The sequence below is a fragment of the Medicago sativa genome, chromosome 5 (assembly GCF_051527215.1).
Source record: "Medicago sativa cultivar Bolivia chromosome 5, Bolivia_mono, whole genome shotgun sequence".
Classification (NCBI taxonomy): domain Eukaryota; kingdom Viridiplantae; phylum Streptophyta; class Magnoliopsida; order Fabales; family Fabaceae; genus Medicago; species Medicago sativa.
The window spans coordinates 59,877,984-59,949,881 of record NC_140753.1 but is presented as its reverse complement, the minus strand read 5'-3'; the positions used below and the strand labels follow the sequence as shown (position 1 = coordinate 59,949,881).

The following is a 71,898-nucleotide window of genomic DNA, read 5'->3' as shown; positions in this document are numbered from 1 at the left end:
GGTTAAATCAGAAAATAAGCATTAGGATTAAAATAGTAAATCTAAGCAATAAGGTTTAGGTTTAAATTAGGGTTAAAATAATCACTCGGGTTAACTTTTATATATAAAAAGATATATAAGAAGATATATTTGGTGGCTTCAGTTCAACTCCGAGTAGGGCTGATGAAATTGATCAAGTACACATAAATTTGTTGGATATTTTAGAGTAGTAGATACAATTATTTTACAAAAATAAATCAATGAAGTTTGATTGGATAACGCGACTTTAGCCAAAATCAACTCAACTGGGCCCGTGAACACACTTCTAGGGCAAAACAAACAAACGAAGGAAAACCATAGAAAACCTAACATACATTCAAAACTCTCTTCTCTTCTCTGCGACAAGAGTAGTAAGATGAATAACAGCTCCGTTCCGGTGAGTATCGTTAAATTTTGTATATATATGATGTGAATTTATTTATTATGTGTGTGTACTGTGTATGAATTTTATTCTAGTAAATGCTTCAAAGTCTAATTTTATGATTTTGTTTTCTTTTGTCATTGATTAATAATGTGTTGGCAATTGCGGTGCAGATGCAAATATTCATAACGAACATGTATGGAATGACGACGTTCCCTCTTATGGTTAAGAGTTCAGACACGATACTCAGCGTTCAAGAGAAGATTCGTGACAAGTTAAAGATCCCAGTGCATGATCAAGAACTGTGCTTTTCCGGTCAACCACTACATTACCGCCGGACCCTTGCCAGTTACAACATACAAGACAAGTCAACTATTCACCTCATGTTACGTATGATGACGGACTAGATGACCTTGGTACCATCGTTGATTACTACATCCAAGAGTACTCAAACATTTTAATAGTCTTTGACTTTGCATTTCTTTTTAATGTCTTGAGTTGTATAATGATTTCTTCTATTTGGGATGATTTTCAGTAATTAAGGAAACATATTTACTTTTCAACACTAGCTGAAATCTGATACGAATGGACTTCCAGAAAAGATGGAAAGGAAAGGCAAGCAAATCTCAAGTGGGCCAGAAGACTATGCTGAACCAAGTGTCCCCACTAGGAAGTCCAAAAGAGTCACAAAAATTCCCAGCAAGTTTAGAGACTAGAAATATTTAAAAGATAAGATCAATGAGTTGGCTCTAGTTGTCACATGGCTAGCTGTACCTGAAAAGGACTAATAACAATTTCTTTTGTTTTTATTTTTATGCAATTATCAGGATAGGGACACTTGTCATCAGATCCTACAATAAAGGATTATTTGTATCATTGATGGGACCTTATAAGGATCCTAGTATTGAATGAAAAGACCATGAAAAATTAATCCAAATTCTGTTTCTCTCCCTTGGACTTTCCCTGTCAAAGGGGAATTTAATTTCTGCATAGTATCTCTTTATCATTTGGTGCTCTCGATTCTTGAACCAATGCCTCCACGTCAACAGCCCATCCCAATCGAACCACCAACCCTTCAACAGCTACAAGACTCTATAAATACCCTAGCCGCCGCTTTCACTTCTTTCAGAGACACACAAGACCATCGCCATGCCCACTACATCGAATCCCTCACCAACCTCCAAAATCAAATCCCTGCAAATCTGGCAGACACCATCCTCAACATTCAAAACCAACTCCCTGCACACATCGGTGAAGCAAATCCCACACAAAATCGTTCAAATGACAACACCATTAAACCTCCCAAGCTGCGCCTTTCCCCCTTTGATGGCACAAACCCTCTTGACTGGCTTTTTCAAGCTGAGCAATTTTTTGTTCACTATTCCATTCCACACAACCAGCGACTCACTCATGCTGCCGGTTATATGTCTGGCGACGCTTTAGGCTGGTTCCAATGGATGTTCCAAAACAACCTCCTCTCCAACTGGGATTCATTCACTTCGGCCTTGGAGGTACGTTTTGGCCCTTCAGCTTTTGAAAATCACCAGCAAGCTCTTTTTAAGTTGAAACAAACCGGCTCAGTGGTTGATTATCAAAAAGATTTCGAACGGTTGTGTAACAGAGTTCAGGGTCTTTCCTCTGCAGCCATCACTGACTGCTTTGTTTCTGGCCTTAAAACTTCCATCCAAAACGAAATCGCCATTCATCAACCATCCAATGTTTCACAAGCCATAGGGTTAGCAAAGCTCATTGAATCTAAGTTTGCTGCCTCACGCCCTTACCAAACCTCAAGTTCCAGATTTCCTCAAACTAAACCTCCCATATTACCAACCCCTCCACACAAACCACCTGATCCACCCAGATCCCTACCCATACGACGACTCTCCCCAGCCGAGCTGCAACATCGTCGCAGCCAAGGTTTGTGTTTTAACTGCGATGAAAGGTTCCATACCGGTCATCGTTGTAAATCCAAACAGTTCCTGCTTCTACTCAGTGACCATGACCCTGCAGACTCCCCAAATGAGCTCTATGCCTTGTTAACCGACGAACCCACACTTGAATCTCCAACCGTTAATGACACACAAGACATTCCCACAATAACAACACTTGATACAGACCCTCACATACCTGAAGAAAACCCAGCAATGTTTCATCTTTCACTTCAAGCAGTAATTGGTCAAATCTCACCACAAACATTGCGATTTCAGGCCACAATCAACAACCACCCCATCACTGTTCTTATTGATTCAGGTAGCTCCCACAACATCATCCAGCCACGTGTTGCAACTTTCCTACAACTTCCAATCCAGCCATTACCATCCTTCTCTGTCATGGTCGGTAATGGTGAACATTTACATTGCACCGGGATCTGCATAAACACACCCTTGCTTATTAACCAACACTTATTTCCCACCTCACTTTATGTCTTTCCGATACAAGGAGCTGACGTTGTCTTGGGTGTCCAATGGCTCCAAACACTTGGTCCTTTTGTATCTGACTTCTCCATTCCATCTATGCAATTTACCCATAACAACAGCCTCATCACAATCACCGGTTCCAGATCCGTCCCGCTATCCCAAGCCTCTTTTCACCAGCTCCACCGTATGATAAACACACATGCAATTGCAACACTCCACTCCATATACATGACCCCCACACTACCCTCACAATCCGACACACCAACATCAGATGAAAACACCATACAACAATTGCACCCAGATATCCAAAACATACTTCATCCACACCTTCACATTTTTTCAAAGCCAAAAAGCCTTCCCCCGACACGACAACATGACCACCACATCCATCTTTTACCTTCATCACAACCCATCAACATCAAACCTTACCGCTACCCTCATTTCCAAAAAGAAACCATGACCAATCTCATTGCCGAAATGCTCAAAGACGGTGTCATCCGACCTAGCACCAGCCCATATTCTTCTCCTGTCCTCTTGGTTAAAAAGAAGGATGGCACATGGCGTTTTTGCGTCGACTATCACGCATTAAACACAATTACCATCAAAGACCGTTTTCCCATCCCCACCATTGACGAATTACTTGATGAACTTCATGGAGCCATATACTTTTCTAAAATTGACCTTCGTTCCGGCTATCATCAAATTCGCATTGTCCCGGAAGACATCCACAAAACAGGTTTTCGTACTCTAGATGGCCACTACGAATTCCTTGTTATGCCTTTTGGACTCTCCAATGCTCCCTCCACCTTCCAAGCTGCCATGAACGACCTTCTCCGACCATATCTCCGTAAGTTTGCTCTTGTCTTCTTTGATGACATCCTCATCTACAGCCCATCTTGGGAAACCCACCTCCATCATGTTGATACAATCCTCTCATTACTATCCCAAAACCATTTTTATGCAAAACTCTCCAAGTGCCAATTTGGAGTAACCTCCATTGACTACCTTGGCCATGTCATCTCGGCCCAAGGAGTCCAAGCCGACCCAACCAAAGTAGAGTCAATCAATGCCTGGCCAACCCCCAAAAATGTCACTGCCCTTCGTGCTTTTCTTGGTCTAACAGGGTTTTACCGCCGTTTTGTCTTCAATTACGCTTCTATAGCCCACCCATTAACCGAACTTCTCAAAGCAAATTCCTTCAATTGGACTTCAGTCACACAAACAGCTTTTGAAAAGCTCAAACACGCCATGTCCCATCTTCCAACATTAACACTGCCTAACTTCTCCAAACCCTTTGAAGTGACCACCGACGCTTCCAACATAGCAGTTGGCGCGGTTCTATCTCAAGACTCCAGACCCTTAGCTTTCTTTAGCAAAAAGCTCACCCCTCGCCTCAGCACCTCTTCAACATACATCCGTGAGCTTTACGCCTTAACAGAATCCATTAAACGTTGGCGCCAATATTTATTGGGTTCCACCTTTAAGATTTTTACCGATCACAAAAGCCTTAAATGCCTCATGACACAAACCATTCAAACACCGGAACAACAAAAGTGGCTCACCAAGCTTGTGGGGTACAACTACGAAATTCACTATAAACCCGGAAAAGAAAATGTTGTCGCGGATGCTTTGTCTCGAGTTGATGAGATACCAAGTGAAGAGATTTGTGCAGTCATTACTTCCCCTATCTCCCCTTTAATTTCCACATTGCAGAATTATTTTTCTACTAACCCTGCAGGTCAAAATCTGGTTCGTAAAGTTCATGAGGATCCAAAGATGCAGCAGCACTTCACTCACAAGGCACAGCTACTCTATTTCAAAGATAGATTGTTCATTCCACAGGATACTGGCCTCATTCCTTCACTCCTTACGGAGTTCCACACCTCTCCGATAGGGGGCCACTCAGGAGTCCAAGCCACTCTCTCTCGGCTCTCAGCTTCTTTCTATTGGCCGGGGATGCACAAGGACGTCAAAGAGTATGTTCAAGCTTGCGCCATCTGCCAATACAACAAATATTCCACTCAAAGACCTTACGGGCTCCTCCAACCGCTACCACTTCCCACTCAAGTTTGGGAGGACATCTCAATGGATTTCATTACAAATCTCCCACTCACCCACAATAAATCCACCATTTGGGTTATTGTGGATAGACTCACCAAATTTGCTCACTTCATAGCATTACCATCGGCCTTCACCGCTCCCACACTTGCCCCAATCTTCATTTCAGAAATTTACCGGCTTCATGGCGCCCCTAAGACTATTGTCAGTGACCGCGACAAAGTGTTTGTCAGCCAGTTCTGGAAAGCGCTCTTTAAACATCTTGGCACTACATTGGCTTTCAGCAGCTCCTACCACCCACAGACTGATGGACAAACGGAGGTTCTCAATCGCTGTTTAGAAACTTACCTCCGTTGCTTTGTTAGTGAGGAACCCCGCGCATGGTTGCGTTTTCTGCCCCTCGTCGAATATTGGTACAACACCACATTTCACTCCGCCATTGGCATGACACCTTTTGAAGCCCTCTATGGCCGCAAGCCACCCAACCTACTTCCATACACTTCTGGCAAATCCAAAATTGACTCCCTGAATGAACTTCTCCAAGCCAAATTCGAAATCCTGAAGGTCTTAAAGGCAAACCTCATCAAAGCCCGCAACCGTATGACTCAACAAGCCAATTTGCACCGCCAGGATAAGTCTTTTGAGCCAGACCAGTGGGTCTTCTTGAAGCTTCAGCCATACCGTCAAGTTTCTGTCCGGCACCGCACCTCCCAGAAATTGGCCAAGCGTTATTATGGGCCTTTTCGCATCATTCGCAGAATTGGGAAGGTAGCATATGAGCTCGACTTACCTTCATCTTCTCGCATTCATCCAGTTTTTCATATTTCCCTTCTTAAACTTTGCCATGGAAACCCCTCATCCCAAGTTTCGCCCATCCCCGACCCACATACTTACCCACCACCCATGCCTACACCAATTGCTCTGCTGGATCACCGCATTACTACCAACAACAGTGAAGAGGTTCTGGTTCATTGGGAAGGTCAATCGGCAGCTGAAGCTACTTGGGAAAATAAGTCCTTGTTTCAAAATCAGTATCCCACTTTCAATCTTGAGGACAAGATTCGTTTAAAAGGCGTAGGCAATGATACGAATGGACTTCCAGAAAAGATGGAAAGGAAAGGCAAGCAAATCTCAAGTGGGCCAGAAGACTATGCTGAACCAAGTGTCCCCACTAGGAAGTCCAAAAGAGTCACAAAAATTCCCAGCAAGTTTAGAGACTAGAAATATTTAAAAGATAAGATCAATGAGTTGGCTCTAGTTGTCACATGGCTAGCTGTACCTGAAAAGGACTAATAACAATTTCTTTTGTTTTTATTTTTATGCAATTATCAGGATAGGGACACTTGTCATCAGATCCTACAATAAAGGATTATTTGTATCATTGATGGGACCTTATAAGGATCCTAGTATTGAATGAAAAGACCATGAAAAATTAATCCAAATTCTGTTTCTCTCCCTTGGACTTTCCCTGTCAAAGGGGAATTTAATTTCTGCATAGTATCTCTTTATCATTTGGTGCTCTCGATTCTTGAACCAATGCCTCCACGTCAACAGCCCATCCCAATCGAACCACCAACCCTTCAACAGCTACAAGACTCTATAAATACCCTAGCCGCCGCTTTCACTTCTTTCAGAGACACACAAGACCATCGCCATGCCCACTACATCGAATCCCTCACCAACCTCCAAAATCAAATCCCTGCAAATCTGGCAGACACCATCCTCAACATTCAAAACCAACTCCCTGCACACATCGGTGAAGCAAATCCCACACAAAATCGTTCAAATGACAACACCATTAAACCTCCCAAGCTGCGCCTTTCCCCCTTTGATGGCACAAACCCTCTTGACTGGCTTTTTCAAGCTGAGCAATTTTTTGTTCACTATTCCATTCCACACAACCAGCGACTCACTCATGCTGCCAGTTATATGTCTGGCGACGCTTTAGGCTGGTTCCAATGGATGTTCCAAAACAACCTCCTCTCCAACTGGGATTCATTCACTTCGGCCTTGGAGGTACGTTTTGGCCCTTCAGCTTTTGAAAATCACCAGCAAGCTCTTTTTAAGTTGAAACAAACCGGCTCAGTGGTTGATTATCAAAAAGATTTCGAACGGTTGTGTAACAGAGTTCAGGGTCTTTCCTCTGCAGCCATCACTGACTGCTTTGTTTCTGGCCTTAAAACTTCCATCCAAAACGAAATCGCCATTCATCAACCATCCAATGTTTCACAAGCCATAGGGTTAGCAAAGCTCATTGAATCTAAGTTTGCTGCCTCACGCCCTTACCAAACCTCAAGTTCCAGATTTCCTCAAACTAAACCTCCCATATTACCAACCCCTCCACACAAACCACCTGATCCACCCAGATCCCTACCCATACGACGACTCTCCCCAGCCGAGCTGCAACATCGTCGCAGCCAAGGTTTGTGTTTTAACTGCGATGAAAGGTTCCATACCGGTCATCGTTGTAAATCCAAACAGTTCCTGCTTCTACTCAGTGACCATGACCCTGCAAACTCCCCAAATGAGCTCTATGCCTTGTTAACCGACGAACCCACACTTGAATCTCCAACCGTTAATGACACACAAGACATTCCCACAATAACAACACTTGATACAGACCCTCACATACCTGAAGAAAACCCAGCAATGTTTCATCTTTCACTTCAAGCAGTAATTGGTCAAATCTCACCACAAACATTGCGATTTCAGGCCACAATCAACAACCACCCCATCACTGTTCTTATTGATTCAGGTAGCTCCCACAACATCATCCAGCCACGTGTTGCAACTTTCCTACAACTTCCAATCCAGCCATTACCATCCTTCTCTGTCATGGTCGGTAATGGTGAACATTTACATTGCACCGGGATCTGCATAAACACACCCTTGCTTATTAACAAACACTTATTTCCCACCTCACTTTATGTCTTTCCGATACAAGGAGCTGACGTTGTCTTGGGTGTCCAATGGCTCCAAACACTTGGTCCTTTTGTATCTGACTTCTCCATTCCATCTATGCAATTTACCCATAACAACAGCCTCATCACAATCACCGGTTCCAGATCCGTCCCGCTATCCCAAGCCTCTTTTCACCAGCTCCACCGTATGATAAACACACATGCAATTGCAACACTCCACTCCATATACATGACCCCCACACTACCCTCACAATCCGACACACCAACATCAGATGAAAACACCATACAACAATTGCACCCAGATATCCAAAACATACTTCATCCACACCTTCACATTTTTTCAAAGCCAAAAAGCCTTCCCCCGACACGACAACATGACCACCACATCCATCTTTTACCTTCATCACAACCCATCAACATCAAACCTTACCGCTACCCTCATTTCCAAAAAGAAACCATGACCAATCTCATTGCCGAAATGCTCAAAGACGGTGTCATCCGACCTAGCACCAGCCCATATTCTTCTCCTGTCCTCTTGGTTAAAAAGAAGGATGGCACATGGCGTTTTTGCGTCGACTATCACGCATTAAACACAATTACCATCAAAGACCGTTTTCCCATCCCCACCATTGACGAATTACTTGATGAACTTCATGGAGCCATATACTTTTCTAAAATTGACCTTCGTTCCGGCTATCATCAAATTCGCATTGTCCCGGAAGACATCCACAAAACAGGTTTTCGTACTCTAGATGGCCACTACGAATTCCTTGTTATGCCTTTTGGACTCTCCAATGCTCCCTCCACCTTCCAAGCTGCCATGAACGACCTTCTCCGACCATATCTCCGTAAGTTTGCTCTTGTCTTCTTTGATGACATCCTCATCTACAGCCCATCTTGGGAAACCCACCTCCATCATGTTGATACAATCCTCTCATTACTATCCCAAAACCATTTTTATGCAAAACTCTCCAAGTGCCAATTTGGAGTAACCTCCATTGACTACCTTGGCCATGTCATCTCGGCCCAAGGAGTCCAAGCCGACCCAACCAAAGTAGAGTCAATCAATGCCTGGCCAACCCCCAAAAATGTCACTGCCCTTCGTGCTTTTCTTGGTCTAACAGGGTTTTACCGCCGTTTTGTCTTCAATTACGCTTCTATAGCCCACCCATTAACCGAACTTCTCAAAGCAAATTCCTTCAATTGGACTTCAGTCACACAAACAGCTTTTGAAAAGCTCAAACACGCCATGTCCCATCTTCCAACATTAACACTGCCTAACTTCTCCAAACCCTTTGAAGTGACCACCGACGCTTCCAACATAGCAGTTGGCGCGGTTCTATCTCAAGACTCCAGACCCTTAGCTTTCTTTAGCAAAAAGCTCACCCCTCGCCTCAGCACCTCTTCAACATACATCCGTGAGCTTTACGCCTTAACAGAATCCATTAAACGTTGGCGCCAATATTTATTGGGTTCCACCTTTAAGATTTTTACCGATCACAAAAGCCTTAAATGCCTCATGACACAAACCATTCAAACACCGGAACAACAAAAGTGGCTCACCAAGCTTGTGGGGTACAACTACGAAATTCACTATAAACCCGGAAAAGAAAATGTTGTCGCGGATGCTTTGTCTCGAGTTGATGAGATACCAAGTGAAGAGATTTGTGCAGTCATTACTTCCCCTATCTCCCCTTTAATTTCCACATTGCAGAATTATTTTTCTACTAACCCTGCAGGTCAAAATCTGGTTCGTAAAGTTCATGAGGATCCAAAGATGCAGCAGCACTTCACTCACAAGGCACAGCTACTCTATTTCAAAGATAGATTGTTCATTCCACAGGATACTGGCCTCATTCCTTCACTCCTTACGGAGTTCCACACCTCTCCGATAGGGGGCCACTCAGGAGTCCAAGCCACTCTCTCTCGGCTCTCAGCTTCTTTCTATTGGCCGGGGATGCACAAGGACGTCAAAGAGTATGTTCAAGCTTGCGCCATCTGCCAATACAACAAATATTCCACTCAAAGACCTTACGGGCTCCTCCAACCGCTACCACTTCCCACTCAAGTTTGGGAGGACATCTCAATGGATTTCATTACAAATCTCCCACTCACCCACAATAAATCCACCATTTGGGTTATTGTGGATAGACTCACCAAATTTGCTCACTTCATAGCATTACCATCGGCCTTCACCGCTCCCACACTTGCCCCAATCTTCATTTCAGAAATTTACCGGCTTCATGGCGCCCCTAAGACTATTGTCAGTGACCGCGACAAAGTGTTTGTCAGCCAGTTCTGGAAAGCGCTCTTTAAACATCTTGGCACTACATTGGCTTTCAGCAGCTCCTACCACCCACAGACTGATGGACAAACGGAGGTTCTCAATCGCTGTTTAGAAACTTACCTCCGTTGCTTTGTTAGTGAGGAACCCCGCGCATGGTTGCGTTTTCTGCCCCTCGCCGAATATTGGTACAACACCACATTTCACTCCGCCATTGGCATGACACCTTTTGAAGCCCTCTATGGCCGCAAGCCACCCAACCTACTTCCATACACTTCTGGCAAATCCAAAATTGACTCCCTGAATGAACTTCTCCAAGCCAAATCCGAAATCCTGAAGGTCTTAAAGGCAAACCTCATCAAAGCCCGCAACCGTATGACTCAACAAGCCAATTTGCACCGCCAGGATAAGTCTTTTGAGCCAGACCAGTGGGTCTTCTTGAAGCTTCAGCCATACCGTCAAGTTTCTGTCCGGCACCGCACCTCCCAGAAATTGGCCAAGCGTTATTATGGGCCTTTTCGCATCATTCGCAGAATTGGGAAGGTAGCATATGAGCTCGACTTACCTTCATCTTCTCGCATTCATCCAGTTTTTCATATTTCCCTTCTTAAACTTTGCCATGGAAACCCCTCATCCCAAGTTTCGCCCATCCCCGACCCACATACTTACCCACCACCCATGCCTACACCAATTGCTCTGCTGGATCACCGCATTACTACCAACAATAGTGAAGAGGTTCTGGTTCATTGGGAAGGTCAATCGGCAGCTGAAGCTACTTGGGAAAATAAGTCCTTGTTTCAAAATCAGTATCCCACTTTCAATCTTGAGGACAAGATTCGTTTAAAAGGCGTAGGCAATGATACGAATGGACTTCCAGAAAAGATGGAAAGGAAAGGCAAGCAAATCTCAAGTGGGCCAGAAGACTATGCTGAACCAAGTGTCCCCACTAGGAAGTCCAAAAGAGTCACAAAAATTCCCAGCAAGTTTAGAGACTAGAAATATTTAAAAGATAAGATCAATGAGTTGGCTCTAGTTGTCACATGGCTAGCTGTACCTGAAAAGGACTAATAACAATTTCTTTTGTTTTTATTTTTATGCAATTATCAGGATAGGGACACTTGTCATCAGATCCTACAATAAAGGATTATTTGTATCATTGATGGGACCTTATAAGGATCCTAGTATTGAATGAAAAGACCATGAAAAATTAATCCAAATTCTGTTTCTCTCCCTTGGACTTTCCCTGTCAAAGGGGAATTTAATTTCTGCATAGTATCTCTTTATCAAAATCATACAGTTATTCTTTTTGTTTTGTCTCGAGTATGATTCAATTGAAAAGAGGGGCATATCAAGGGAGAATGACATTTGTGTATGAGATTAAAACATAGGTTCAGCGAGTCGTGTCATTCACATGTGCCTTTGTTATGTGTGTTCCCTCTCTTTTCGTCGCATTTCTCAGTTGCCACTCATCTTCTTTCCTCTTTTGCCGTCGTCGTTCGCCAGCTTGAGCACGGGGTCACCACATTTTCAACCGAAGTTGTAGTCTATTTCTGTTTAGATGGATGTAATGACTCCAGTTATATAGTCTGATTGAGGCTTGAGTGATTTGAATCCACTCCAAGTGTTTCAAAAGAAAGGGAGTGAATATAGATGAAATTAAAGAGTATGTTTGATTCTGAGTTAGAGTGAAGTCATATTGTTAGTTAGTGAACCTTTGTCAAGTCTTTGATACTGAGGTTTCAATAGGTTTCTAAAACCTTCAATAAAGCCAACATTTTTAATTTTGGAACTAATGTACTGGCTAGTTGAATGAACTAATGTAGTAAGAACTATAACCAACTGTGTTGAGTCACCGCAGTTAGGTGTTGCTATATATAGCCTTTCAAGTAACTAACTTTCTATTGATAACAAATTTCAGAGCTAAGTTTCTATAGCTTTATTGCTTTTCTGTTATGGTATATAGAGCTTTCAAGTTCCATTTCTACAGCTTCAGAGTCTGATTCTTCTCAAACACCATCACTGGTGCCTCCACCTGTACGTACCAACTCCGTCATCGCTAGTTACTTTTTCTACTTCAAAGAAATTATGTTGTTCCTCACGTTCGCTGTGTTCGTGCACCTCATGTTTGGGATGAGATTCACAAGTTTTATCATGCAAAGTTGTGACGGTTACGATCAAATCTTAAATCTATAGCTGAAGGTGTTAAATCCTTTTTTTATTATATTGCTCAAATTTGTCTAAGTTTGGTCATGCTGCTAGCATTTGTTACTTCCATAACTTCACTCTAGTGTCTACACCTTGACAGGACCTCCTTCCCGTGGTCCTCCTAACTGGGATCAGTGGCACTATAATCCTAATCTCCTTCACTTGGATTTGCTTCTAATGGTGCTCAATCATCTTCTCATCCACCGGTGCCATCTGCAAGCCAACCACAAACCTACCTCACTAGATAAGTTCAATCTTCTCAGTCTGAGGCATCTTGGTCTTAATGTCCGGATCTGGTGCGACTCATCATGTGCAGCCGTGCAGGGCCAGCCCAAGGGTCAAGCAACCAAAGCTCTTATCTCATAAGTATTGGTCATATAATCAACTTTAGACGTCTAAAGAATGATATGTGAGATCGATATAAAAGACCACATTTTTATTCAACATATTAGTACACCAGTGAAACTTGATGGATTAACTTTTTTGAGTTGTGCATTAAAATTTTAGGAATGAATGATACAAACTCCTAAAAATTAAAAACTATTTTGATCGATAACTACAATTTTGATAAATAATATAACCAATCACTCAAGACATAATAATATAATATTGATTGGCTATATTCCCATATCATAACAAATTTCATGATTTCAAATATTGTTACTTTTTAACAATTTATAGTTTCAATTTAGAGGCTGAAATAAGGAGCATAAACAACACCATGATACGAGTCATACAATCTTAAATGACAAGTCTATATTTGAGTTGATTGTGACACATATAAAATATACACCTCGATGACTGCATCACAATCTCTACAGTACTATTTTCTTAATGCATTCATACATAGTTGTGCTTCAAAATCTTAACTCTTCACTTTGTAGTATCAAAATGCTGATTTACACGTTCAGCATTATACAATTAACATGAATATATGAAAAATGTGATGGCTTCACTCACCTAGAGAAAGTAGATGTTTCTGACTTTTCCCTTATGCTTAGTTTATTAAATGCTGATGCAGAATCATCTAGTAGTTCAAACTCAAAGCATGCATCCTTAATAGCTTGATCCAGTTTCTTGTCCTCATCAGCATTATGGAAACAATCTCTTTCCTTGGCATCACGAACAACCTTTCTCCACACAGAGTTACTATTAACTAAAGTTGTAGCATTTCCTACAATCCAAAGACAATATCTGCAAAAAGTATAAAATAAATTTTAATTCAACATGTCAGCATTTCATAAGGATCGCTTTGCACTTCAAATTTAACTTTTTCTTAACATACCTAGCCCTAGTGATTGCAACATTTGCTCTTTGTCTATTGGAAAGAAAACCAACTTTTCCACCCAAATTTGATCTAACAGTGGATATTATTATGATGTCTTCTTCACCACCTTGAAAACCATCAACAGAACGAACACTAACAGAAAAGTTAGGATCCGAAACCATGTACTGCTTCACTTTCTCTTGAATTTCATAAACTTGTGCCTTGTATGGAGATATGATCCCTATGCTAACTTTATTTTTTGCCCTTAAAACCTCTGCCACAAAAGTAAAAGATTAATAATAATGTATGGTATGTTATATATATCATATCAAGAGTTTGCTTAGATTGATTTATTTGAGCTTATCTGTTGATATAAATACTTGTGAGACTAATTGGGAGGATCTCATATAACAGCTTATGACATGACTACTAGCTAGTTTCAGCTCATTTTATAAGCCCTCCAGGATAGCTAATGAAAACAGCTTATATTGAAATAAACACCTGCAGGAAAATAAACTCTGGACGAAAGATAACAGACTACATAATGTATATGGTATATTATGACCCTATTTCGATAAAGAGCTTAATGTCAAACTATTTTCATATATGCTATTAACTGTTTTCATAAGCTGTCCTGGAGAGTTTATGAAAATTGCTTCTGGACAAGCCATAAACTATTTCTGTATGCTCTCTCAAACAGTCTCAAAAGTGTTTATATCAGTAAACAAGCTCAAATGTGTCGATCCAAACATTGTACATTATATTGCTAAACATTGGATTAACAACCTTATTGACTGAAGAAAAAGAGAAAGAGAAATCAACCTTTTTTAAGTCTTCCAATAATCTCAGAGATAGCAGCAGCTTCAATCACGTTCTTCAAACTATGATCATGATTACACTGCTCGTTACCCTTAGATATGTTAATGAAAGAGTAGGAACCATACATTTTTCCTTCAAGGAAACGCTTGTTATAGCTTATTTCTCTCACAATGTTGGCATCAGAAAGTTGACCATCATAGAACTCTTTACATGGGAACATGCTTACGGATGGATGCATTCTATATTGAACATCAAGCATATGCTTCTTGTATCCCAACAGTACCAGTCTTTCAAATAAGCTTCTCCCAAATTCAGCCCTGTCAGCAATCTGACACAAAAACATCATACTCATAAGCCATAATAAAAATTTCACTCGGAAAAAATAAATCTTCGCCTCATTTTATCTGTCATGTTTGAAACATTGTCTTATATCAGATTATTTGTCACTTTACATCATCAAGACTTACTTTTCCAACAATACCTTTATTTGTTGATATGTATCGTAACTTATGTTAACTAGTCTTTAATTTCACTTTTGATCCCTCTATTTTTCCTCACTCGCAAATTTAGTTCAACATTTTCTAAATTTGGATTTTTTAGTTCCCCTCGTTCACCAAAAGAATTTGAAATTTTGCCTCCCTGAAAATTTTGCAATATGCTAAGCTATCTATCTATTTATATGAAAATGAAGTTGATGATGTGGCCTAATGGATGTGGATTTAAATTACCTGGAATGGACCACTTCATCAAGTCAATTGCCACATCACCAAATATTGTCCCGAAATTTTCAGGTGGACAATGTCAGACATGTGTGAAACTAAGGGGAGAAAACACGAATATTTTTCAGAAATTTTCAGGTGGACAATAATAAAAGACATTTTATTAAAAACAGATTGTTTTAACTTGAAAAGAAGTATAGCTACTGATTTTCAAGTAAAATTAAGCAGAAACTAATTATCTAAGTACCTTGCTTTTGACCATTGCAGGAAGTTGTCTTTCATCACCAATGAGAATACAACGTTTGAGGCCATTTAATTGCAAAGGAATAGCTGATTCACATTCTTTAAGCTGAGCAGCTTCATCAATCACTAAAAACTCCACTTGTTTCATTCCTTCTGTGTACAATTTCGAAGAACTTGATGCAGTACAAAAAAGAAGGGATGCATTTTTCAAGCAAAATTGTGATATGCCATATTTTGATGTAAGTTTAGGAAGCTTGATAGTCTCACAAAGAAAACAAAGGGTATGAAGGAACTCTTCTTTTTCGGAGCTTAACCATCCAAACCAAGAAAAAATTCTCTGTCCAACTCCAAAATGATCATTGAAAGATTGTTTTTCCTTGCTTTGACTCAACGAAACTTCAAGAGATTTTAGCAACTCAAGAACTCTCAAAATTTTTATCACCACCTTAAGTGAAAGGAAACTTGTTGGCAAGTGAGTACACAAAGTTTTCATGAATGACTTCAACTTCCCTCCAAAGAAACAGAATTTTTGTCTGAAAAACTGTTCCATAGTCATACCAACACTTGACTTTTTATCATCTTGGTATATATCATATTGCTCTACAATGTAACCATATTTCTTCTTCACAAATTCCTCCAATGTCAAAAGACAATGATACTTGCAACGTTTCTTGTATGAAAAATATGCAGGTTTTACATGACTATAATTTCCAACGGCAAATTCTTCCAATGACACAACATTTTCATTATGTTTACTGTTCAAATACAAAGCGTATTGCTCTTCAGGATCCTTTAGTAACCTTATCATTGATTCTAAACAATTTTTCCATCCTGTCATTGGAGAAAAACAGTACAACAAATCATCAACTCTATTATCCAAGAACACTTCACCAAGACCCTTATAAGAATCTATTTTCATTCTTTTACTATTTCCAAATAGTACTATGTCACCGAGACCATATGAACCATGCTCAAGTGAATCCTTAGCTATGCTGTGAAGGCGCGACACCACTGCCAACACTGCAGTATTTGTTGGAGCACATGTTAGTGTTCTGATTCTTAACCTGAGGAGACAAAATAGCATGGATGCAACTGTTTTTGTTTTGCCAGTTCCTGGTGGACCCCATATGAGTTTAATAGGATCATTGTGATGACACTTCTTCATATGAAGACAACTTAGAATAGCATCTTTCTGAGACTCATTTAGATTTTGAGCTTTGATTATTGTTTTGACTCGGGAATATGATCGACCGAGATTTACTCCCGACAAGCAAGTATGACAGTTTTGTTCCATCTGTAAAATATAATCAAAACATGAAACTTTTTATGACAATTTAAATAGAGTAGTAACAATATCATAGAACAATAAGTAATCTTGTTAGGCAAGGTTTTAAATAGAGGTTGTAGTAGCGTTGCGATTGCAAAAAAAAAAAAATATGGTTGAAACAAACACAATAGCAGTCGCAAAAACAACAAAAACGTTGATGTAACGAAAATCAGGGCCTAACTCATCCTTACAAAACCGGCTTGTACGGTGAGGAGTGCCTCCTCTTTATAAACTCATCTCAAGAATCCTATATATCCGATGTGGGACTAAATCCCACCGAATGTTGGCCGCTCGCTAACAGTTGAGGCTAACGAATGCAACCTAATCTATGGTATTAAATTTGTTATGTCTTTATAGAAATTGCAATTGGGGCCATGTCAACTGAATTTGATCATGATTCTCTGCAATACGAAGAATCGCAATGCAAATGTGATTTAGAGCTTTGATTATATGAAGACCTAAAGAAAGGTCACAGAAGTCTAAGATGAATAACTAATTATGATTCTTACCCTTGAATAAGGCTGCAACACTTTCTGAATTATATTGATGTTGGATCCCTCCATCTCTGAGTTCAAGGCTTTCCAAATACGAATATTTGTAGTCATGTTAATGAGACAAACTGCATAGAGTTTCTGTGCTTTGTTCCTACTCAGGTCAAACTTATGCATCTCCATGTACTTTGACAACAGTATAGGAATCTCATCAGTAAATTCATCTTTTGATCCATGAATATAAGCTATATGACAGTATCTTTTGATCCTACTCAAGTCATACACACTTCTTGGGCGAATATTTGTGAATGCAATGAGATCACCAACCTCAGGTTCATATTTTCCTACTCCGTACACTTCATCAGTAATGCTCTTCAATGTAATTTTATAGAACAAGTCGTATGGAGGACTGAAGTCCTTCGACATTTCCATTGTTCTGATTTCACAAAAAGAAGCTTGAGGCACACTCATCAAGCTTGAATATAGATCACTATGTGTTTCCTCAATCAATGCAGGAAAGAACGAATTCATGTAATCATTTGTTGACGAGAATGCCTTCGGAATCTTTGGCACCTACCAAAAATTGAGAAACATTTCAAGCTACCTTAACTGAGACATTGAAATTTTTTTTGTCTTCCTTCAAGCTAGGTTATAGACGGTTAGATACTTCGTTGTTCTGTTTTGATGAAATTTGATTACTAGAAATATACTTGCTATTTCAAAACAGAAAAATTCCCTCAAAAAAAAATTCAAAACAGAAAAATGAAATGACAAAAAAAAAAAAACCTAGAGAAAAAAAAGGAACTTATAATTGAAACCGGATCTTTTTCAAACCTATAACCAAATTTCACCTATTAAGGACCAGAAGTGTTAAGAACACTCTCAGACCAACATTTATTATGACACTCACTCTTTTCTTAACGTAGGTCTCACACTTTGAAAATGGGTCCCACGTAAGATTATGAGACCCGCGTAAGTGAGCGTTGAAAATGGAGTGTTTCTAGTACTCCTCTTAGATTAATATATACAACGGTTCAAGTTACATTGGAGAATTTGAAGAGACGGCAAATTATACCAACATTCAAACAATACAAATTACACTGCCTTAGTTCTGCTAGGTAATTTCTTAATTTATTTTCCTCAAATGGAAAGAAAAAATATATATTTTTATGTCATTAAATAAAAATTGAAGGCATGAGTGATAAAAAAAAAAAAAATTATAAACTATTGTATCTTAGTTAAAGGTCTAATGTGTTTTTCATACATGTTAGAGTATTGGAAAGTGAAAAAGAACCTGGTATTTGAAAAGACTTTCGTTGAGAAGATCATCTAGAGTCCAAGAGAATACAACACTTATTAAGCTTGCACAACGAAGACATTCCTCCATATTATTGCATCTCTTCTCCATCCTTGTTACTTAATAATGACACCTTTTAATCAACTCTAAATTAATCTGCATAAAAAGAGATTAAAAAAGAGTTTATCACAAGTTAACTAAATAAAGAGTTTAGGTAAAAAAGATTAAAAAATGTGTTCAAAAGCTAAAGCACATTTACATATCCGTAATAAAAGTGAAAAAGAAGGAATTTTTTATCTTGAACTTGATGATGAAAAATTTGCAAGATAAACACCAAAACCATAATACTAGTAAACCTTTGAGAACTTAAAACCACAAGTATTTGGAGAAATACTCAAGATAAGTAAGACCCTCTTTACAGAAGTTTTGTACTAGCGAACTACAACAATCTTGTGTAGCTAGAATGACACTCTTTAATTACAGAAGTTGAGCAGACTATACTAATAATATTAATTACTGATCCAAAAAACTTGTTTATTGAATATTTACTAAATACACTCCTTTTTTGAAATCCAATCGTTGTTTTTTTTTTTAAGTAAAATTAGTGGAAAATAATATTTGTACACTTGTACACTTAATTCTTAAACCTCAAGAATGAAAGAGAGTGACGTTATAAATGTAATATAATATAATATAATATAATATATGTCAATGTGAAGCAAGAGTGACATGATAAATATAATATTTGTACACTTCACTCTATGAATCTTCCCTACCTTTCAGTTTGATTTCCTTTCACACTTCATCTGTTCCAAATGTGATTTTGCGCCATCTAATATCCATTGCAGCAACAACAGCAAATATTTGATCAGAATGTAATGTAAATGACTTGCTTACATGGTTGTACAAATTTCAAATGGTTGCTGCAAGTTTGACTTTAATGTATGATTAAAGAGTAGCGAACTTTTTTCACGGAGTCTAAGCTTATGCATGTTGTCTTCCTTCAAGAGTAAGTCATTTTTTTTTTTTGTTGACAATTCTTCTTGAGTAAGTTTTAATAATTGGCCACAAGCATAAATAAAAAAAAAAATACTTATACAGGCGCATAGATAAGAAAAATTAAGAAATAAATGTAAAAAATGTAGTGATTAATTTACTTCTCTTCTAAAAAAAAATCTGTGTCCAAATGTTTTTGTTTGAAGTTGTGACTATGTATTGATTTCTTCTAAGATTTGTTTGTTTCTTCTATGTATTGATTGTATTAAAATAATTCAGAGATAGAACCATATTTAAAAATAAGGTTTTATGAATAGAAAATATTTATTGATAAAATTTAATTTTTATTTGAGAAATAAATTAGCATAATTTCAAAGACAAAATTTTCACATTAATTTTTTTTAACATATGTTCTTAAGACACTTGTTAGCATTTGCATTTAAAATAAAAGAAATGCTAAAAAAAATACTCTTAGAACATTAACTAAGAGGATAAAAATAAAAAACAATACATTTAAAAATAGTGAAAAATGAATAATTTAACTTTTTAAAAGCTAAAATATGGTTGAATCCAACCAATACTTTTTATTTCCTTACCAAACCCTTAAAATAAAATGTAAAAGATAAAAGAAGTACTAGTACTAAAAAGTCAAAAATATCTGTGTTTTCTGATAGTAATAGCCTACAACACTCTTGAGAGGTAAAAAGTAGACAACTTGCTTTATCAAAGAAAAAGTAGACAGCCGACGGCTTGTACTATTGATGTGATGTGCTGAGAATTCTTCGGTGCAAAGATATTAGATTGGAAACACGAATTCTACTGTATATTAGATTGGAAACACAAAACTGGATTGGACACGAGGGTTTGAACACTTGGTTTGAGCACACATACATAATTGAAAAAATATATAGAGAAAAAATAATTAAATAATATTTTTTTATAATTAAATGAAATATACTTTTGTGTGTGAGTGCTTAAATGATGTGTTTAAATGCTTGTGTTCAAGCAAGTCTCTCTCCACAAAACACTTGCGTCCAACTGAATTTCTAAATATTCCCCTGTGTGAATTAAGTCACGCATCACTGGTCTATGCGCGAGTTAACTCACGTAGGTTGGCCGATTGGTCAGAGCTCAAGAACACACGTTTTTGGACTTTGGTCAGCTTTTCAACATTCAACCTACACCTTTTTTACAACTTTTACACGTTTTTTTATTTCATTTATGGTAGTTATAACATATGTTACCATTCTCACCTATAAATACCCCTCCAAACTTCCCCATTTCCTCACATCATCTCACATTCTCACTCTCCTCCTCACTATCTCCCCCATAAATCTCTTTCTTTTCTTTCTTTTTTTATTCTTTATTTTGATGTATTTTTTTTTTTCTTTTTTCTTCTTTTTTAAGTCTTTATTTAGTTTTTATTTAGGTGTAAAAAGAGGTCAATCTTGGGGTAAAAAGATGATTGGTGAGCAGCCTTCTTGAGGTAAAAAGAAGCAGGGGTAAAACTAAATGTGCATATTTATTTCTACCTTAGGAATGATGGTTTTCTTGTGAATTTCTTTTGGTTTTACCACAAAAAGCTAGGTTTTCTGGCGGTTTTTTTTAGTTTTACCCCAGGTAGGTAGGTTTTCTGGTGTTTTTTTTCGCAGATTTAGTTTTACCTCATTGTAAATGTAATAAGAATTATATTAATAAAATGATATTTTATATCTATTATTTTTGTTCCTTTATTTCTGTTAATTTTTGCATTTATTATATAATTGCGTATTGAATAAATAAATTCGAATAAAATGAATAAATAAATTAGAATAAAGTGAATAAATAAATTCGAATAAAGTAAATAAATTAATTTGAATAAAGTGAATAAATAAATTAGAATAAAGTAAATAAATAAATTAGAATAAAGTAAATAAATAAAGTAGAATAACGTAAATAAATTAATTTGAATAATGTGAAGAAATAAATTAGAATAACTCTGCGTGACTTAACTCACGCATCGTGACTTAAGCTGCGCAGATATTAACACTCGCGTTACTTAACTAACGCATGGGTATTTTCGATATTTCAGTTGGACGCGAGCAAAATGTGTTGGGAGAAGAGCAGAATTCTAGAAACACGCATATGGATGCGTCAATATTTGAAATCCAAACTCGACCACATAAATCCATATGAGAAATGATATTTGAACATCTATTTTGTGACAACTTTCTCTCTCATATTTACATTATATTTTACTTTATATCTCTATTGCTTTTGTTTTCATACAAATACCTATTTTTTCTTTGTAAATTATGGTTGTCCCGTAAGTTGTTTACCAAACGGTTGTTCAAATAACACTCCTCAACCCATATATACTCGTTTTTTTCCTTCTTTAAAACCCGACAACTGGTTGTATCTATCCATATCCTGGATTTCGGTTTGAATTTGGTGTGTCTCGGGTATATGCTCACCCCTAATTTGTTAGAAGCGTAAGATCAGAGACGAACTTAGTAGAAGGACCGACAGATACCATGGTCCTTTTTAAATTTATATTATTTTATAGTATTATGCTATTGTTTTTTGAAAAATGCTAACTCGTATCTTTAAAGCATAAGTTAATGAGTCAAAAGTAGAAATATTTTGTTGTAATCAATGTATTTGAATTTAATTTTTTTACTTTTAATTATTTAAATGTACAAAATTTAAGAATTTTTTTTACTTTAAAGTTACTTAACATATGCTCTAAAACATAACCCTTGTTTTTTTTTACCAAAGGTCTCTTGCTAGCAACTTTTTACTCTTAAGGACAGTTGAAAATTGTTTTAATTGTCCATAAGCCACGTTATCACTTATTTGAATTAAGGGTTAAAGAGTCAAAAATCCTACCTTTAAACTCAGACAAATGAATAAATATCAATCAAATAACTTATTACACTTTAGTTTACTTAAAAGTATTGACAAAAAATGATGATTGAAAATTTTTAAGGGACTAAAAGTGAAAGAAATTTTCTTAAATTAATAAAATGAAAAATTGATATATTTATAGATACTAAAAACATCTTTAACCCTAAATACTACTTCATCCGTTTCAAAATGAGTGTCACTTTAGCCAAAAAAAATTGTTTTAAAATGAATGTCACTTTACATTTCCAATACAACTTTAATTTTTTTCTTCCAACTTTACCCTCAATAAATACTCTAACTTTTCTCTCACACAATTTTCAATGCAACTTTAAGTTTGTCTTTTTTTTATAAAGCAAGGGCAGTTTAGTAAAAGTGTTATGTCTAATGATTATTTCATTCCATTCCTTAATCTGTGTGCAATAAACGACACTCATTTTGAAACGGAGGGAGTATAATGGATACGTTAATTTTGTCACTTAAAATGTAGAAATGTAAAAATAATATCAATCAATTGTTAACGAATTCAAGATTACTAAAAACTTTCTTAATTCTCAAGAATTAATCATTGTAGACTTATCCTTAGAGACAAAGGGAATAGTTAGGTCTTTTGCTTCCTAACTCGTACTTCTGGATAGAGGGAGTAATCAGTAATATCTTCATCATTCTTTTTGGAAAATGTTAACGAGTGCTCCCGGGACATTCTTTAAGACTTTAAAAGGTAACATATTTTGAAATTTTTTGTAATCAATACATTGGAAATTGAAATATTTAATTTTTTTATGGAATAATTTCTCCTTTTAAAATGCTTAAAGAGTGTTCTGGGCACTCGTTAACAAGACCCTTTATTTTTTACGTTTCAAGTTCACACGTTAGTGACCTTATGACTTATGAGCCATCAGCCTAATTCAACCATAATTCAGTTAATGCATGAAAAGGAGCTGTAGAAGTCGAGAAGACAAACCATCTTGACATCTTGTCATTTCCTATGCAACTACCCTCATGCGCCGTATTAAAACTAGCATTTCTATAATTAAACTTTCATTAATTATACTGTTAAATTATATAAATTTATCCCCGTCACATATCACAAATACATTTTTCTTTCAGATAAATCACCAAAGATACTTAACTGTGCATGATGTAACCAAAAACTGTGCATGAGGCTCTAACCTTTCATATTCTGCTGCGACACAATGTTTGTTCCCTCTTATAACAACTTGCAAAGTTGGTCATGTTTACTTGAAAGGTAGATCAAGACATACTCTAACTGTTTAGTTACTTAGGTAGTTCAATTATTCTTTGTGTTTTCGTTAATTTGGTGTGTGTATTCTGATTTTTTTTTCCTTAATGATTAATTGCTTATTTTCTTTAGCGTTGAGAAAGAACGAAGGATGGAAACAACCAGTAATGAAAGTGAAGAGGATGTTAGCAATGCAAGTGAAGAGGATGTTCGACTCGAGGATGTTGTACTCTCATGGACCCTCGAGGATGTTCTGAACAAAAAATTTTACAAAGACAAGGTTTCTTTCCATCTTTAGATTCTTTACAATGTGCACTTGTTTCTTGGAAAAGAATTTGAACCATACCAGTCTCAATAAAGATTGACTATTTTTATGGTCTTTCTAAACATAAACATAATAGTTTTCCTTCTATGTAGTCTCGCATATGAGTATATCTCAGTGAACTGTAGAAAAATGAGAAAATTTTAACTATTGAAGAAAATGAATAAGAATTGCATAATATAGTTAATTTATATGATGTTTATGGTATTTGAGTGTTCATTCCAATTAATTACATCATCTTTTATAAAAACGTGTACAAAAAAACTGTGTTGCTTTGTGACTATGCTAATGAGTGCAACCATTTTGTTTTAGTGTGTAAAATAGTATGGACTGCATTATCCTTTTAACAATGCAATGCACTTAGATAAAAATAGATGTATATTTTTTATGAACAAAAAAAAAAATTGTCAGTATTGCATGAAATGAAAATTGTTCTGTTCATTTTCGTCTCTGATATTTAATTATGCTACTATTGCATGTTCTAATAACACTAGAAAAAACCTATGTTCTCGCAGGTTCATAAGATTCCAGAGACGTTTAAGTCAGCCACAGAATACAAGAACTCTTTTGTACCTCTCTATTGTTTGAGGAAACACACTGATTTATCTTCAAGCTTGTTTGCTGTTTCTCAAGCTCCTTTTTGTGAGATCAATAATGTTCAAAAAACTGCATGGAAACTTTCAATTCCAAAAGATCAAAACCAATTCATACAGTTCCATCATGACATATGGCTGAAGAGTACAACTGAATCTGATGAAGTTGAAAATATTGGAAATTATAAACCTGTGTCAGAGATCTCATTGCTTTCACACACATTAGGCCTGAAAGCTTAAATGACTTGAACACACACCAAAACCCCTACCGTATCGCCTATGTTAAGAAGGTAATCAAGGCAAGGAATGGAATTCCTGATAAAATCTCAGTACTGTCATGCAAATGCATGAAGATGGATATCAAAGATGACTTGCAGAACAACAAGGAGCTATCATCCAATTGCATGAAGATGGATATTGAAGACGACTTGTGTAACAACAAAGAGCTAGCATCCGAATGCATGAAGATGAATATTGAAGATGACTTGTGGAAGAACAAAGAGTTGAAACTGTATGCAGTTTACCTTATGAACATGACAACAAATGTTCGTATTTGCAATGCCCTGAAATCAACCTCACACATGAATATAATTAAAACAGTGTTGGGACCGCGTCCAATTGTAAGAATACTCTTTTGATCTGAATAGGTTTCTCCTTCATTTAATATATAGCATACTTTTCCCGCATGAAAAATTATGTTTGAAATACATGTGCATTATGTCGTGTAAACTTTCATTAACCTGTTTAATGCTTTTTTGTATTTCAGAGTGGAGAAAACTGTCAACTTTGCCTGTCTGAACCAGATAGTCGATCTACCTTCATAAAAGAAGACATGATAATTCGTTCTCAGAATCTAAATGAATCCCAAGAAGATGCTGTTTCAAGCTGTGTTAGCATGATGAATTGCAATCATGCTGATATCAAACTTATATGGGGACCACCAGGGACAGGGAAAACAAAGACAGTTGCATGCTTGCTATTTTCTCTACTCGAGCTAAAAACCAGGACATTGACATGTGCTCCAACTAATACTGCAATTTTGCAGGTGGCAATTCGGTTGCATAGGTTAGTTATGGATTCACTTGATCATGATACATATGGTTTAGGTGACATTGTGCTATTTGGAAATGGTAAGAGGATGAAATTAAGTCCTCATCCAGGCCTTGTCAATGTCTTTCTCGATAACCGTGTAGAGAATCTCATTCAATGCTTTCATCCAAATACTGGATGGGAGACTAACTTGCGATCCATGATAGAGTTGCTGAACTCCATGAAGAAATTTGCTAACAAAAATGTGACTAGTAAAGTTTTTGAATACAAGAAGATATTTGGTCAACAAAAAGAGAAGCTCAAGTTCTTGATGCAAACCTTACACACACACATGCCAACATGTCTCATTTCATTGGAAATGGTTGAAAAAATGCTTCAAGCTCTTGATTTGCTAAGGTCTCTTGGAAATTCCTTGGGGCAAGCCAAATTCAAGAAAAATAACTTTGATTGTATAGATGAGTGCCTTTGCATACTAAGTTCACTTTCTGAGACTGTTTCCCTTCCTAAATTTAACATTGACATGAGAGGTGCTATCAATAGAGTTCAAGTAGAAAACTTTTGCTTGTCGAATGCTTGTCTGATTATGTGCACTGCATCAAGTTCTATGAAACTAATTGATCCAGCAAAGGTGAAGCCATTGCAATTTTTAGTAATCGATGAAGCTGCACAGCTCAAAGAATGTGAATCAACAATTCCATTACAGCTGTCGGGTCTCCACCGTTGCATCCTAATCGGAGATGAGAGACAACTTCCTGCATTAGTAAAAAGCAAGGTACTCGGTCATTACATTTAATTATTGATTTTTCTCTCTAATTACAGATTTTCTCTAATATAATTAAAACTATTGTATTTGTAGATAGCAGACCAATGTGAATTTGGACGAAGTATGTTTGAAAGACTTGTAATGTTGGGATATGAAAGAAAAATGCTTAATGTTCAGTATAGAATGCATCCTTCCATTAGCTTATTCCCGTGCGAAGAGTTCTATGATGGAAAGCTATCTGATGCTCCCATTGTCAGGGAAGAAAGCTATAATAAGCTTTTCCTTGAAGGAGAAATGTACTCTTCCTATTCTTTTATTAACATAGCTAAGGGTAAAGAGCAATTTGGTCATGGACAAAGTCTGAAGAACATGGTTCAGGTTGCTGTTATTTCTGAGATAATTAAAAGTCTTTATGAAGGTCAATTTCTCTTTTCTCTTCAACCATTGTGTTGTATTTCATGGAACCAGAAATCTTCAGCGTTAGTATGAATTATGCATTTATACGTCTTACAGTGTATTTTGATTTGTTCTGCCAGTGTTCATGAAGACAAGGAAGAAAGTTAGCATAGGAATCATATCTCCATATAATGCTCAAGTTTATGAAATTCAGGAGGAAATTGAGCAGTACACTCGGGTTGCTAATTCTAAGTTCTCTGTAAATGTTCGTTCTGTTGATGGTTTTCAAGGTGGTGAGGAAGATATTATAATAATATCTACCGTGAGATCTAATGGTACTGGTGATGTTGGTTTTCTTTCAAATAGACAAAGAACAAATGTGGCTATGACTAGGGCTAGGTATGACGTATATGATGTTCAATTTGTTATGTTGTTTCTATCTTTACTGAATACTGAGTTCATTTTGTGCAGATACTGTCTTTGGATATTAGGAAATGCATCTACTTTAATCAACAGTGACTCTGTTTGGAGAAATGTAGTTATTGATGCTAAGAATAGGGATTGTTTCCACAATGCTGAAGAGGACAAAAAATTGGCCCGGGCTATTAAGAATGTTCTGTTCCAGATTCAACGACTGGAAGAATTTGAGTCACCATTCAAGAAACGGCGTTTAGGAGGGAAAATGGGAAATCATAACATATCAACTACTTTCTCTAGGCGAGTGGCACCAAATTAATATGTGTGAATGTTTGGGTGAGCGATGGGTTTCTCTAAACCATGGTGCCAATGTACTTTTGTTTAAGCTCTGAAGTGTAGTTTTTGTCAAAATTGTGATGGTTTAACGTGTTTATGTTAGAAATGGTTGATCAAGTTTCATGTAGGGTGGGGACATCTTGTGAGACTTTTTTGAGGAGATCTTGTGAGTCTTATTTGTTAACTTTTGTGGTGAATTATTTGTGCTTGTTGTTGTGATCATTGTTTTATGCCATGCATTTAAATAAGAACTATTCAAAACACAGATTAAAATCAAATCTTAGCATAATTTAAAACCAAGCACTCTACAATTTTAAATTTCAAATTAAGCAGATATTTGAGAGCACATAATTACAAGTATCAAAACTCATCAGCAAAAGAAAAATAAACACCAGACTAAAAAACTTTTTGTAATATCCCGCCTGACAGTATCGGTATATTACCCTTTGACCTTGTCAGATGAATTTAATTCATGGAAAGTAAGTTAAGGTTAATATTTTATGAGATGTCAGCTTTTTACGGAAAAGTATCAAAGTCGTTTTAAACACGCTTGAGGCAAGGGCATAAAGGTAATTTCACGGTAAAAAAAGGATATTTATATGTTTTTGGATGGAAAATATCTTATTTTCCCTTATCCTTTCTCTCTCTAAGTTGGGAAAACATTTCCTCTTCCTTCTTTCTTCTCCCACACGCCCATCTCTTCCTCTCTCCACCAAATCTTCCAAATCTTCCTTCCTTCATGGCAAGTGAATCAATCTTGTTCCCTCATGATCTCTTGTACAAGTAGAAGCTTGATTAAGGTTTGATTTCCCTTTTTCCACCTCTCATGAAGCTCATCCCATCTCTTTTTCCTCTTCACCAATCTTTCATGAAACTTCATCCTCTCATGGTAAGTTTCCAAACTTGTTCCCTTATGATCATTTAAGCTTAAGGAAGTATGGATTATGTTTGATTTTTTCTATTCCTCTTCGTGAAGAAGTGATTGGAAACTAGGGTTTGGTGTATGGTGAAGATGGATTCTAAATTGGTACAAGGTATGGTCTCCACTTGATCAAGGTAATAATATTAAGTTTGAATGGATTAATATCTCTATTCTTCCTCACCAAGAATTCCTTTTGATTTTAAGTTTTGAATATGTGTTTTGAGGGTAATGTTGGAGTATGGTTTTGAGCTTGAAATGGTGTCTTGGTTTGCAAGATAAGGACAACAAGTTTGAAAGGGCATGAGCTAAGGTTGCAAGGAAATCAAGTTAGGGTTTTTGATTCTTGAGCTTATAAGCTTGGATATGTTTCAAGAAAATTTACTAGGTGAGTTCCATAGCTAGTTTTCCTACCCTTTGGGATCATGTTTATGCCATGTTAGTTTATTATGAAAACTATGAGAAGTCTAGGATTATGTATTGTGATAGTTGCCCCTTTTCTTGCCATGCATGCAAAACAGGTTTATACTTGCCAAATGAATGTTTTATAAATTTCCAATGATCAAATATGTTCCAAAACACATAGAGACACTTGGTTTGAGGTTTTTGGGCCAAAAATACCATTTTTAAGTGTTCTGGACTGTCCTAACTCGCCACGGTGAGCTATTACTCGCCACGGCGAGCTAGAACTCCGAAAGGGGGGTCCTGCTCGCCCCCAACTCGCCACGGCGAGCTACCACTCGCCTCCCCAGTGAAATCACTCGGCTAGGCGAGTAAGACAGTGAGAAATCTCACTGTTTTGCTTGCTTCAGGCAGGCATGGGGATTCGCGACGCGGTTTTCTCTGTGGTGTCTTTTTACGAATGTAAACCCCTCAAACCAAGGTCCCAATTGATGATCAAGGAAAGCAAGATTCTTATGTTAAAGAGGCAAGTATTATGCATGTTAGTAAGGCATGGTATAAGAAAGAATCATGTCATGAATCAGGTAGTAAGTTACTCATTAAGCAAGGGAAAACTAGAGCCTCGACATAGTTGTCGAGAACTAGCTAGTTAGCATGAATTCTTAGAATGACAAGACGCGAAGTATAAGCTCTTCGCATATGTTTAAGAGTGTTTAACAAGCATGTTAAGTCGTGGTTTGATTAGTTAATCACTCCATCATGATTAAGAAACTACAAGCATGAACAAGTATGAATTTACCGCTAATCGGATCGATTAAGGTTCCGAGGTAAACATGTATGCATGATTAGGTTTATTCTAAATTTATGACAAGTTTTAAGTAGGTGGCATGTCTCTTGCTATCCTCACCAGGGGGATACAAGGGGTTCTCATCATGAGAACGATTCAAGCCGTAAGGGACCCGAATGTCACCGAAACCGCAAGACTAAGATAATAACCGCATGGCGGTGCTCGTGTCTCTTGTTATCCACGTCAGGGGGATACGGGAGGTTCTCAACCTAAGGGGAATGGTTCAAGCCGCAAGGGACCCGCACGACACCGAGGGAGTCCGATGTACGTACATCGGTCATGTATGGGATTGTTCTCGGGGTTACTCCACCCGGGGCTCTCCGTAAAATGAATCAAGATAATAATTGTTTGTTCAACGCTAACATAATGAATGAACTTAGATACGATTATGTTTCTCATGATAATGATTATGTTATGGTATGCTAGAATGATTCCATGCACGATTATGTTCAAGAACTGGAGCACTAGATGCTATAAGACAAGTATAAGACGTGGGATAGAGCAAGTAAAGATTATGATACCGATGACGATCTTAGGTTCCCCTAATCGTCCGGTTTAGACTCGTGTCATGATATGTTATGTTAGGCCTCGATACGTAGAGCGTATTCTTGGCATTGCGGTCCTAGTTTCCCCCTTGGCCGTCATGACACGTATAGGAAGTGAAGCCTATAACAAGTGAGATAAGACTATGACGGCTCTAGTATGCACTACCGTCTAGTATGCATGTCCCCACACACGTATAATCAACCGACAGGTTGTAATGTAGACACGTGGTGACCGTAGGATTCACTACTACAAAATACCCCCTTTAATAGCACTCATTTTGGCTCTTAATAGCGCTTCTCAAGCGCTAAGAAAGCCCCCGCTATAAAAGGTCAGGAGCCTATAATAGCGCTTTCCAAACGCTATTAAATAGCAACACATCAATAGCGCTTTCAGAAAAGCGCTAATATAGCCTTATTCTATTGCTATTAAAGTAGCTTTTCTAACAGTTGTTTCTTAGCACTTTCTGAGAAGCGCTATCGTAGCCTTTCAACTCAAATAGGGGTTTCTTAGCGTTTTACTACAAGCGCTAATAAAAGTTGCGTATTTTTTTTTTAATTTGTAACCAAAAATGCTATAATTAAACGCTATAATAAGATACTCAAATATGAATATAGCAAATTACATTCATGATAATCTCATCGCAATCTTCAGAATTCATTCCATAAAAAGATAAAAGTACAAAATAAAGATGAAGATGAGGGGGGACATAAAACCAAAACCCTCCAAAAAGCACTAAGAAACAACTGAGTAGGGAAATAACAAATAGCAAATTGTTTCATTATCAAAGCTCACACGAGCACAGGCAGGAGCAGATAAAAACATAACTCGCATTTGGAGTAGAAAGCACATCATCCTCATAAGGAATCAGACCATCAAGTTGAGGAATCCTAGAAGCCAGTCTCTCCAAATCTGTGGGCATTTTCCCTTTTGAATTAGTGTGTTGTGAATTGAAGGAGATGCTCCCTCCACATACCTAAAAGATTATGTTCCAACAGTTTAGTAAATGAAAAAAATGTATCCACCAATTGAGCAAGTCAATGAATAAAGTAACAGACAGAATAAAACAATGCATGTACTACAAACAGTCTACACAATGATGTGCAACAGTGAGCTAGGAAAGAAGCTAACACCAATTGGAAATGTTGCTAGTTTCTTTCCTGGCCCCCAAGAACCAACATTGCTAGTTTCTTTCCCAGCCCCCTCTTGTAGTGTAGAATGCCAAAAGAATAATGCACATAAGTGGCTGGGAAAGAAGCAGTCCAAGAGCTCATTTGGTTTTAGAAAAGGTTCTCCCTTTCATTATGGTGTGAGTGTGCATCATTGGGAAGTGAGCCTTATAGTTTTGAAGTAGCTGACGAAGTCATTAATAGTTTATTTGGAAAACTGTTGCTGTACAACATCACATATGGAAGAATTTGTGCATTAACCCCCACCTTGTCCTAACCCCACAAAAGGACAGGGGATGTGATAAACCCAACAAAGCCGTAGCACTTAATATGGACGTATGGGGAAAAAAGCCCTTGCCTTTCCTTCCTAGTAAAAGCTCTCAATCGACACACGTACAACTTGATCCGCTTAGTCTATACTTCTCCTTTGCTGCTATCTTGCGTACACAATCTCTCATCATTTTTCTCATGTTTAATTCGGACAACCACCATAACCCCGTAATTTGGCTTACCCTCTGATTGTTTTTTGAGTTCCTATCTTCTCACTAGGATGAAAATAATGGGTGACTTATACTAGGAGAAATGTATGAATAAGAGGGAAAATATAATGAGGAATTGGCCACATTAAGTTGTTGATAGAAGGATGGCTATAGAGGGCTTCAGGACAATATTGCCGAAATGAATTATAAGTTGTGAACAAAAATTAAAATCTGTGTTTGAGTGGAAGGATAAAATAGTTGAAAAAATAGACTCTTAGGTGACCTTTATAGAGAAATAAATGGAAGGTTAAATTACCTTTTTACTAAACCGTGATACTAAGGAAAATCGGTGAGGACTAAAATAACTACTTAGAGAATGATACTCCACTCAATCAATCCTAAACGTGGGTTATGCTTATGGAGGAACCGTAAATGCCACTAACTACCCTAATTACTAATTAGTCAAAGTTATGAACTAAAAGATAGGAACAAATGAATCACAATACTATGAGTGTTAACTAACCATAATTTCAACGTGACATTAGAAAAACGTTGGGAGTAATCTTCTTTTTCTATGGGATATTAGTTCTATTAAAAAGGAATAGTAAACTATAGCTTCTTACACCTTATCAATTTCGTTCACTATAAGACAAATATAAGAATTTCCCTTAATTAATATCAAAACAATGTACCTTAATTAATATCAAAACAATGTACCACAGCTAAAACAATGTTAAAAACAATTCATCCTATTTCTTACTATAAGAATTTCCCTTAATTTTTTTTTTTTTGAATGGCAAAATATATATATAGATAAAAAGGGGAGAAAAAGGTACAATACAAGATACACCATAAGGACCTCAATAGAAGGCCGAAAAAAGGAAAAACAAAACCAACACCAGAAAAAAAAACACATCAAGCCCCTAACCTACTAACCACCAAGACAAAAAGAACAGAAAAAACAACGTGCAAAAAACAAAGAGCACAAAGAAAAAACACAGGTAACCAGGACGGAAAGGATAAGGCAGGAAAACCCCCACCCAACCCCCCCGCACCCCCAGGAAAACCACCACCACAAAACCCTACCGATGCCAACAAAGGACGGGCTGCACCTCCCACTCCTGAAAAGTGCAGGAACTACCAGGGCACCTAGCCAGGAACCACTTCCAAGCTAAGAGTTTTGCTTTATCCACCACAGGCTCCACACGAAGAGTGCCACCAGAAAACACTAGGTCATTCCGGGACGTCCAGATGGTCCAAATAACAGCATGCCAAACCAGAAGCAAACCTAACCTAACTCTCTTCCCCCCACCTAATCCCGTAAAAGACAGGAACTGCTGGGCCATACGAAGAGGGGTCACAAACTCCCAACCCAACCACCTAGCCACCTGATACCACACCGGAAGGATAACAGGACACGACACAAACAAATGCATCGTCGACTCCAACGGCGCATCACAGAACGCACACCCCACACCCCCCTCCGGGAGCGGGACACCACGCCTAACCAAATTGAGCCTAGTAGGAATCCTATTTAGCAAAAGTTGCCAGGAGAAAGCCACCACTTTCAACGGTGCCCACGACTTCCAGACCCGAGAAACTGCCTGCATGATAACTCCCTTTGGCGCCCCCCCAACCGGCAACCCCTTTAAGAGGTAAGAATAAACAGACTTCACCGAATACCGCCCATCAGGGCTGAGGGTCCAAGACCACACATCTTCCTTATCAGAACGGGCATGCCTGGCCACCACCACGAGCAGCTCGTTAAGGAGAACAGTCTCCCAAACGAAAAGCGGCCTCCTCCACCTAAGATCCCACACCCAGACACTCCCCTCCCACGCTCCTAAATCCCCCACTCTCCCACCACCCTGAGTAGATAAGCGAAACAGGCGACTGAACCTAACTTTAAGGAGCGAGTTACCGCACCACGGGTCATGCCAGAATTGGGTTGAGAGTCCGTTCCCGATCACCCTGATAACCCTGTCCGAAAACCAGTCACCAGGGGCCTCCCGGTCACCCCCGAGAAGGGAAATATTGGACCACCACACCGACACCCTGCGGAGACCAGAGGGCCTACCACCAAGATGAGGAGAGGGGAGACAAGCACCATAGCGGGCGAAAAGGATGTCCCTCCAAATACCCTCATCCCCCAAGAGATACCTCCACCGCCATTTGGCCAAAAGGGCGATATTAACCTGACGGAGATCCCTCACCCCCAGGCCCCCCTCACGCTTCGGCTTGCAAACCACCGACCACGACACCCAAGGAATGCTCTTGCTCCGCTTGATGCCTCCCCAGAGGAAATCCCTTTGAAGGCGGACAATTTTCTTCCAAACCACAACGGGCATCTTCATGACAGACAAATAGAAAATAGGGATAGCATTAAGGACGGAGTTAAGAAGGATCACCCTACCACCAAGGTTGACATACTTGTTCCCCCATGACCCAAGCCTAGTACTCAAAAGATGGATGAGGGGTTCCCAAGTTTTCTCAAGGCGTGGGTTAGCTCCAACCGGCAAACCAAGATAAACAAACAGAACAGAACCCACCTTACAATAAAGAAAACGCTCCGCCAAACCTAGAAACTCACCCCCCACATTGACCCCCATGACCGAGCTCTTAGAGAAGTTCACCTTAAGCCCCAAAGCTAGCTCAAAACAACGCAGGATAGTCTTTAGGGACCACAGATTTGCCATAGTAGCTTTACCTAAAAACAAGGTATCGTCCGCATATTGAAGATGGGAAATCGATATGGCCGAACTACCCACCTTGAACCCTTGGTACAAACCCTTAGCTTCTGTCGATCGGATCAAACCACTCAGACCTTCCACGACAAGCAGAAAGAGAAACGAGGCTAAAGGATCTCCTTGCTTTAGACATCTCATGATGTTGACCTCCTCCGTCGGACACCCATTAACTAAGACGGATAGCCTGCCACAAAAAACACAGGCACGGATCCAGCCACGCCATCTAGCACTGAAGCCTAATCTCTGCATCATATACTCAAGGAAACTCCAACTAACAGAATCATAAGCCTTTTCAAAATCCACTTTAAAGATAAGGCACTCCGTCTTGGTCTTCCTAGCAACATCAATAATTTCATTCACCGCCACCACCCCATCCACAAGCTGGCGACCTTTTGTAAAAGCAGATTGGTTTGAGGAGATAAGTCTGTCCATAAACGAGGCAAGCCTACCAGCCAACACCTTGGCCACAATCTTATAGAGAGACCCCAGCAGAGAAATGGGACGGAAGTCACCGAGCCGGGTGGGGGACGGCACCTTAGGAATGAGAGTAATGAAGTACGAAGAAAAACTCATGGGAAGAGTAGAAGAGTGGTAAAATTGATCGAACATTGTCCCAACCTCCCCCTTTAACAAATCCCAAAACCTCTTGTAAAAGGAGAAATTAAAACCATCCGGACCCGGACTTTTTGTACCGTCCGACTCAAACACCACCCTCCTAATCTCATCGCCATTAAAAGGTACGGTTAAACCTCCAGCATCCACCTCCTACAGGCAAGGAAAAGGGACCCCGTCAAGAGTAGGACGGTCCGTCACAGACTCGGAGAAATGATCACGAAAGAAACCCACAATCTCCTCGCAGACCTCATGAACACTCTCCACCCACCTATTACCCACCCTAAGGGCCAGAATAGAGTTCCTCCGCCTCCTCATCTTAATACTAGAGTGAAAATAGCTCGAGTTGGCATCACCCTCACGTAACCACCTAGACCGCAACCGCTGAAAGGCCTGATCCTCTTTGACACGCAAGAGGGCCCACAAGTCATGAAAACCCTTGAACCGAGCTTCAGTATCAACAAGCGACAGCGGACCAACTTCCGCTTTCAGATCGAGAACCTTCAGGGCCTCCACCAGCGCCTAAATACGCTCCTCCAACCTACCAAAGGCCTTGGAATGCCACTCCTTCAGATCACCTTTGAGGGTTTTAAGCTTAGCCGACAGCCTCACCGCCATCCACTCCGCCGGCCTCGATCGATTCCAACTTTGGGACACCACCTCCCCAAGCTCACCATGATCAAGCCAAAAATTATTAAATCTGAAAGGCTTCGGACCCCAAACCTGATCTGAGTATCTCAACACCACCGGGCTATGATCAGAGACATCTCTAAGAAGGGCCCACTGGGTTGCCTCACCCCAAAGGTCGCACCACCCAGCGGAAAGGAGGAAGCAATCCAGCCTGCTCATCGCGCCCCCGTTAGGCTGACACCAGGTATAGAGCCTACCAAGGAGAGGGAGGTCGATAAGACCCATATGATGCACAAAATTAGAGAAGTGACGGACCTCTCCCACAGAGGGGTTACTACTACCAAGAGGGGTTCCCCTCCTCTCTGATTCCTGCAACACCGAGTTAAAATCGCCGGCAACACACCAAACATCCCCGCCCAGGGAGCCTTTCAACTCCAGCAGCCTCCCCCACATCTCCCTCTTATTCGCAAGGGAACACTTGGAATAAACATTAACCACAAAGCAACGGTTCTTCGAGGCTCCCCAATCCAGGCACACCCCAACAAAACCCGGACCAGAGAAGGAGAAAACCGCATTACCTTTAGAGGTACACCAGATAGAAAGAATACCCCCACTATTACCCACCGCCGGAACAAAGCTCCAATCACAGAAGGCGTTACCCCATAAATAGTGACAAAGCCCCTCAGACACCTCACTTAACTTTGTCTCTTGGATCAGAAGACAATCCAGATGGTTAGATGAGACAAAATCTTTGACTTTCCGTTTCTTGATCCTACCCCCTAAACCACGCACATTAAAAGAACCAATGATCATGGAACACCCCTATTATCACCCATGGCAGCCTTAGCCGCACCATCTCTAGCCTCAAGGGCAACCAACCTAGACACTTCCACTATGTCGTCACACTTAAAAGACACTCTGAAAACCTTACCCGCACTAAGAACATTTTTGGCAATAACGCTGTCAGAAGGACCATCAGGACCCCTAGAACAACCTATGTCTGGGACAAAAAAAGGAGGAGCCACAACGGACTGCATACCCACAAGCCGAGTAGTATGACTAGTACCCTGAGAAGTCCCCGCACCCACCAAAAAAGGGTGTTGGGTCCCCATCACAATGCAAGGAGTCAATAGAGAGAATAGGGGAAGTGATACCTGGTGCCATAAGGGGTGTCGAACGGAGATCCGCCGCTCCAAGCCTGTCCGGAGATTCCCTGGAATCCACCCTATGCTCTCCATCCCTGAAAAGTTCCCGCAAAACTGTATCTTCTCCCCCTTGCTCAAAGACCCTTTACGCTTCGGCCTTCCTTTGGACATCTTCCGCGGCCTCCATCTTTTATTCTTCTGCTTAGCATCTCTAGAAAAAAATGCCGGTTTAGATGGCGACCCCGAACCAGGAGATGAGATAGAGGACGAAACCACCGACGGGCCTTGAACATCAATTGGCGCTTCCATCATAAGAGGAATCACCGGCTGAATCCTTAAAGGTGAATGTGGGTCAGGGGCTGGATCAGGAGGATCCGTGATAAGGCAGCTAACCTGATTCTGAGAATACATCAAAGGAGGTGTGGAAGCAGACAGGGGGGTGCCAAATCTCTTAATTAAATCCTGGCTGCTTGTAATGTGCTTGCAATACTCCACAGGGCCCAAACCACTATCCACAAGGCCCATACCCAAATCTGGACAGCCCTGCCCAACCTGAGCGGTCCCCACGTGAATCTCTGGACCCACAGGCCGCTAACAGCACGCGCTCAGCCTGGGAGTGGGGGCAACCACTTGCTGAACCGGTCCCACTTGGTCCAACTGCTTGTTACTGCACGCGCCAAACAGGAGAGTAGGAGCAGAAATAGGGGTTGACACTCCCCTTCGTTCTTTACTGCACGTTGACCAAGGAGGATTAGGCAAAGAAACTTTCCTTCTTCTGTCACTGTCTTCCTCTTCCCCATGTGCTGAAAACTCCAAAACAGATGGATTGGACAAGGCATTTTCCTGACAAACATACCTAGGATTGGATGTGTTCACCAAAAGGGTGTTTTTGTTTAACGTAGGGTCCCCCTCACCCAAACCACTTTTTACAGATACATCCTCTTCCCCATGCCAACTGTCGGTCCCACAAGCTGAGGAAGATGACTTATGCACGTCCTCCGCCCAGCCATCATCATCGGAGAAGCCTTCTTCTCTGGCCAGGAAGCCACCGGCCCCACTCGAAATTCCGGCCACCGGAAAAACCTGTCTAAACGAACCTTCCGATGAAAACTCCTCACGGACATAAACCACATATCTCCTACCCTCTGCCACCAGCGTTACCGGAGCCATCACCGGAGCGATATCCGAGACCAGAACCTGAACCCTTGCAAACTCGTAGTCCAAACTATTCACCTCAACATTAAGTACCTCACCGAAACGGGATCCAATCGAACCGAACACCTTATCACACGACAAGTGTACCGGCGCTCCATTAATGCGAAGCCAAGCGCAGCGGCCCGGATAGGGCAGTTCCACCGACCACTTTGTGAACCCCTGAAACCATGACAGCCACCAATCACTCCTTTCCAATAAAGAATCTCTGAGAAAGCCCTTAATGGGAGAACTAATCAACACTTGATTTCCTCCCATCGAAGCAACATGGATACTTGGCATTCCAGCGATTATAAGTTGTTCCCGGATGTGCTGTACTGAAAGCTTTGGTAGAAGGAGTCCTACTACACTTTAAGCCAATTCATCCAGCCTTCCTGATGGTAAATCACAGGTCACCTCCGGCCTAACCTCGATAGAACAGTGCTGTCCAGGCTCTCTCCGCATCCCTGGACTCGAGGCCACAGTTTCAGCAAACGAAACACCTTCAACAACCCTTGGACCAGCCGTGGATGAGTGTTCCCTCACCGGACCAGCCATCACCTCCAGCGTTACTTCCACCAAATCCCTTTCAAACCTTGAGATGTTCACTTTCAGTTTGAGTGAACGAATTTAAACCTCCTCAAGCTTTGGAAGCAGATCCTCCACATCCCCCTCATTTGCAAAGCGGACAAAACCAAATCTCTTCCCTTCTTTATTACGCTTAGATGGGATGAAGACATCATTCACCTTCCCACAACAACCAAAAGCTTTCCACACCTCATGGTGCTTAGTATCGTCATGGATATTTGAGAAGTAGAAAGAGTTTGTATTCACCAACCTCGCACGTATGATATCCGGTAGAGGCTTCCGGTGCTCCCCCGGTTTATTACGTCTCCTGGTCATTGAGAAAACAACCACCAGAACAAGCAAAACTGGAGAAAAGGAAGCATGGTAGTGTACGACGGTACTGTGACAAATTCTACCCTTCAATCTAGAGAGAGGTCAGAGCTTCTCTCTCTAAAAGGATATTTACAAATTTTCATTCTAAAAGAATTTAAGATATACCAAAATTTTTGTCTTCCCTTAATTAATATCAAAACAATGTACCACAACCAAAGACAAATATAAGTACATAGAAGATTATTCTATCATACTGAACCGATCAAGCAAACTATATGACTAGACATTAGAAGTCCTGGAATTTTTTGAAACATCTATTAATATCTAAATGTCATGACTTCGAGTTCAGACTCGAAAGCAACAAGTTTTCCTTCACAAGGTGATGTTAGCCATGATAGACCAAATCATGCAATATTGTTTTACTGAAAATCATGAATGATGACAGCATTTAAATACCCATTAAATGTGTTGGAACAAGAAAGGTGCAATATTTGCTAGCTTCATAAAACAGCCCAACAATAAGGTCTCATCAAATCTTAAAAGTAGTGAATAATAGGTAGCATAAGCCCTCAACAACTTGTTTACCTGTGTCATAGGCTGATTAGAAGCTCTTCTATCTCCCTCATCCCGTCCTTCCACATAAGCTGCAGTGTGCAATGCAATCCATCGTTATTGTAAATCCGTTTTATTAAACATTAACCTGAACTTGAGCGAGACTTACCAACATTGACATCAAGTGGAGGCCTCTGATTCATATTCATCCAAGGAGAAGGAGGTCGCTGCGAAGAATTATAAGTACAGTATCAATGCACACGTTAAAAATAAGAACATGTTCTAAACAGAAGAGTGAAACAACTGTACAATAGCCAAAGCTTAAATCAATTGCACAAATTGAGAATATCAATTGAGAAACTAATACAATGGAAAACATGTTTGGATCGTCCCCCACAGAATCCCTCTATAAATAACACTTTCATTTCTCTCTCCAAATGATCTTCTCACTTTTCCCCCGTCTTTTTTCTCATGCCACCGTCATTTTTGTGATTCATACACAAGATGATCCAACCTCATGATAAACATATAACATGGCATATGAAAACATCTCAAAACATCAGACTGTAAAAAACAATGAACTTTACCATGAATGAAGCTTGTCTTCCAGCTTTGACATCAGCATTTCCACCAGTATCTATATGTAAAAAATATTTTACATATAGATAATATAAATGGCCACAATTTTCCAAATTGATTTTTTGTTTTGTTTTTGAAACAACCAATATTATTCACGTCAAATGAGTGCAAGGCGCACAAAAAACATTCGTAGACAAGCCAACAAACACAAGGTGCCGTATATAGGCGGAACACCAGAGAAAAACAAACACACATTCCAAAGGAACCCCATAAACAAGAGTCTAGCTAAAGCTAAAGCATGATGTCAAGGTATACATAAGACCCCTAACCAAAACAGTGCAACAAAAAGGTCAACACATGAATGCTCCCACATCATAGCCCACCAATAGCAAAACCAAATTGGAGTTTCAGCACCAGAGAAATCATCACAAATCCTAGAGGGAAAAGGCAGAACAGCTGCTATTCAAACACATCAATGGACTAAAAACAGCACAAACACAAGCTCAGTCCACCAGGCTTAAAAACCAAGCCAAGAAAGCAGGCCCCAAATATTGTCAGCACCCCCTGCAAAGAGAAAAAAAAACTCCCAACAGCAACAGAAAAAACACAGTTGCCTCCTTTCATAAAAAACAAAAAACCACAGTCCTACCTCTTCCTACCGGCGCATACACTCCTTCGAATTCCAGCACCATTTGTAAAACATACACTATTGTTTATTACTATATAATTTTGACCACAACTTAATAAACAATTGATACATAAAGAAGCAATATGCAATAGCCAGTCCACAACTTAATTTCGTACTACTATTTATTTCCTTTCTTTTGATCAATATTGTGTCCAAAATAAAATTAAGTCAGAGACTGTTTACAAAAAAAAACATGACATGTCCTGTTACAAAACAACAACTATAAGATTACACTGACCTAACACCAAACCACACTCTTAGAAGACTCATTCAAGCTTGGTGTACATTAAATGCTTCACAAGGCATTGAAAGGATTCCAACTCCAAAACCACCAATCAACAAAACCCAAATCACAACACTCATCAAAGAAGCTTATCATTCATGTGTCTGAAGCTGGATTAAAAAAATAGTTGTTAAAAAACCCAAAAATTTTAATCTTATAGATCTATATCCTAAAATTAAATATAGTTGTCACAAATCATCTTGAAGAATCAACATGGTGCAAAGATACTACATGAATGTCGTCATATCAAAATTATAGGCGACGTCAATGAGAAAAATGTCATCACATCTTCACATGTATACAAAAAATGAAATAAACCCAATTTAGTTACTTTATATTTTGAATCCTTTACCATCGTGTATCGATCAATTATGAACACAAACCTTTCAATAACTCAAACATTCAAAATTAGGGTTTGGGAAATCAAAATTGGGGATATTAAACATTTTTTCAACCCATTAACAAGCATCAGCAGCAGTAGATTCGAATTAGATAAACAATTGAACAAAATAGAACAAAGAAAAGAAAACCTGGAGAGTGGAGAGAAGAAGGAATGGAAATGGAGGCAGAATTTCAGAAGTTGAACGCAGCATGGAGAGGAGAACCACAGAAATCATTCAGATCAGTAGAAAGCTTAGGTGATAAGGAGTTTGAAAGTGGTCTTTGTTTTTTCATCGGTGATTGAGGCGGCCGAAAACGGCGTCGTCAGAAGGAGGAGAATGCGGCGAAGGTTTTTGAGAAGAAAGGATGACACGGTGGTGAGTTGGGTGTTCCATAGAGTGAGTTATGGAAGTTGTTTGACGGAGAGTAACAGTGCTGTTCGCCGGAGTGAATTAGATAATGTTGAAGGAGAGTGAGATCTGGATGTGTTGTAGTGAGTGTTGTGTTTGTGAGTGTTGAAGGAGAGTTCGCAAAAATAAATATTTTCTCTGTTTTATGTACTTTTTATTGGATAATAGCACTTCTGTAAAAAGCGCTAACAAACGTGTAGTTAAATAATAGCGTTACTCCAAAAATGCTATCTAAGGGTAGACAACTTATAGCACTTTCTCAAAAGCGCTAACAAAGCCTTTTTATGAGCCACCTGTATTAGCGTTCAACCAAAAGAGCTATAACAAGCCTGTCAATGGTGTTTTTGATAGCATTTATTAAAAAGCGCTATTAAAATTGCGCTATTAAAACTCAAAATTGTAGTAGTGATTCCCCTGAGGTTACCTATAGCCTAGGATTTAGGGGAACTCACTGAGACATTATGTCTCATCCCAATCCTTATTTGTTTCAGATAAACAGGTTGGATGGCAAGCTAGTAGACGAATGGATGTTTCAACAAGTGATCGTTCGTATCGCGGCAGGATGTTATGGACTTCAAGGGCGTAATTTTATTATACTTCAGAAAAGTTGAGTAGTATATCTTTGTACGAACGCATGTTGTAGTAAATAATATTCATTCAAAATTTTATTGTTGTATATTTTAATGTATCCAGTACTAAATTCAACACACGTGCTAGACTTTCTAGATACGTCTGGTATGGGTGTTACACTTTCATTAAATAACATCAATTTGTCGCACCTGCAACTCGTTTTATTTGACTCCTTGCTGACGCAGTTCCTTATTACGCCGCCATTATCAAGATTGGCGCTAAAGCTGGGAGAACTCGCTCTTTGGTTCCTTGGTTTTAGATTCTGGGGTTTTTCTTTTGTTAAAAAAGTTGTAGTTGTGCTTATTGTCAAGATAGGGTTTTACTAGAATATGATTGCTAAGTTATGCTAATGGTTATTATGAGTGGCTAATTTGGTCACTAGAGAATTTTTACCACGGATGGGAGGGAATTAGAGAGATTTTATGAGTTGTGTTCAGTTCAATGGTAAGAGGGCAATTTTTATGTCATTTAACAAGTGAGAGAAATGTGGTGTTCGAATCTCAACCATGTGTTGTGTTGTCTCTACTAACTTAGTTATGCTTGGGGAATTGATAAGAGGGAAATTAGTTCAATGTGTAAGATGCTTATTCTTTTTTACTCTAAAATAAATTTCATTTTTTCTAAATAAAAAACTTAAACTTCATTCATTTTAATGCTAAAATAGGAATAATACAATCCACATGATCATTCATTGGGGCTTTTTCAATACATAAAATTTGAGATTGGTATAAGTGATTAAAATAGCTAAATATACACCAACGATACATATAAAAAATTAATAAGTCAATTCTTAAGTCAATAGGGTGATAATAAACCAGAATTTTATTCTTAAGTTTAACAATCAAACTAAGTTCTTCTACCAATGGTCAAAGGTCATTTTTAAAACTAAAGGAGAAGTAGTAAGTAAATCCAGTTATGCAACAATCGAAGGATCAAAGTTGGCAGTGAAGTCTAAAGTTACTTCTCTTTGATAATTCTTCAGTTTCCCGATAATGGACTGCATTTTTGACATTGTAATGCACTTAGATATAAATAAAAAAGTTGTCATGTATGAAATGAAAATTGCTCTTTTCTTCCATTTTCATTTCTTCTATTTATTTGTGGATTTATGTTTAATTTTGCTACTATCTGATGTTCTAACTACTAACACTAGGAAAACCTATATGTTCTCTCAGGTTAATAAGATTCCAGAGACATTTAAGTCAGCAACGGATTACAAGAACTCTTTCATTCCTCTGTTGTTTGAGGAAACGCGCACTGATTTATCATCAAGCTTGTCTGGTGTGTCTCGAGCTCCCTTTTGTGAAATCAAGAAAGTTACAAACAGCAAGCAATTGCAACTTCCCAAAGCTCAAAAGCATTTCAAGCAGTTCCGCCATAACATACAGTAGAAGAGTACAATGTATAGTGTGGAAGATGGTGGAAATTATGAACCTGGAAGTGGAGATCTCATTGCTTTCACGAACATTAGACCCAAAAGCTTAGATGACTTGAACATCCCTACCATATTGGCTATGTTGATCAGCCAAAAAAAAGATTTTCAGATATCATCCAAATGCCTGAAGAAGGATACTGAACATGATTTGGGGAATAGAGAAGAGCCCAAACTGTATGCAGTTTACCTTATGAACTTGACAACAAATCTTCGTATTTCAAATGAGCTGAATTCACCCTCCGAGGGTGAACACCTCAACATAATAAAAACAGTGTTGGGACCGCATCTCATTGTAAGAATAACTTTTTTGATACGAATGAATTTCTCCTTCATTTCTTATGTAGCATACTATGGAACGCTAACATACACAATAAATCCAAGGTCGGCAATTACTGTGAAATACATGTGCATTGTGTCATGTAAAATGTTTTTGCATTGAATAATTAACCTGTTTAATTCTATCTTTGATTTCAGAGTGGAGAAAACTGTCAAAATTGCCTTTCGGAAGAAAATAGTGAATCTTTGCTCACCAAAGAAGACACCATCATTTGCTCTCAGAAACTGAATGAATCTCAGGAAGATGCTGTTTTGAGAAGTGCAAATATGATAAATTGTCATCATTCTAATGTCAAACTTATATGGGGACCTCCAGGGACAGGAAAAACAAAGACAGTTGCATGCTTGCTATTTTCTCTACTCAAGTTAAAAACTAGAACATTGACTTGTGCTCCTACTAATACTGCAGTTTTGCAACTGCAATTCGGTTGCATAGGTTAGTTATGGATTCACTTGAGCTTGAAACATATGGTCTAGGTGACATTGTGCTCTTTGGCAATAGTAAGAGAATGAAACTAAGTTCTCATCCAGGCCTTGTCGATATCTTTCTTGATAACCGTGTAGAGAATCTCAAGCGGTGCTTTGATCCAAATATTGGATGGGAGACTAACTTGCGATCCATGATACGGCTGCTCAAGTCCATGGAGAAATTTGCTTGCAAAAAAAAGCTTAGGGCAGTATTGGCATTTACATACAAGCAGAAATTTTGTGAACAAAGGGAGAAGCTCAAGTTGTTGATGCAAACCTTATACACCCACATGCCAAAGTCTTTCATTTCCCTTGAAACAGTGAAAAAAATGCTTCAAGCTCTTGATTTGCTAAGATCTCTTGGAATTTCTTTGTGGCAGGCCAAATTCAAGAAAAATCACTTTAGTGGTGAAGATGAAAGCTTTCCTGCATACATTCAAGCATTCTACGTCAGAAGAGATGAGTGCCTTAAAGTACTAAGTTCGCTTTCTGTACTGCATCAAGTTCTGTTAAACTAAACACAGAGGAGGTGAGCCCTATTCAATTTTTAGTAATCGATGAAGCCGCGCAGCTAAAAGAATGTGAATCAACAATTCCATTACAGCTGTCTGGTCTCCGCAATTGCATCCTGATCGGAGATGAGAGACAACTTCCTGCGTTGGTGAAAAGCAAGGTAGTTGATCATTGCATTTAATTGTTGATTTTTATCTGTAATTGAAGATTTTGTCTAATATGTTCAAAACTATTATATATTTGTAGATTGCAGATAAATGTGAATTTGGCCGAAGTATGTTTGAGAGGCTGGTAATTTTAGGATACAAGAGGCATATGCTAAATATTCAATATAGAATGCATCCATCCATTAGCCTATTCCCATGCAAAGAGTTCTATGATGAGAAGCTATCTGATGTTCCTGTCGTTAAGGAAGTAAACTATAACAAGCTTTTCCTTGTCGGAGATATGTATTCTTCTTATTCTTTTATTAACATAGCTAAGGGTAAAGAGAAACTTGGACATTGTGGACAAAGTCTGAAGAACATGGTTGAGGTAGCTGTTATTTCAGAGATGATTAAAAGCCTTAATAAAGGTCAATTCCTATTTCAAATCTTGTCTTGTATTTCGGTAAATAAGAAATCTTTAATCTCAGTATTAATTATGCATTTATAAGTGTAACGATGAAATTTTTTGTTCTGCCAGTGTTCATGAGGACAAAGAAGAAAGTAAGCATAGGAATTATATCTCCATATAATGCTCAAGTTAATGAAATCCAGGAGAAAGTTAAGCAATACACTTGGGATTCTAATTCTGACTTTTCTGTTAATGTTCGTTCTGTTGACGGTTTCCAAGGCAGTGAGGAAGATATTATAATACTATCTACTGTGAGATCAAATGGAAGTGGTAATGTTCGTTTTCTTTCAAATAGACAAAGAGCAAATGTGGCTATGACTAGGGCTAGGTATGTTAAATACAATTTTCGAGAATTTTTTTTTACTGCCCCTATGACCAAAAAAATTGATATGTATGCCCCTAGATGAAAACTATTGATACAAATACCCCTGTTCTTCATTTAAGTTGGCGAGCATAACCATTTTTTCAACATCTTGCAGGCTTTTTTCTGAACTTCTGTGCTGCTTTACATTTTAGTTGGCGAACATATTTTTTTTGGTTTTTTCTTCACGTTCTTTATTTTGAATGGCGAACTAGCCATTTTAGTTTTTTTTTTTGTGCTCTTTATTTAAAATGGCGAGCATGCCATATTGCAGCCATTGTTAAGATTCTGTGTAAAGTAATGAATGGGATTAATGGATGCTCATTGATTTGTACTTGTACATAGTGTTCTTATATACTCCCTCCGGTCACTATTATAAGCAAAAGTTGACTTTTTAGGTTCATTCAATAAATGATGTATGTGGACTATATATAGACTACATACATTATTTATTGAATAAATCTAAAAAGTGAACTTTTGCTTATAATAGTAACCGGGGTATAACTTCCAATACCAGTTGCACGTAACTAATTAAAAAACTAATTGAAAGAAGTTGCCTTCGTGATTCCCACAATATTACTGTCTTTATCTAATTGAAAGAGCATGCTCGCCATGTCAAAAGTAGAAAAAAACAAAAAATAAATAAAAAATGGCATGTTCGCCATGTCAAACAAAGAACAGGAAAAAAATATATAAAAAATGGCATGTTCAGAAAAAATGGATATGCTCGCCAAGTGAAATGGAGAATAGGGGCATTTGTATCAATAGTTTTCAACTAGGGGCAGACATATCAATTTTTTTGGTGATAGGGGCAGAAAAAAAAATTCTCACAATTTTCATTTTGCTATGCTGCATTGCTGCTCTTATCGAAAACTTACAAGTTCATTTTGCGCAGATATTGCCTTTGGATATTAGGAAATGCAGCTACTCTAATCAACAGTGATTCGGTTTGGAGAAATGTAGTTCTTGACGCTAAGAGAAGAGATTGTTTCCATAATGCTGTAGAGGACAAGAACTTGGCCCGGGTTAATGATGTCTTGTTCGAGATCAAACTACTTGAAGGATCTAAGTCTCCATTTATGAAGCTAAGTTTAGGTGAAAAATCAGAAGTAACAACTACTTCCTCCTCCAGGTTAGTGGAACCAATTTTATCTATAATATTAATAGCTATGTTTATTGTTCCAAATAGTAATGGGAAAAATCTAGTTTCAAGTGGGGCAATCTTGTTAGTCCTATTCATAGAATTTGGAGCTGAATTATATGTTCTTGTTGCGATCATATTTGTTGTTTAATATACTTATTATCTTGATGAATTGCTCTCATGCTAATATCAAACTTAAGTTTTTACAATAATGTCCACCCAGATGTTTAAAATATGTTAAATACTTCTATGCCTCGCAATTAAATAAGAACAATCATGAACTCCCTTGCATATATTGTTTAAAATAAATAAATTAGCCAAAATCAAATCTTATCACAATTTTAAACCAAGACACTACAATTTTAAATTACAAAATAAACAACAGACTCAATTTGCCGCACCTGAAACCTTTATGATCAGTCTCTGTGGACATTGTTGCCTGCTCCGCCACCATTGTCAAGATATTGGTGTGGTAGCTGGGAACGGTTGGGAGAACTCGTTCTTTTGTGCACGGCTTTTCTCTTATTGGTAAAGTTATGTTTATGGAGTATCACTAATCCGGTCTCTTGTAATTTTCTTTTGGCATCATCTATTGACTACAAATTCACCAATGAATAAATGGAAAATTCAGAGTTTGAACTTCTTGCCCCGCATACTAAAATTTCTATGCCAATTGAGTTGCTCACGAGAATCTTGTCTTTATATTAGATGTTTTTTGTGTTAAATTTCCTGTCTTTATATAGGATTTATGATCAAAGGTGTCTTACTCTTATGTTCGTTCATCCCTAGGATAAGTGCTAATATGAGGAATTATTGTGTTTTTGTTGCAAGGCCCAGGAAACCAAGGTGGTGAAGAATGATCAATGTTTTTTTTCTTTCTCTTGGAATACTGGATTATCTTGAAGACTGGACCTTCAAGAATTGTTTAGATAACTTAGTCCTGAAGATATGTACCTGCTGGCTTTATGTCCCATGGATGATTGAGCTATCCTCTTCTTTTTTTTTTTTTGTTTGGCACAAGATAACAAATTAACACACCTCAGTCCTCGTGCACTTGTCTTGGTCATCTATAGAGAGGAATACTTGTGATGATTAGCTTGCTTCTTTTGGAACCATCCTAATGTAACTCTTGGTGCAATTTAATTCCTCCTTCTATTGACTCAAATCTTTATTTTCACTGATTTAGATTGTCTTATTTTCATTTCATGCTATTTTTATCTGTAATTTTGTGTTTGATTTTTTTTTTTGAAGGATTGATTTTTTTTTATTTTGTGTTTGATAATTATGTCACCCATATTTTAATTTCTTTGTTTTTACTAATATAATTTTAGGATGGTGCAAATCATTGTTTGTTTGATGGAGTACCAGCATAGTTAGATGACAAAATTGATCATAATTATACTTTTACACTTTCGATTTTACTTAAAAAAAATAACCGCATCATTCATAACATTTGCTTAAATTATTGTTTTTAAACAATCTTGAATACTGTTAAAAGAAACTAATGTTGACTTTATATAAAATAATATTACTAGAATGTCAATGAACCTCTAATGGATAGGATACTATTACTATAGTGTCCGTCCCTATGCCCATATTTGTAAAAAAAATCCGTACCTGAACTCATATATTTATGGTCAACAACTTTACTGTCTGTCCTCATGCTCTACAAGAATAAGAAAACAACAAAAGACTTACCAATTAACAAATAATTTAGAGATGATTCAACAATTTTTATGTAAAAGCATGTGTATTCCTAGTTTTTTGAAAGGAAGGAGGAGGAGGAGGAGGAGGAGGAGGAGGAAAGATGCAGCGTTGTGAATTTATTAAAAATCATACCAATAAAAACTTGATGTGTGAAGCAAATTAATCAAGCAACTTAATAGTCTTTTTTCAAGGTGAATCAATGGTGATTCAATCTCAACCCTAGTGTTTGTTGCCAAGAGAGATCTCTACAAACCCTAGTTTTGTCGTTGGCTTCTAATCCTTGTTTTTCTATTCTCTCATTTTAGAAATATAACTCGTAAATTTGGAACGGATATCACGCTGAAGATACGTTTTTTTTCTTCTTTAGCGCAAAATATATTTGCATTAAATATTTCTTTTAAAAATATATTTGCATCAACAAATATTTTTCACACGCGCACAACAAAAGACACTTGATGATGTTGATATTATTCGAACATTCACCGCAAAGAGGTCTCGGAAAGGTCATTTACCTCCTAATTTTATTTAGGTTATATTTCATCTCTCTTATTTCAAATTGTACTTTTGTTGAATAAATGACAGACTTCTTTTATTTCGATTTATGACTATTTATCTATACTATGACTATTTCAAATAATAACACGAATAAATAATATCAAAATAGTTGGTTTTCCAATTATACTCTATAACAAATTTCTTTATAAGAATACCATATTTTTTGTGTCATTCAAAAAGATAAGAATTTATATTATATGATATTATATTTTTAAAATATAAAGATGCAGAATATATATATAAGTATAATATTTTTAGGCATCTATACTTGTACTTTTAATTAAAATCAAAATTTTATATTAATAATTATACGCATTATGCAACACTAAAATAAAAGTATACGCATTAGCGTAACAAAAAAACAGACATAAAGTATTACTCTAAACGCTAATGTATGTGTATATATTTCATAAAAAAAATACCGTTTATAATTTTTAAACGATAGCGCAATAAAAAGAGCGGAAAAACGGGCACGTGAGTGCCCGTCTTTTCGCTAGTATATATTAGGGTTAATGGTGCTTTACCCCTGTAATATAGGTCATTTCCGGTTTCCCCCTGTAATTTTTTTTTATTTACCCCCGTAAAAAAATTGTTTTAGAATACCCCCTAATAGGTCATTTAAAAACCATTTTTTTTGCAGAAATTTTCGTTTTTGAATACAAATAACTCATGTAACAAATAAATAAGAATAAATTTAAATATTAAACAAAATGTAACAAACACGATATGAATATATACATGTCTGATTTTTTTTCCTTTATCATTTAAAAAGTGTAACAAATTAGATGAGTATATTTATACTTACTTTTTTATTATCCCAATTATACGCTTAAACAACTTTTTCTATAATATCTATAATAAAGGTTGTTGGTGTCATTAAAAAAAAAGGAATTTAGATTGTATTTTTTGTTACATTATTGATGTCATTGAAGTAGATAGTCATGGTTAATTTAGTTTGTTATAACTTTTTTTTTTGGTTACATGAGAAAAGAAAAAGAAGAAAAAAGAAAAGAAAAAAAAGGGATTACATCCTTACAAAGGACACCCTAAGAGCATCAGCTAGCAAAGCTAATGACAAACTAGAAGGAGGCGTTTGGAGCATAATTAAAGGATCTACGTTATTAGCTCCCAACTTTGCTAGCACATCTGCACAAGCATTCCCTTCGCGAAGGGTGTGATGAAGCGATATTGACCAATCTTTTGCCATGAAATCTCTAATAATCTCTAGCTCATTCGAATAATGATGAAACTGAGATGTTCCCTCTGTGACAAGTTGAACCACATGCAAATAAAAAAAATAAAAAAATATCATTCATAATTTTCAAACGTTAGCACAGTAAAAAAAAGAGCGAAAAGACGGGGACGTCCTATAGAAGTATGGATATATAGTAGATCCACTCCCACGGTATTAGTTGTGTTTATTCCACAAAATAAAAATTTGGTTAATAATTTTTTTTAGTAAATAGTTTTTTATTTTTATTTAACATTAAATTAATAATGATTTAATTGTTGATTAAACATTAGGATAATTATGAGTTTAATCGAAAGAATTTGGTTTATCTGTTTTTTTTTTTAAGAAGTTCTCCACTTTTTATGAAGAAAAAATAACAACTTTCTTATTTTTCTAAGTTTGTTATCGTAAATGATTAAGTTATGGTCATTAAAGAATTAACCAAGTAAACGTCAAAAAAAAAAAAGAATTAACCAAGTAAGACGAGTTTAATTCGAAAACAATCAATCAAAATATTTAAAATCGCCACATCAATTAATAGAGTAATAAATTCCCTTAAAAAAATAATAGAGTAATAGATACATTTATTTTCCACTTAAAAAAACAATTATTTTACACAAACAAACCGATTAAGTTTGATGGATAACAACTTTAGCCAAAATAAACTCAACCGGCCCCATGAATACCTTTTTAGGGAAAACAAACAAACGAAGGAGCTAGTATATATATAAAGCCTTATTCAATACTAGCCAAAATAGAAAACCTAACATTCATTCAAACTCTCTTCTCTTCTCTGCGACAACAACTGACGATAGTAGCAAGATGAATGGCAACTCCGATCCTGTAAGTGTATGATGTGAATTTACTTTGTATGTGTATGATGTTAATTATTTACTTTATACGTGTGCATGAATTTCCTTTGATCAATTTCTTTATTTTATTTATCAATATTTCTTGTATTGCATGCATGGATTTCTTTTATATGTGTATGGTATGAAAATTTAATGTGTTGGCAATTGCGGTGCAGATGCAAATATTCATAAACATCAGGCATGGAAGGAAGATGTTCCCCTTGATGGTTAACAGTTCAGACACGATACTCAGCGTTCATGAGAAGATTTGTGACATGGAAGATATCCCAGTGCACGATCAAGAACTGTACTTTTCCGGAATACCATTACATTATCGCGGGACCCTTGCCAGTTACAACATACAAGACAAGTCAACTATTGACCTCATGTTCCGCATGATGATGGACTAGATGACCATCGCCGATTACTACATCTAAGAATAGTCTTTGATTTTTGCATTTCATTTTTAGGATTTGACTTTTGTTCTTTTTGTTTTGTTTTGTCTTCTTGAGCTTTATAATGATTTCTTTTACTTTGGATAATTTTCAGTAATTAAGGAAACATATTTACTTTTCAATACTAGCTGAAATCGTACAATAATTTTTTGTTTGTTTTGGCTTGAGTATGATTCAATTGAAAAGAGTTAAGTAACTTGAATCCATTCCGTGTATTTGAAATAAAAGTAGTGAATTCAAAAGAGGGTAGATTTATTTGTGATTCTCAGAGTGAGACAAATTGTATAGGCAGAATTCATGAAGATTATGGTTACACAAGGGAAGGGAAACTAAGGGTCCGTTTGGTTCGAGAATTAGGAGGGGAGGGGAGGGGAGGGGAGGAATTTTAACGGAGGGGAGGGGAGATATTTTAATTAAAAGTGTGTTTGGTTCACAAGGGGAGGGGAGGGATTTTAAAATTATTTTACTGTTTTACCCTTAAACTTAATTAAATAAGGATAATAAAGTAACGAAACAATAACGATGTAATCGATAACAACACAATGTAGACGATGGAATAATGAATTAGTAATAGGGTTGTTACAATTACAAGTAGTAATAAATAGTTGTTACAAGAAAAATTGTTAATAATATGGAATAAAAGTTGTTACAAGATAATATAACCTATAACCTAATAATAGTAAAAGTTGTTTCAAAATAATATAACCTAATAATAATAAATGTTGTTACGTTACAAGGATAATATTGAGATTTTAAATTAATATAAGGATAATTTTGGCAGTGCAATAAAATTTGCTCCCCTCCCCACCCCTCCCATCCCCTTCTAAAAATTGAACCAAACACTTCAAATTAAAAATCTCCCCTCCCCTCCCATCCCCTCCAAAACTCTCGAACCAAACGGACCCTAAGGAAAGAGAGGGAAGAGAAGTCTATTATTAGATCTTATGAGTTTTTTCTTTTCTTTTGAAGGACGTAATTCTTATGAAATTTCATAGTCTAATGGTATAGGTATTAGGTTGTATGAAAATATGACTGGAATATATAAACACATGGTTTATTTGATTTTAAATAAATAAAAAGGGTTATTATAGAACATATTGTTTTGGTAGCTCATGTTAGTCTTGGTCTATTTTCGATGGATTTACGAGTCTGCAACGTCTTATATATAAACACGCATGGATATGATTAAATATGAAGAGTGAAATTGAATAATAAGGTACAGTGATAATTTTTGTTTTCTTTGGTGTTATCTCTCCGATATGTAGGAGAAGGATATGTTGGAACATGTGTGGAAATTGAGTAAAAAGACTATAAACACAAATTCCTATGTTGGGTAGAACTAGTGTTCCCACTTCGGATAGAACACACACATTAGTACTCCCTCCGTCTCACAATAATTGTCTCTTTACCATTTTTTCTTTTTCTCAAAATAATTGTCACTTTAGAATACCAATGCAGCATTTATTATTTTTTTCCATTATTATACCCTTATTTATTAAATTTAATCCAACTTAACTACTCCACTAACTATAATTAATATGGGTGTTTTAGTAAATGAAACAAATTTTACCATCAAAATCAACACAATCAATCATTTCCTTAATAATCGTGCATAAACCTTAAACGACTATTATTTAGAGACGGAGGGAGTAGTGTTTATATAGTAGGGGTGTACCTCTAATTATTGGGGGTACATATATAGTTATGTGAACGAAGTAAGCACTAGAGAAAAAATATATGTTGATATATATTTTATTATTTGAAAATGATAAATTAAATAATTAAATTAGTACTTGATCTGAAATATATTTATGTACTGATCTGAAATATATTTATGTACTGAATAATATATTTTTTTACTCAATATGATATATTTTGATGCTCAATTTGAGATATATTTGTACTAGATCTAATATGAGAATTACTTGCTCCCAAATTTTCTCACTTATTAGTTGTGAACTTTCTCTATAAATAGAGAGCTCACACAGTGTATTCCATACACCGAAAACAACAGGATATCCTCATAATTTGAAGTTCGGTGTTATGTAAAATTTGGTTAAGAATTGATCGATCAAAATATAAATTTGAGTTTTGAGTTTTATTTGATAATTCGTTTTTAAGCAGAACTCGTTATTCAATTGTTAAAATTAAATGCATGACAATTTAGGGAGAAAATAATTAAAACAGAAGAGGTAAAAGGAAAAAGGAAAAAAATAGGGGGAAAAGTATTTGAAGGGAAAATCAGATATGTTCATATGTCTTGATGACCCGTTCAAACCATTCCCAGCCCATCCTGTAATTTAGCCAAACTCATTCATAAGTGACAAGGACCTCCATCACTGGTACCATTAATGAGTTATTAATCAAAAATGAGTTATTAATCAAATAGTTGAGAAAACTATTAGGCACTGCAGTCCCTACTGATGTGTTAATCTTCACTCTTCACTTTTCCAAGGTGCATTATGGAAACTATTAATCAAATATTTCTTAATCTTTACTCTTCACTTTTCCAAGGTGCATTATGGAAACTATTAATCAAATATTTCTTAATCTTTACTCTTCACTTTTCCAAGGTGCATTATGGAAACAATCTCTTTCCTTAACATCAACAACAACCTTTCTCCACACAGAATTACTATTTAACTAAGGTTGTAGCATTTCCTACAATCCAAAGACATTATCTGCAAAAAGTATAAAATAAATTTTAAATCAACGTGTGCATATATATCAGCATTTCATACGGATGTTTCTCATTTGGACATTAAGAAATTGATCAAGTACATGTAAATTTGTTTGACATTTCAGTATAACAGGGAGTAATAGACTAACAGAGTAGTAGATACAATTTCTTCAAAAAAAAAAAGAGTCCTTAAAAAAAAGTAGTAGATACAGGGCCCGTTTGTTACGGATTAAAATAAAAGTGATTTTGATATAAAATAATTTAGAGATTATATTTTAGAGATTATATGAAAAATCAGAATCTATTTTGCGTTTGTTTACTGTAATAAAAATCACTTTTTTTAAACAAATAATCTAGTTTGTTTGGATACAACTATATAAAAGAGATTTTTTATTACAAAATTAGTTCAATCTTTTAAATTATATTTTCTCTCTCCTCTAAAAAAATCTATTTTATTTTAAGCTGCTCCTAACAGCTTCTCATTTGAAGTTGTTTTTAGATTATTTTTAGATTCTGATTTTTTTTAAAATCTATAACAAACGGATACAAAATTCTTAAAAGTGATTATTTTTTTAAAATAAGTGATTTTTTTCTAAAAAAAAAAAGCTATAACAAACGGGCTCACAATTATTTAAATCAATTAAGTTTGATTGGATAACGACTTTAGCCAAAATTAACTCAACTGGGCCCGTGAACACCCTTCTAGGGGAAGTTTTACCCTATACCCCTACACATATACTTTCACCCCTACAAATCTTCATAAATTCCAATTTTACCCTTGTTAATTTTCCAATTATTTTCAAATTATTATGAGTTCACCCCCACAACATTCAATACCACTTTAAACATATACGAATTGTATTTTTTATCCGGAAATCAATCCAAAACGTTTTGGAATTCAACAAAATTTTCTGAAAACTCATGTTTACAGTTCTGGAAAATAGTAAATCGGAAATTGTATAAAATAGTGTTTGGGTGTATATGCCATTGTTTTTCTTAGATCTAGCGATAGCTTTGATCAAACTTAGATTAATTTTATTTTTTATTTTGACAGAATTAAACATAGATTAATGTTTTTTTTTTTCATTGAAAAGTTGTATGGCTATTGTCAATTTTACAACCATCGCAGCATCCAAACAACATATAATCAAAATTCTATCGGCTGGATTATAGGGATAGAACTCAAAATCTATGTCATCATCCATTCCTCAAGAAACGATTCCGGAAATAAAGATTGGGATTTTTGGGAAGCAATCAACGGAAACTCTTTGCATTCTTTTTTTTGGGATTCAATTGAGAGTAGTTGTAAACGATTCCGGGAATTTCTAATTTTCTAAAATCGAGACGTTGCAATCGATCAGTGGTAAACAATTTTGTGAATCCAACATCAAAAAATGATTTCCGGGAAACTAAGTAACCAGAACAATGCAGACGAACAAAGTCCACAACGATCAGTGGTAAACATAGAAAATTCGATCATGATTCACAAAACATATAAACCACCTGAAACCTACAACTCAAAACAATTTCGATAACAATAATGATTACTGTTGTAAAAGTGATTCCTATAAAAGAAAAACAAAATTGGAATTTTTTCCAGCAAGAAAGGATTCCGGTAACAAGAAAGGGTCCAAATAATGATCTATCTTACTCTTTGTTTTCTGTGAGAACGTTTTCTGGAGAAAGTGAGTAACAATTGAAAGTGATTGTGGAGTTTTATTTTATATAAAAGGGTAAATTGGGTAGTTTGAGTCAAATGTTGGGGTCAAGGTATAAATGTAGGGTGTGAGGTAAAACTTCCCCTTCTAGGGCAAAACAAACAAACGAAGGAAAACCAAATAGTATTCAATAGAAAACCTAACATACATTCAAAACTCTCTTCTCTTCTCTGCGACGGTGACGCGGCGAAGGAAACTACACGGCGGTGACAAGAGTAGTAAGATGAATAGCAGCTCCGTTCATGTGAGTGTATTTAAATTTTGTATATGTATGATGTGAATTTATTTTATGTGTGTATGAATTTCTTATAGCGGCCATACTGCGCTACTACCTACTTTACAAAGAAATCTTTTGTTTTATTTTATTCCATTAAATGCTTCAAAGTCTAATTTTATGATTTTGTTTTCTTTTGTGATTGATTAATAATGTGTTGGCAATTGCGGTGCAGATGCTAATATTCATAAACATCAGGTATGGAATGAGGAAGTATGTGAAGACGTCCCCCCTGATTGTTAAGAGTTCAGACACGATCCTCAGCGTTCAAGAGAAGATTTGTGACAAGTTAGATATCCCAGTGCATGAACAAGAACTGTACTTTTCCGGTATACAACTTCATTATCGCCGGACCCTTGCCAGTTACAACATACAACACAAGTCAACTATTGACCTCAGGTTCCGCACGATGGCGGACTAGATGACCTTCGTACCATCGCTGATTACTACATCCAAGAGTACTCAAACATTTTAATAGTCTTTGACTTTTGCATTTCTTTTTAATGTCTTGAGCTGTATAATGATTTCTTTTACTTGGGATGATTTTCAGTAATGAAGGAAACACGATTACTTTTCAACACTAGCTGAAATCATACATTTATTCTTTTTGTCTTGTCTTTGAGTATGATTCAATTGAAAAGAGTCAGGTAACTTGAATCCACTCCCAGTGTTGAAATAAAAGTGGTGAATTGAAAAGAGGGTAGAATCTCTGAGTGAGACAAATTTACATAACCTGAGTAGTCAAAGCAAATTTACATGAAGAGAGAAAGTGTGATTTAGTGTTTTGATTGTTTTTAAAGTAGGTGTGTGAAATACTCTGCAGCATGTGAATGAAATATTTTGAGTGTTTTGATTTTATTTTGTTTTAAAAATATTGCTAAGTGGTCGTTTTAATTTGTCAAAAACTAATTAGTGTGTTTGTAAGTTACGAGATTTGCCTAAAAAAACAACAAATTATTAGGGACATATCAAGTGAGAATAACATTTGTATATGAGATTGAAACATTGGTTAAGCGAGTCATTCACATGTGCCTTTGTTATGTGTTTTCCCTCTCTCTTAGTCGCATTTCTCAGTTACGGCTACTCATCTTTTTTCCTCCTTCCGTTGTTGTTCGCCGGCTTGAACACGGGGTTACCTCATTTTCAACCGAAGTTGTAGTCTATTTCTGTTTAGATAGATGTAACGACTCCAGTTATATAGTCTGATTGAGGCTTGAGTGATTTGAATCCACTCCAAGTGTTTCCAAAGAAAGGGGATGAATATATAGATGAAATTAAATAGTATGTTTGATTCTGAGTTAGAGTGAAGTCATATTGTTAGTGAACCTTGGTCAAGTCTCTGATACTGAGGTCTCGATAGGTCTCTGATACATGTTTGATTTAGAATTAGAACCTATCCAGATTGTTAGTGAGCCTTGGTGTATAGTCTATGATGGCATTGTAATAAACAGAGTGACTCTGCTAAAAGGCAAGGCTGATGCAAAAGATAAATTGTTAAGTTAATATATACTAGAATATGCAGACACTAATATCTTGCATCATGTTCAATTATATTCACGTTTTCAAGTCTGTCTGTACCACAAATTCCGCTGTTCCTCATGTTGTTTGCTGTGTTCTTGCACCTCAAGTTTGGGATGAGATTCACAAGTTTTATCATGCAAAGTCATGACTGTTACGATTGAAGCTTAAATCTATAGCTGAAAGTATTAAATCCCTTTTTTATTATCTTGCTCGAATTTGTCTAAGTTTGGTCATGCTGCTAGCATTTTTACTTCCATAACTTCACCCTAGTGTCTGCGTCATGATAAGGACCTCCTGCTCGTGGTCCTCCTAACTGGAACTAGTGGCACTATAATCCTAATCAGTGGCAAAATTCTCTTGGTCCTTCACTTGGATTTGCTTCTAATGGTGCTCAATCATCTTCTCGTCCACCGGTGCCATCTGCAAGCCAACCTCAAACCTACCTCATTGGATCAGAACGTTCAATCTTCTCACTATGAGGCATCTTAGTCGTAGTATCCGGATTCTGGTGCGACTCGTCATGTGCAGCCGTGCAGGGCCGGCCCAAGGGTCAAGCAACCAAAGCTCTTATCTCATAAGTATTGGTCACATAATCAACATTAGACGTCTCAAGAATGATACTTAAGATCAATTCCAACGGATATAAGCATTGGCCATATAATTCAAAAATGAGTTCTTAATCGAATAGTTGAGCAAACAATTAGGCACTGCAGTCCCCAATGATGTGAATATATGTGAGATCGATATAAAAGATCACGTTTTTATTTAACATATTAGTACACCGTAGTCTCTAATAGTGAAACTTCATGGATGAACTTATTTGAGCAGTGCATAACAATTTTAGGAATGAAAGATACAAACTCCTAAAAATTATAAACTATTTTGATCAATAACTACAATTTCGATAAATAATTTAACCAATCACTCAAGACATAATAATATAATATTGATTGGCTATATTCCCATATCATCACAAATTTCATGATTTCAAATATTGTTACGAATTTAACAATTTATAGTTTCAATTTAGAGGCTGAAATAAGGAGCATAAACAACACCATGATACGAGTCATACAATCTTAAATGACAAGTTTATATTTGAGTTGATTGTGACACAAATAAAAAATATACACCTCGATGACTGCATCAGAATCTCTAAAGTACTATTTTCTTAATGCATTCATACATAGTTGTGCTTCAAAATCTTCACTCTTCACTTTTTCAAAGTGCTAACAACCCGAACTGTAGTAAATCCATCAACCATTATTACTCGCTCGTCGTCGCCATAATTTCAATGGTTTCCTATGAAATACAATCATGCAAATATTAGTTTGTAAATTTGAGAGACTAAATTGCTCGACTTTACAGTTTGTAGTATCAAAATGCTGATTTACACGTTCAGCATTATACAATTAACATGAATATATGAAAAGATGTGACGGCTTCAATCACCTAGAGAAAGTAGATGTTTCTGACATATCCCTTATGCTTAGTTTATTAAATGCTGATACAGAATCATCTAGTAGTTCAAACTCAAAGCATGCATCTTCAATAGCTTGATCCAATTTCTTGTCCTCGTCAGCATTATGGAAACAACCTCTTTCCTTGGCATCAAGAACAAGCTTTCCCCACACAGAGTTACTATTAACTAAGGTTGTAGCATTTCCTACAATCCAAAGACAATATCTGCAAAGAGTATAAAATAAATTTTAGATCAACATGTGCATATATGTCAGCATTTCATAAGGATCGCTTTGCACTTCAAATTTAACTTTTTTTAACATACCTAGCCCTAGTGATTGCAACATTTTCTCTTTGTCTATTGGAAAGAAAACCAACTTTTCCACTCATATTTGATCTAACAGTAGATATTATTATGATGTCTTCTTCACCACCTTGAAAGCCATCAACGGAACGAACACTAACAGAAAAGTTAGGATCCGAAACCATGTACTGCTTCACTTTCTCTTGGATTTCATAAACTTGTGCCTTGTATGGAGATATGATCCCTATGCTGACTTTATTCCTTGCCCTTACAAACTCTGCCACATAAATAAAAGATTGATATATATATTTATTTGAGCTTATCTGTTGGTACAAGTACATGTGAGACTAATTGGGAGGATCTCATATGATAGCCTATGACATGCCTACTAGTTATTTTCAGCATATTTTTATAAGCTCTAAAGAACAGCTCATGTGAACAGCTTATATTGAAACAAACTCCGGCAGGAAAATAAACTCTGGACGAAAGATAACAGATTACACAATGTATATGGTATATTATGACCCTGTTTGGATAAAGAGCTTAATGTCAAACTATTTTCATATATGCTATTAACTGTTTTCATAAGCTGTCTTGGAGAGTTTATGAAAATAAGCTGAAAATTGCTTCTGGAATCTGGACAAGCCATAAACTATTTCCGTATACTCTCTCAAACAATCTCAAAAGTGTTTATATCAGTAAACAAGCTCAAATGTGTAGATCCAAACATTGTATATTATATTGCTAAAAATTGGATTAACAAGCTTATTGACTAAAGAAAAAGAGAAAGAAATCAACCTTTTTTAAGTCTTCCAATAATCTCAGAGATAGCAGCAGCTTCGATCACATTCTTCAAACTATGATCATGATTACACTGCTCTTTACCCTTAGATATGTTGATGAAAGAGTAGGAACCATACATTTTTCCTTCAAGGAAACGTTTGTTATAGCTCATTTCTCTTACAATGTTGGCATCAGAAAGTTGACCATCATAGAACTCTTTACTTGGAAACATGCTTATGGATGGATGCATTCTATATTGAACATCAAGCATATGCTTCTTGTATCCCAACAGTACTAGTCTTTCAAATAAGCTTCTTCCAAATTCAGCCCTGTCAGCAATCTGACACAAAAACATCATAATCATAAGCCATAATAAAAACTTCACTCGGAAAGTTAATATCTTTGTCTCATTTTATTTGTCATGTTTGAAACATTGTCTTATCTCAGATTATTTGTCACTTTACATCAAGACTTACTTTACCAACAATACCTTTAATTTATGTTAACTAGTCTTAATTGCACTTTGATCCCTCTATTTTTCCTCGCTCATGAATTTAGTTACTCATATTTCGAAATTTAGATTTTTCATCACCCTAGTTCAACAAAAAAAAAATTACATTTTGCCTACGGGATAATTTTGGGCAAAAAATTACTAATGTGCTAGGTTATTTATTGATACGAAAATGAAGTTGATTACGTGACCTAATACATGTGGATTTAAATCCACCAGGGTTAGACCAACTCATAAGGTTGATTGCCACACCACGAAATATTGTCCTAAAATTTTCAGGTGAACAATAATAAAAGACATTTTATGAAAACTGATTGTTTTAACTTGAAAGGAAGTATACCTACTGATTTTCAAGTAAAATTAAGCAGAAAATAATTCTCTAAGTACCTTGCTTTTGACCATTGCAGGAAGTTGTCTTTCATCACCAATAAGAATACAACGATTGAGGCCATATAATTGCAACGGAATAGCTGATTCACATTCTTTAAGCTGAGCAGCTTCATCAATCACTAAAAACTGCACTTGTTTCATTCCTTCTGTGTACAATTTTGAAGAACTTGATGCAGTACAAAAGAGAAGGCATGCATTTTTCAAGCAAAATTGTGATATGCCATATTTTGTTGTGAGTTCAGGAAGCTTGATAGTCTCGCAAAGAAAACAAAGGGTATGAAGGAACTCTTCTTTTTCGAAGCTTAACCATCCAAACCAAGCAAAAATTCTCTGTCCAACTCCAAAATGATCATTGAAAGATTGTTTTTGTTTGCTTTGACTCAACGAAACTTCAAGAGATTTTAGCAACTGAAGAACTCTCAAAATTTTCATCGCCACCTCAAGTGAAAGGAAACTTGTTGGCAAGTGAGTACACAAAGTTTTCATAAATGACTTCAACTTCCCTCTAAAGAAACAGAATTTCTGTCTGAAAAACTGTTCCATAGTCATACCAACACTTAACTTTTTATCATCTTGGTATATATCATATTGCTCTACAATGTAACCATGTTTCTTCTTCACAAACTCCTCCAATGTCAAAAGACAATGATACTTGCATCGTTTCTTGTATGAAAAATATGCAGGTTTTACATGACTATAATTTCCAACGGCAAATTCTTCCAATGACACAACATTTTCATTATGTTTACTGTTCAAATACAAAGCGTATTGCTCTTCAGGATCCTTTAGTAACCTTATCATTGATTCTAAACAATTTTTCCATCCTGTCATTGGAGAAAAACAGTACAACAAATCATCAACTCTATTATCCAAAAACACTTCACCAAGACCCTTATAAGAATCTATTTTCATTCTTTTACTATTTCCAAATAGTACTATGTCACCGAGACCATATGAACCATGTTCAAGTGAATCCTTAGCTATGCTGTGAAGGCGCGACACCACTGCCAACACTGCAGTGTTTGTTGGAGCACATGTTAGTGTTCTGATTCTTAACTTGAGGAGACAAAATAGCATGGATGCAACTGTTTTTGTCTTGCCAGTTCCTGGTGGACCCCATATGAGTTTAATAGGATCATTGTGATGACACTTCTTCATATGAAGACAACTTAGAATAGCATCTTTCTGAGACTCGTTTAGATTTTGAGCTTTGATTATAGTTTTGACTCGGGAAAAGGATCGACCGAGATTTACTCCTGACAAGCAAGTATGACAGTTTTGTTCCATCTGTAAAATATAATGAAAACATGAAACTTTTTATACAATTTTGATAGAGTAGTAACAATATAATAGAACAATAAGTAGTCTTGTTAAGAAAAGTTTTAAATAGAGGTTGTAGTAGCGTTGCGATTGCAAAAAAATATTGTTGAAACAGCCACAATAGCAGTCACAAAAACAACAAAAACGTTGAGGCGAAAGAATGCAATCTAATCTACGGTATTAAATTTGTTATGTCTTTATAGCAATATTGCAATTAGGGCCACATCAAGTTATCAACTGAATTTGATCATGATTCTCTTCAAGTCTAAGATGAATAACTAATTGTGATTCTTACCCTTGAATAAGGCTGCAACACTTTCTGAATTATATTCATGTTGGATCCCTCCATCTCTGAGTTCAAGGCTTTCCAAATACGAATATTAGTAGTCATGTTAATGAGACAAACTGCATAGAGTTTCTGTGCTTTGTTCTTACTCAGGTCAAACTTATGCATCTCCATGTACTTTGACAACAGTATAGGAATCTCATCAGTAAATTCATCTTTTGATCCTTGAATATAAGCTATATGACAGTATCTTTTGATCCTACTCAAGTCATACACGCTTCTTGGTCGAATATTTGTGAATGCAATGAGATCACCAACCTCAGGTTCATATTTTCCTACTCCGTACACTTCATCAGTAATGCTCTTCAATGTAATTTTATAGAACAAGTCGTACGGAGGATTGAAGTCCTTCGATGTTTCCATTGTTCTAATTTCACAAAAAGAAGCTTGAGGCACACTCATCAAGCTTGAATATAGATCACTATGTGTTTCCTCAATCAATGCAGGAAAGAATGAATTCATGTAATCATTTGTTGACGAGAATTTCTTTGGAATCTTTGGCACCTACCAAAAATTGAGACACATATCAAGCTAACTTAACTGAGACATTGAAAGTTTTTTTGTCTTTTTCTAGCTAGAATTATAGATGGTTAAATACTTCCTTATTCTGTTTTGATGAAATTTGATTACTAGAAATATACTTGCCATTTCAAAATAGAAAAATGAAAAGACAAGAAAAAACTATAGAAAAAAAAGGGACTTATTATATATGGAAATTGGATCTTCTTCGAACCTTTAACACTCTCAGACCAACATTCATTATGATACTCACTTTTTTTCTTGGGTGAAATTAACGTAGGTCTCACATTTTAAAATTGAAAATGGGTCCCACATAAAATTACGAGACCCGGTAAATTTTATCTAACAAAAGAGTGAGTAGTGTTGAAAACAATGCGTTTCTAGTACTCCTCTTAGATTTTTTTTTTTTTGAACAAGAGTACTCCTCTTAGATTAATCCAACGATTCAAATTACATCGGAGAATTTGAAGAGACGGCATTCAAACAATACAAATTACACACTACCTTAGTTCTGCTAGGTAATTTCTTAATTTATTTTCCTCAAATGGAAAGAAAAAAAATTATGTCAAAATAAATAGCAAAAAGAAATAAGCTTATAACAATATTTTTCAAATAATTAAATGAAAAGGAGAATAAAGTCGATAAGGTGTTTAAAATTGGAGGCATGAGTGATTAAAAAATTGTAAACTATTGTATCTTAGTTAAAGAACCTGGTATTTGAAAAGACTTTCGTTGAGAAGATCATCTAGAGTCCAAGAGAATACAACACTTATTAAGCTTGCACAACGAAGACATTCCTCCATATTATTGCATCTCTTCTCCATCCTTGTTACTTAATAATGACACCTTTTGATAAACTCTAAATTAATCTGCATAAAGGAGAATAGCTTTATTACAAGTTAACTAAATAAAGAGTTTATGTAAAAAAGATTAAAAAAAATTGTTCAAAAGCTAAAGCACATTTACATATCCATAATAAGAGAAGAAAAAATTTATCATGAACTTTATGATGAAAAATTAGCAAGATAAACATCAAAACCATAATACTAGTACTAGTAATTAAGCAGTGGAAACCTTTGAGAACTTAAAGAGCACAAGTAGTTGGAGAAATACTCAAGATAAGTAGCGTTCTACAATGTACATTACGACACTCTTTTTTTTTTTTTTTTTTTTGAGGGAATACATTAAGACACTCTTGTGTAGCTAAAAAGACACTCTTTAAATACAGAACTTGAGCAGACTATACTAATACCAATCAATAATACCAATCCAGAAAACTTGTTTATTGAATAGGAGTATTTACTAAATATACTCCTTTTTTGAAATCCAATCGTTGTTTTTTTGTTTAGTAAAATTAGTGGAAAATAATACTTGTACACTTATAAGAAAGTGACGTAATAAATATATGTGTGTGATAAGAAAGAGTGAGATGTTGTAACCAAAAAAAAGAAAGTGTCATGAATATTTATACACTTCACACTATAAATCTTCCCCACCTTCTAGTTTGATTTCCTTTCACACTTCATCTGTTCCAAATGTGATTTTACCGCATCTAATATCCATTCCTGAGGAAGAAGAAGTGGATGGGTCCCACATACATGACGTGGCAAGGGCTGAGTGGGAGAGAAAGGGAATTATTCTTTGTAGTCTTTTTGGAATGCAGCATAATGACGGTGAATTAGCAGAAAGTAGTGAAAAGTCTCCACCTAATGGGAAATTTTTTTTTTCCGACCCTGTTTGCCAAAAAAATTCCAAAGTTGACCCCTATTGAAAAAAAATACAGAAATGACCCACTTTCAATTTTTGGGGGTTTTTTTTTTGTCGTTTTCTGGAGTCCCGCCGTTTCAAATGGCGGGAATGAGCCGTCTTTCTGACGGCCGTCACGTCGCTGCAGGTTGTCTTTTTTTTTTTTATTTTTTTTTCAGTACCGCCATTTGAAATGGCGGGAATGAATATATCTTTTTTTTTTCGTTTTTTTCTTTTTTAAGCCATTATTTGTTTATTTATTTGTTTAACAATAAATAAATAAAAACATATTAATTTATTTGAAGGCATAATACATAACGTTATTAACTATCGGTTATTTATACTTTGACAATTTCTCCTAATATAACCGTTTTTTTTTTGCCATTATTTGTTTATTTATTTGTTTAACAATAAATAAAAAAATATTAATTTATTTGTTTAATAATAAATAAAAACATATTAATTTATTTGAACACATAATACATAACGTTATTAACTATCGGTTATTTATACTTGGACAATTTCTCCTAATATAACCCTTTTTTTTTATTTTTTTGGCCATTATTTGTTTATTTATTTGTTTAACAATAAATAAAAACATATTAATTTATTTGTTTAATAATAAAAAAAAACATATTAATTTATTTGAATGCATAATACATAACGTTATTAACTACCGGTTATTTAAACTCGGACAATTTCTCCTAATATGACCAGTATGCCGACACAACCCACACTGTCTCGGTGTCGGAGTTTTCTTTACCACCTCCTCGTCCATTTCAGTCCTTATGCGGGTACTATTGGGTCGACCTTTCTTTAGTCCTTATGCGGGTACTATTGGGTCGACCTTTCTTTAGTCTTCCTGATGAGGATGTGGAACAGGAAGAAGATGAGGAAGAGGAAGAGGAAGAGGAAGAGCAAAATCAACGACCCGTACGAACTAAAAAAGATAAATTATGTGCTACGGGAGGTCATAGTTTACATTGGCGTAAATGGTTGCCGAGGAGAAAGTAGTTTTTGTTTTTATTTCGTATGAATAAAATAATTAGTGTTTTAAAATTAATAAATTAATATTTATTATCATTAATTTTCATTTATTATTATTTGTGTTTTAAATAAACAAATAATGGCCAAAAAAAAAACGGTTATATTAGGAGAAATTGTCCGAGTATAAATAACCGATAGTTAATAACGTTATGTATTATGCGTTCAAATAAATTAATATGTTTTTATTTATTATTAAACAAATAAATTAATATTTATTTATTTATTGTTAAACAAATAAATAAACAAATAATGGCTTAAAAAATAAAAAAACGAAAAAAAAAAGATATATTCATTCCCGCCATTTCAAATGGCGGTACTGAAAAAAAAAATAAAAAAAAAAAGACAAAACCTGCAGCGACGTGACGGCCGTCAGAAAGACGGCTCATTCCCGCCATTTGAAACGGCGGGACTCCAGAAAACGACAAAAAAAAAAACCCCAAAAATTGAAAGTGGGTCATTTCTGTATTTTTTTTCAACAGGGGGGTCAACTTTGGAATTTTTTTGGCAAACAGGGTCGGAAAAAAAAAATTTCACCTAATGGGGGACAGCAGGTGTGTTTAGTGGACCAAGTAGCTGTTGAGGAATATTCTATTCAAATACCACAAGTGGGGGATAATGTGCTGCTGCCAACGACTAGCAAAGGGGTGGGAATTGGTGATTTTGAAATTGATATTGGGCGGGATAATATTGTAACTGACCCGGTACATATAAATCCGACCCAGCTTAATTCTCTGAAAATTGCTTTTTTGACATATAATACTTCCTATTGATACAAGTAAATAACGCTTTTACCTCCAGCGGCAGTTAACAACCGTTGGGGTATGTGCCGGCTGTTAATAACCGCTAGCTTCCAGCAGCAGTTAACTGTCACTACTTGTGTTCTACGATGCACCGTCCTTTTTATCATTCAACCTCTTTTTCTTCATTCATTCAACACATATTTTTCACATTCAACCTATTTTCTTTCAACATTTTTCAACATTCAACCTATTTTTTCTACATTCAACCCCTTTTTCCATCATTCAACCTCTTTTTTCATCATTCATTCAACCTATTTTTTTACATTTTTCCAGTATAAAAACCCTCACATTCTCACATTTCCTCACATTCTCTCCTTACTCTCATTTCCTATCATTCTCTCCTCTTTACTCTTTCTTCTACAAAATGTTTGTTAGTCATCATTCGCCTTTCATTGAAATAAGACAAGTGAACTATTGACCTCATGTTCCGCATGATGGCGGACTAGATGACCTTCGTACCATCGCTGATTACTACATCCAAGAGTACTCAAACATTTTAATAGTCTTTGACTTTTGCATTTCTTTTTAATGTCCTGAGCTGTATAATGATTTCTTTTACTTGGGATGATTTTCAGTAATTAAGGAAACATATTTACTTTTTTAACACTAGCTGAAATCATACAGTTATTCTGTTTCTTTTGTCGCAAGTATGATTCAATTGAAAAGAGTCTTGAATCCACTACCTGTGTTGAAATAAAAGTGGTGAATTGAAAAGAGAGTAGATTTATTTGTGATTCTGAGTGAGACAAATTTACATAACCTGAGTAGTCATGGCAGACTGTTAGTGATGATAGTAGAAGAGAAAAAGTGTGATTCTAGTGTTTTGATTGTTTTTAAAGTAGGTGGGTGAAATACTCTGCAGCATGTGAATGAAATATTTTGGGTGTTTTAATTTTATTTTGTATTAAAAAAATATTTCTAAGGGTGATTTTTAATTTGTCAAAAACAAATTAGTTGGTTTGTAAGTTACGAGATTTGCCCAAAAAAAAAAACAACAAATTAGGGGCATATCAAGGGAGAATGAGATTTGTGTATGAGATTAAAACATAGGTTAAGTGAGTCACGTGCCATTCACATGTGCCTTTGTTATGTGCGTTATCTCTCTCTTTCTCTCTTCGTCGTATTGCTCAGTTACGGACACTCATCTTCTTTCCTCTTTATGTTGTTGTTCGCCGGCTTGAGCACGTGTTCACCTTGTTTTCAGCTGAAGTTGTACTCTTTCTGTTGTAGATAGATGTAATGACTCCTGTTATATAGTCTGATTGAGGCTTGAGTGATTTGAATCCACCCCTAGTGTTTCAAAAGAAAGTGGTGAATATAGAAGAAATTGAAGAGTATGTTTGATTCTGAGTTAGAGTGAAGTCATATTGTTAGTGAGCCTTGGTCAAGTCTCTGATACCGAGGTCTCAATAGGTTTCTAAAATCTTTAATGAAGCCAACACTGTTAATTTTGGAACTAATGTAGTAGCCAGGTGAATGTGCACCTTATTAACAAGAAGGAATTGTTAGTTATGATGACATTGTTTTGGAACTAGTGTAGTTGTACACGAAGAACTAGTCAGTACATGATCTAATAATAGAGATTATACATTTATGACCAGATAGTCCGAAAGTCTTAGCTCAACTAGTGCTGAAAATGTTAAACTGTGACCTTGGGTTTGAACCCAAAATCATCCACTTACGTGTGAGTTTTGAAATGTGATTGTCATTGTAGTCTACTTCTCTTATAGATAGAAGCTTAATTGCAGTACCAAAGTTTCATCTCCCCGTGTTAAGAAAATGTGGTGAATATAATAGAATTTAAGAGTCGTTTGTGATTCTAGGGGGACACATTTACATGTTTGATTTAGAACCCAGTGTGTTAGTGAGCCTTGGTGTATAGTCTATGATGGCAATGTAATATACAAGTGACTCTGCTAAACGGTAGGGAAGAGGCAAAAGATAAATTGTTAAGTTGATATATACTAGAATATGCAGACACCAATATCTTGCATCATGTTCAATTATATTCACGTTTTCAAGATGTCCGTACAACAAATTACGATGTTCCTCACGTTGTTCGCTTTGTTCATGCACCTCAAATTTGGGATGAGATTCACAAGTTTTATCATACAAAGTCGCGACCGTCTGAAGGTGATAAATCCTTTTTTTTTTGTTATGTTGCTGGAATGTCTAGGTTTGGTCATGCTGCATTGCTGCTAGCATTTGTTACTTCCATAACTTCACTCTAGTGTCTGGATCATGATAAGGACTTCCTGCTCGTGGTCCTCCTAACAGGAACCAATGGCGCTATAATCCTAATCAGTGGCAAAATTCTCTTGGTCCTTCACTTGGATTTGCTTCTAATGGTGCTCAATCATCTTCTTGTCCACCGGTGCCATCTGCAAGCCAACCTCAAACCTACCATACCAGATCATAAGTTCAATCTTCTCACTCCGAGGCATCTTTAGTCGTAGTATCCGGATTCTGGTGCAATTCATCAGGTGCTGCTGTGCAGGGTCGGACCAAGGGTCAAGCAATGAAATTGCTTGCTTTAGGCCTCACCAAAAAAAAAAAAAAACTAAACTTTCGATCAATATTAATGCATTACTAGAGTCCAAGAAAAACCTTATTGGATTATATTGGAATAATTGGAATATACACAACACATTCAAAAATTCTTAGATAAGAATACAAGGTTATTAACCAAAATTAATTGTAAATTGAGGGGATAACTTGTAGTTAACTTGTTGACTTGATGCAAGATATTGTCTCAACTCTCAACATATATACAAAATTATTCCCAAATACCAATTGAAAGTTCTTATCTCATAAGTATTGGTCATATACTCAACTTTATAAGTCTAAAAAAATGATACTATAGATCAATTCCAATGGACACAAGTATTGATCATATAATTCAAAAATGAGTTCTTGATCAAATAGTTGAGCAAACAATTAGGCATTGCAGTCCATGTTTTTATTTAACATATTAGTACATTGTAGTCTCTAAGGTAAAAAAACTTGATGGATGAATTTTTTGAGTAGTGCGTTACAATTTTAGGAATGAAAGATACAAATTCCTAAAAATTTAAAACTATTTTGATCAATATTTCGATAAATAATTTAACCAATCATTCAAGACTTGATATAATATTGATTGGCAATATGCCTATATCATTACAAATTTCATGATTTAAAAAATTCGTACTTTTTAATAATTTATAGTTTCAATAATTTCAAGGCTAAAATAGGGAGTATAAACATGACCATGATACGAGTCATGCAATCTTAAATGACAAGAAGTCTATTTTGAGTTGCTTGTAACACAAATATAAAAAAAAAAACACCTCGATGATTGCATCACAATCTCCATAGTACTATTTTCTTGATGCATTCAAACATGGTCGTGCTTCAAAATCTTCACTCTTCACTTTTCCAAGGTGCATTATGGAAACAATTTCTTTCCTTAGCATCAAGAAGACAAGAACAACCTTTCTCCACAGAGAGTTACTATTAACTAAAGTAGTAGCATTTCCTACGATCCAAAGACAATATCTGCGAAAATTTAAAATAAATTTTTAATCAACATGTGCATATATGTCAGAATTTCATAAGGATCGCTTTGCACACACAATAAATACCTAGCCCTCGACGTTGTACAAAAAATTACGCTGTTCCTCATGTTCTCTGTGTTCATGCATATCAAGTTTGGGATGAGATTCACAAGTTTTATCTTGCAAAGGCGCGACAGTTAAGATCAAAGCTTACATATATAGCCAAAGATGATGAATCCATTTTTAATTATTATCTTGCTGGAATTTGTCTAAGTTTGGTCATGCTGCTAACATTTGTTACTTCCATAACTTCACTCTAGTGTCTGCACCACACAAGGACCTCCTGCTCGTGGTCCTCCTAACCAAGACCAGTGGAACTCTAACTGGAACCAGTGGCAAAATTCTCTTGGTGCTTCACTTGGATTTGCCTCTAATGGCGTTCAATCATCTTCTCGTCTACCGGTGCCATCTGCAAGCCATCCTCAAACCTACCTAACTGGATCAGAAGTTCAATCTTCTCACTTTGAAACATCTTATAATATCCGGATTCTGGTGCGACTCATCATGTGCAGCCGTGCAGGGCCGGTCCAAGGGTCAAGCAACCAAAGCGCTTGCTTTAGGCCTCAGCGAAAAAATCTATAGTTTAGATCAATCTTAATGCATTGCTTGAGTCCAAAAAAAATCTTAATGGATTATATTGGAATAATTGGAACATATACA

At 36.5% G+C, this 71,898-nt stretch overlaps 4 protein-coding genes, 2 long non-coding RNA genes and 2 pseudogenes across 9 annotated transcripts; 6 read left to right on the top strand and 2 right to left on the bottom strand.

Annotated features, from left to right (window-relative positions):
• Window positions 1–338: 338 nt before the first annotated feature.
• LOC146923621 (uncharacterized) lies at window positions 339–975 on the top strand. The gene is made up of 2 exons (XR_015009836.1): window positions 339–415; window positions 574–975. It is a non-coding gene; the product is annotated as an uncharacterized LOC146923621 (long non-coding RNA).
• Window positions 976–12,881: 11,906 nt separating this feature from the next.
• On the bottom strand, window positions 12,882–19,421 carry LOC146923620 (helicase SEN1-like). Of its 2 annotated transcripts, none has more exons than XM_085708782.1 (7): window positions 19,225–19,421; window positions 18,446–18,604; window positions 17,170–17,724; window positions 15,338–16,627; window positions 14,375–14,699; window positions 13,571–13,826; window positions 12,882–13,479 (listed from the first exon to the last, which is right to left on the bottom strand). In XM_085708782.1, the coding sequence occupies exons 2-7, from the start codon at window positions 18,557–18,559 to the stop codon at window positions 13,242–13,244; spliced, it is 2,778 nt and encodes a 925-aa protein (XP_085564908.1). In that variant the 5' UTR covers window positions 18,560–18,604; window positions 19,225–19,421; the 3' UTR covers window positions 12,882–13,241. The 2 variants fall into 2 exon arrangements, with proteins under 2 accessions (XP_085564908.1, XP_085564907.1); XM_085708781.1 differs by lacking the exon at window positions 19,225–19,421 and adding an exon at window positions 18,805–18,927.
• A 4,300-nt stretch (window positions 19,422–23,721) lies between these two features.
• Window positions 23,722–25,123, top strand: LOC146923619 (uncharacterized; annotated as a pseudogene).
• Window positions 25,124–25,251: 128 nt separating this feature from the next.
• LOC146923618 (putative helicase MAGATAMA 3) lies at window positions 25,252–27,669 on the top strand. Its single transcript, XM_085708786.1, has 4 exons — window positions 25,252–26,307; window positions 26,392–26,716; window positions 26,835–27,093; window positions 27,166–27,669. Exons 1-4 carry the CDS (start codon window positions 25,318–25,320, stop codon window positions 27,428–27,430), a joined length of 1,839 nt encoding a protein of 612 aa, XP_085564912.1. The 5' UTR covers window positions 25,252–25,317; the 3' UTR covers window positions 27,431–27,669.
• A 16,048-nt stretch (window positions 27,670–43,717) lies between these two features.
• Window positions 43,718–44,766, top strand: LOC146923617 (uncharacterized; annotated as a pseudogene).
• Window positions 44,490–48,600, top strand: LOC146923616 (putative helicase MAGATAMA 3). The gene is made up of 5 exons (XM_085708783.1): window positions 44,490–45,466; window positions 45,553–45,880; window positions 45,991–46,249; window positions 47,178–47,414; window positions 48,255–48,600. The coding sequence occupies exons 2-5, from the start codon at window positions 45,583–45,585 to the stop codon at window positions 48,274–48,276; spliced, it is 816 nt and encodes a 271-aa protein (XP_085564909.1). The 5' UTR covers window positions 44,490–45,466; window positions 45,553–45,582; the 3' UTR covers window positions 48,277–48,600.
• Window positions 48,601–56,752: 8,152 nt separating this feature from the next.
• LOC146923615 (uncharacterized) lies at window positions 56,753–57,592 on the top strand. Its single transcript, XR_015009835.1, has 2 exons — window positions 56,753–56,864; window positions 57,070–57,592. It is a non-coding gene; the product is annotated as an uncharacterized LOC146923615 (long non-coding RNA).
• A 1,756-nt stretch (window positions 57,593–59,348) lies between these two features.
• Window positions 59,349–65,660, bottom strand: LOC146923614 (helicase SEN1-like). 3 transcript variants are annotated; one of them, XM_085708777.1, is made up of 8 exons: window positions 65,546–65,659; window positions 64,760–64,918; window positions 63,480–64,034; window positions 61,862–63,151; window positions 60,979–61,303; window positions 60,202–60,457; window positions 59,868–60,101; window positions 59,349–59,717 (listed from the first exon to the last, which is right to left on the bottom strand). In XM_085708777.1, exons 2-8 carry the CDS (start codon window positions 64,871–64,873, stop codon window positions 59,672–59,674), a joined length of 2,820 nt encoding a protein of 939 aa, XP_085564903.1. In that variant the 5' UTR covers window positions 64,874–64,918; window positions 65,546–65,659; the 3' UTR covers window positions 59,349–59,671. The 3 variants fall into 3 exon arrangements, with proteins under 3 accessions (XP_085564903.1, XP_085564904.1, XP_085564905.1); XM_085708778.1 differs by lacking the exon at window positions 65,546–65,659 and adding an exon at window positions 65,124–65,483; XM_085708779.1 differs by lacking the exon at window positions 59,349–59,717 and having other exon boundaries at window positions 59,793–60,101; window positions 65,546–65,660.
• Between the last annotated feature and the right edge of the window lie 6,238 nt (window positions 65,661–71,898).

Excerpts from the sequence above, each read along its gene's own strand:
- LOC146923620 (XM_085708782.1), bottom strand. The coding sequence starts at position 18,559 with ATGGAGAAGAGATGCAATAATATGGAGGAATGTCTTCGTTGTGCAAGC. Across the intron at positions 14,700-15,337 it reads CTGCAATGGTCAAAAGCAAG|ATTGCTGACAGGGCTGAATT; the intron begins GTACTTAGATAA and ends TTTTTGTGTCAG. Across the intron at positions 13,480-13,570 it reads GTTGCAATCACTAGGGCTAG|ATATTGTCTTTGGATTGTAG; the intron begins GTATGTTAAGAA and ends TACTTTTTGCAG.
- LOC146923618 (XM_085708786.1), top strand. The coding sequence starts at position 25,318 with ATGATAATTCGTTCTCAGAATCTAAATGAATCCCAAGAAGATGCTGTT. Across the intron at positions 26,308-26,391 it reads CTGCATTAGTAAAAAGCAAG|ATAGCAGACCAATGTGAATT; the intron begins GTACTCGGTCAT and ends TTGTATTTGTAG. Across the intron at positions 26,717-26,834 it reads AATTAAAAGTCTTTATGAAG|TGTTCATGAAGACAAGGAAG; the intron begins GTCAATTTCTCT and ends TTGTTCTGCCAG.
- LOC146923616 (XM_085708783.1), top strand. The coding sequence starts at position 45,583 with ATGTTTGAGAGGCTGGTAATTTTAGGATACAAGAGGCATATGCTAAAT. Across the intron at positions 45,881-45,990 it reads GATTAAAAGCCTTAATAAAG|TGTTCATGAGGACAAAGAAG; the intron begins GTCAATTCCTAT and ends TTGTTCTGCCAG. Across the intron at positions 46,250-47,177 it reads GTGGCTATGACTAGGGCTAG|ATATTGCCTTTGGATATTAG; the intron begins GTATGTTAAATA and ends CATTTTGCGCAG.
- LOC146923614 (XM_085708777.1), bottom strand. The coding sequence starts at position 64,873 with ATGGAGAAGAGATGCAATAATATGGAGGAATGTCTTCGTTGTGCAAGC. Across the intron at positions 64,035-64,759 it reads AAAGTCTTTTCAAATACCAG|GTGCCAAAGATTCCAAAGAA; the intron begins GTTCTTTAACTA and ends AATTTTTGGTAG. Across the intron at positions 59,718-59,867 it reads GAAACATCTACTTTCTCTAG|GAAACCATTGAAATTATGGC; the intron begins GTGATTGAAGCC and ends TGTATTTCATAG.